Raw genomic sequence first — 71,287 nt, 5'->3', positions numbered from 1 at the left:
GATCTATGGGTTACACGCCTTTCTTCATGGTTTACGGAGCAGAGGCAGTTCTCCCTAGTGACATACGTCATGACTCGCCCCGTGTGGTGGCGTATGTTGAAGCTAATAATGAAAAAGCACGTCAGGTCTCATTGGACCTGCTAGATGAGCAGCGTGATCTTGCGGCGGCATGTTCGGCGATTTATCAACAAGATCTGCGACATTATCACACCCGCCGGGTTAAAACCAGAACTTTTCAAGAAGGCGATCTGGTGCTTTGGCTCATCCAGCATCAGACTGATATGCACAAGTTATCCTCACCTTGGGAAGGGCCTTTTGTGGTCAGCAAAAATTTGCACAATGAATCATACTACCTTATCGATGTTCGAGAGCACAAAGACTCACGTAAACTGGAGGAGGAGACCCAACGGCCGTGGAATATAGCTCATCTTAGGCCTTATTATACTTGAGCCATAGGCTCTTTTTATGTACATAATTATGACAATGTATATATTATAATTAATACAATAAACCGGAGCCTCAGCTAAAGCGGGGTCTCTGTTGTTTTACATCATATGTGTTTACATGGAGGCTTCTATTTACAAAGCGGAATTCTGGTGATTCAGCTTGTAAAGCCACACATATAAAAGGAAATCACTAGGGGGCTTGGTCATATCTGAACCTTAGCTACACCTCTTGATCGGCTTAGGGCCAAAGGGAAATCACTAGGGGGCTTGGTTGTATTCACACCATAGCTACACCTCTTGATAGGCTTAAAGCCAAAAGGAAATTATGTGGGGCCAAAGAGAGTGTTGCACCAGCACAACTCAAACATAGGCACCCACCGAGCACAGCTCAAATATTGCTTGGGGTCTCTTTGCTTCTCAAAGAACAAAGAGTCTGCACCCTTGCAGTAGGCTATCAAGCCAGGCTTGGAAGCCAGGTGTATTCACCTAAAACCCTGGGTTATCCTGCCTCTTTAAGTAAGCCACTCCGTCCAGGTAAACCTGGTATGACCCATCGAACGTTTGACAAGTCAATCTCATAGACCCTGAACTTGTGAAAGTTAAAACGATGATTGGTTAAAGATTGAGGTCCACCTTAAAAGGCTTTGAAAAATGGTTTAACTCAGTGGCCTGGCAGCCCATGAAAAGCCTCGATTTAGGGCCTGGTAGCCCATGAAAAGCCTCGCATATTCTTCTTGTATTTTTTGCAAAGTGTTTCTTCTCTTTTGATAAAATTCATAAGTATTTTCTGATAACCCAGCGTTTATTACAGCCCGGCGTGGCTTACAATGCTAAATTGTTAGTACATGATCATCTATAATCCGGCCTTTATTGTTCCGGTTTGGTTTGAATACAAGTCACTAGTATTATATGGATAAAACCGGTGTTTATCATAACCCGGTACGGTTTTATCGTAAACCGGCAAACCTGGAAGGAGTCATCTATACTCCAGCTTGGCGTTATCACCCTTTTATAACAGTCATGGGTCAAACAACGATGGTAACAGGTATTCTCTATTTTATATCTGATTGTTTTTAAACAGCCTTGGATGTATGACTAGGCTATATATTTGGGTAGCGTGACCCGTCCAGCGGTAAACTGCCAGGACCCCTTCAATCTCTTGTATACAGGGACAAGTTACAATACAGCCACTGCGGATTATGCATATAATAAAGATCCCAAAAGCATGGCGAGTTATCAGTGTCGAGCAAAATAAGTATGCTCGATGGCATAAACAGACAAGTGTTTGAACTAGCCTATTACAAGGCGTTTTAAATGCCCACAAAGGATAATTGTTCAGTCGGAATGGTAGGCTGCATCAGATTAAACTGGCCTCAGGTTCAGGATTCATCATCAGGACGACTTGAAGATTGCGGGTCATCTTGAGTCGGTGCATCCTCCTCTTCTCTACCCAGTGGCTGGAAATCAATCCTTGTCCAATTGATTCCAGTTAAAGCTTGGAACACGGCTTCTTCACTTATAAGGGTGGAAGGATCAATGTCAGGGGCATAAGTGTGCTTACAAATTGGCGGAACAAGATCTTCTACATCATGTGTTGGCGCAGGATATCTTTTCTGGTCAGCATCATAAATCGGTTGGTAATGAGATAGATCCGTTTCATCCGCCAATTTGCTCGCTATGGGTCGAAGTTCCCTTGTCAGCCTTCGAAGATCATCATTATTCAATTCTGAGCCGTCTTCCTTTACGCCAGGGTAGCCTTGACCAATATCTGCCGGTTCAAGATCTGGAATCCATGCCTTGGCCCGGATTAGCGCAGTCAGTGCGTCTGACCTTGTAGCCGATCTTTTGAGTTCATCCAACCGGGCAGGCAACATTGACAACTTCTCGACGGTTTCTTTTATCAGTGTTGGGGGAGGCCTGTTATAAGAAGCAGTGCAGATAGCCCGTTGGGATCTAGAATACAACTGCTCTATCAAAGTATTGGCTGCCTTCAGCTTCATCCACGTGTCAGAGCCTAGATGGGTAATGCGGGTCCCTGTGACATTGCAAGCATCAGTAAACCGGTAATTGATACGGTAGAATGACTTGAAAACCATCAGATGAGGATACTTACCAAATATAGCAGAGGTCATAGCATTTATTTGCCGCTTTAAACCGATCAGTTCTTCGACCACCGGTTTAAGGGCTGCTTCTGCGTCTTCGGCCTTCTTTACTAAAGCGGCCTTCTCTGTGTCCCAATATGCACGGTCCTTCTTGAAGTTTTCCTTCAACTTCTCCATGGCTGTTAAGGCATTGGTCAGTTCCTTTTTGGCTTTAGAAGCCTCTGCTTGCTGAGATTTGATGTTCTCTTGAAGATCAGCGGTTTGGGCATCCTTTTTGCTCAGCTCAGCCTATAAAGAACAGACATGTCTTCAACGGGCTATATATATTTGAAGTACCAAGCGTATAACAAGTTATGCACTTTGCACTTGGGGGCTAATGCCTCCTCGCTTCATTCTAGAAAATTATTTCAACTCCCAAGTATAATGCAAGCATTATTCTTGGCACTTGGGGGCTAATGTACATCTGCTCAAAAGTAAGAGTGTTTAATGTCTCGGTTCACCTTGGAAAGGTAAATCGGCCCTTGGGGACTACACGGGTGAAAGAAAACGATTGGTAATTACCTCATAGCGTTCCTTCATTAAGTTCACTAAACCGGCTTCATAGTCACGGTTTTTGTACAGGCGGTTTAAAAAACCAGAATGGAGCTCCTGGGCATTGAGGTGTGCATAGCTTGATAAATCGGTGCTCCATTTGCCTTTCTCCAAGGCAGCACGTTCTTCTTTGGCGCTATGTTTTGCTAAGGCAACATGATGGCTAGGGGAGGTGTGGCCAACGCTAGTAATGATAACCTCATCTTCCTTGTCGCCAGCAGCCTTTACCAGAGTTGGTGGAATATCAGTAGCCTTAACCGGACTAGACGGTCCATCATCATTACAGACTGGACTTGCCGGTTTATCAGCTTGCACCGCGGTATCAACTTCTACTTGTTCAGCACAAACATGATCTGGGGGTGGCCGGTCATCAAGCGTGGCATCAGCAGTTGCTCTCTCCGGTTCTGAAATTGTCGCTGGTTCAACTATCACATGGTCATCAGATGGTTTATCTACACGACCCTTCTTACTGGGTCTAGCCTTGGCTCTGAAAGAGGAAGATATACACATCAGTATAGCACATAAGCATAAAGCGTCAAAAAGAGCCAGCTTAAGACATTTACCCAGGGACAGTCTTGAGGGGTGGAAGTTGTGTGGCAGTTGATTCACCGGATGATGAAGGTGGCATTCCCTGATAATTCGAATCGGACGGATTAAGAGGCTGTCAGAAATAACCCGCCTTGGGGTAAGAAGTATTGGAAGTATTCGAAACCTCTGATTGGCGCTTCCGAACCGGAGTATTTGGTAGACCGGTGGAAGTGATTATTGGCCGCTATGACGGGTTGTGCGGCGAGCTTCGTATTGCTGCTTCTTCAAAAGAAAGTTTGGGTCCAAGTAAGCTAGGGGGTGAGAAAATCTTACTTCCCGGATTGCTTGACGGATTTTTTTTGTTGGCAGAGGATCTAAACCGGAGGGAAGGATAATTACCTCTGAGTCGTCAGCTTGGCTACCCTTAGCGCCATCCTGATAAATATCATTGTCAATAAGGTGTATTAAAAGTGAACCAAGAGAATCAAGTTCTACCTCTGCATCCGGTTCATCAGGGTCGTCATCAAGCTCTAAACTGATTGGCTCAGTTGCTTTCCTCTTAGCAGATTTCTTGACCGCCTTCGTTTTTCGATGAGGAGCTTTAACCGTTTTCTCCTGAGGTTTCTTTTTCCAGAACGGATCATCACCCTGTATAAAAGATGAGCAGATGATATTAAAAGTTGCACAATTCAAAAATATCAGGTATAAAGTAGAAGCAAAACAACTCTTACAGCGGGTGGTTTGTTCTGTGTATAAAAGGGACTTACCCCGTTCTTGCTACAGACAGCTTCTGGTTCATTCAACATTTTCTTGACAGACTCAGTAACTTCATCATCAGTTAGCTGAATGTCAATATGACGTTGGGAGTCTTTTACGTCACCGGTGTACTCGCACATTAAACCAGAGCGACGACTTAACAGCAAGATACTCCAGGATAGCCAGCAACGGACAAAGTCCACACCTGTCAAACCGTTGGCCATGAAAGCTCTAAGCTTGGCGGGTTGTGGTGCATACGAGGCCCGTTCCTTGGCAATTAGTCATTGCGGAAGCGGATGAGTGTTGCTAAGCCGGTGAGCACGGTAACCCGGCAGAGGGTTCTCATCTTCAGGAGAAGTGTCCTTGCAATAGAACCAAGTCTGATTCCAATCCTTTGGGTGACTGTGAAGTTTAGCATGAGGAAAGCTAACATCCTTCCTTTTCTAAATGGAGACGCCACCGAGTTCAGTATTAGGCTCATCTACGAATTTAGTGCGACGGTTTAAGTGGAAGAAATCCCGGAACAGCTCGACAGTCAGCTCTTCTTGTAGGTAGGCTTCACAAAACACCTGAAAGTTGCAGATATTGGATACAGAGTTGGGTCCAATGTCTTGAGGGTGGATCTGAAAGCTGGCTAGTACATCCGGGGAAAACTTGGATCCAGGAAGTTTAAAACCACGGCCTATATGATCAGCAAACACTACTACTTCACCATCTCTGGGGGTAGGAGTATTTTCTGGACCGGGAACTTGCCACTGGATTTCATTCTTCTTCGGTAAAGTGCCAATTTTGACACATCCATTCAGTTGCTCCTCAGTAACCCGGGAAGGGACCCAGTTACAGGAATAGAATTGTTTTGCCATTGCAAGTGAAGATCTAGAAAATATTACTGCCGGTTTATGATTCATAAATGACAACGCATAAAGTGTAACAGGTTGAGAAAAAAGGAATTCAAGCATGTAGAATTGTTAAACCGGAGGAAGTTATAAACCGCCTACGACATAGCGTTTATAAATGCTAAAGCGATGAGCGGTTTACAAGGGGACTAATGGCATATGACAGATTACTTTCTACAAGGATAAACCGCCTACGCGGATAAGGAAGGTGCAGATCTAAGGTAAAAACGACTAAGTGAGGAAAAATAGGTTTCACAAGATTGCGTTGGAATTTTGGATCTACCACAAGTCAGGAAAATAAAAAAGATTTAGACCTAAAAAGTTTGGTCCTGAAGCAGTTCACAAAAGGTCCAGACCTAGTTCTTATGCGTTTAAAGTTTGGTTTGATGGCGGAGATAAGGAATGTCATAGTTACTGCACGGAACGCATCAAGTCTGAGGTCTGCTATCTATGGACTGACGAAGAACAAGAAGAGAGCGCCATGAACCCATACAAACCCTAAGTGGATCTACAGAGGAGAGAAGGGAGAGACTTACAACGGTTGTTGAAGTAGCGGTGGTGCGCCGCGTCTCTTTGATGCGATCAGGTCGATGCAGCGGCCAATGGTGAGGCAGAGGTGAAGCTCAGCAACGACGGCGGTGCTCGGGTGCAGGAGCATCGCAAGGAGGAAGAAGAGATGGAGAGGCAGAGGAAAGAAAGATAAAGGGGGCTTCAGCCCTATTTATAAGGGTAAAGAGATAAGCGATAGGCGCGGGAATCGAGGAGCCCAAATAAATAGATATATAACGAGGTTGTCGTTTTTATTGTTGGATGCTCATAAATGAAAGGGTATCTTCGGCTTTAAATGAACAGATGACATCACGGCGGTTTACTACAAATCTGGAGGATGGCATCATGGCGGTTTACAAGATCTATGTGAAGGTGCAAAGGGAGGAATTCTTCTAAGTGTTGAAGATTGACATGAACAAGTTCAAATCAATCTGGGGCCTAATGTTGGGGATATTACTACTGGACATAAACCGGCCAGGAGAGGTCGGGTTATCCTCATAATGATTACCTTACTTGAAGCCCGTGAAGACATGAAGGATGGCGCTTCATGGAGGCCCAAGGCCCAAAGGCGGGTTAAAGCCTATAGATGTAAACCGATATTGATGTATGCTTGTATGATAAGATAGGAGTAGAGACCGAGCTGGACACGTTTATGATCCGGCCTCGGGACTCTGTAAACCGGCGGGTGTTGACCTATGTATATAAAGGGGCGACCCATCGGTGGTTTAGGGACAATATACAACAACTCAAGAGCCAGGCAAAGCGGATTCGCTCCCTGGTCATCGAAACCCTAGCAATACCATCACAACTGGAGTAGGCTTTTACCTTCATCGTAAGGGGTCGAACCAGTATAAACTCTCGTGTCCTTTGTCCGCTTTAAACCCCTTTAAGCTAACCCGTAGCGATGGCTCCACGACTAAGTCCTTTCACAAGGACATCTGCCGTGACAATTCCACGACAATATTTTTTATTTTTTCCCTTTTTTTGTTTTCTTTTTTGCTTTTTTATTTTGTTTTGTTTCTACTTACAACAAAAAACTTTTTTATTTTATTTTATTTTGTTTCTAATTACTTATTTATTTTACTTTATGATAATTCTTTTTCCTATTAAAGTTTCTAACAAAAAAAGTTCTTTATGAAAATTCTTTTTGCTTTTAATGATTTTGAACAGAAAATACTTTGATAATTTTAGTTGCATCAATTTTATATAATTTTAGTTTCAATAATACTAGAGGTTGCTTATAATGTTTTGAACAGAAAATACTTTGATAATTTTAGTTTCATAAATTTTATTTATGTTATTAAAGTTTATTTTATTTTACTTTATTTTGTTTCTACTTATATATTTTATTAAAGTTTATATTATTTTGTTTCTAATTAATTATTTATTTTATTTTGTGATAATTCTTTTTGCTATTAAAGTTTGTAACAAAAAAGTTCTTTATGAAAATTCTGTGAACAACCTGACTTTTTGTGTGTTCAAAATGCACCATTCAAAGCCACATCATCAATTTTCAACCCTTTCTGACTTCATTTGTTATTTTTCATGCATTTACTGATTATTTTGAGCTATAAGACCCTGAAATTGAAAAGCATTTGAAATGAACTCTGAAAAGGTTGAAAGTTGGCATGGTATCATCATTTCATCCACATAGCATGTGCAAGAAAGTTGAGAGGGTTACGGCAAAAACTGGATGCACTTCGTATACAAAATGGACACTCTCTTTCGAAGTATCATGATTTCATATGGAAACTTGTCTGTTACAACATGTATTTCAAATGAACTACGAAAAGGTTGAAAGTTGGCATGGTATCATCATAATAGTTGTGGAGAGAAAGTCTTCACTTTTTCTTCACTTGTGTCCTTTCCTTATTGCGCCGTAACTATGGATAATCTTCATCATTTATCGGGATGCTTGGGTCAGCCTTGACTTTGAAGGGAGGAATTTCATAAAACTTTTCATAATCTTCAGACATGTCTGTCTTGCCCTCCACTCCCACGATGTCCCTTTTTCCTGAAAGAACTATGTGGCGCTTTGGCTCATCGTATGATGTATTCTCTTCCTTATCTTTTCTTTTTCTCGGTTTGGTAGACATGTCCTTCACATAGATAACCTGTGCCACATCATTGGCTAGGACGAACGGTTCGTCAGTGTACCCAAGATTGTTCAAATCCACTGTTGTCATTCCATACTGTGGGTCTACCTGTACCCCGCCTCCTGACAGATTGACCCATTTGCACTTAAACAAAGGGACCTTAAAATCATGTCCGTAGTCAAGTTCCCATATGTCCACTATGTAACCATAATATGTGTCATTTCCCCTCTCGGGTGCTGCATCAAAGCGGACACCGATGTTTTGGTTGGTGCTCTTTTGATCTTGGGCGATCGTGTAAAATGTATTCCCATTTATCTCGTATCCTTTTTAAGTCAATACAGTCGAAGATGGTCCCCTGGACAATGAGTACAGCTCATCACAAACAGCGTTGTTACCTCTGAGACGTGTTTCCAACCAACTGCTGAAAGTCCTGATGTGTTCACATGTAATCCAGTCGTCGCACTGCTCTGGGTGTTTGGAGCGCAGACTGTTCTTGTGTTCATCGACATACGGGGTCACCAAGGTAGAGTTATGTAGAACTGTGTAGTGTGCTTGAGACCAAGAATATCCGTCCCTGCATATTATTGAGTCCCCTCCAAGCATGCCTTTTCCAGTCAGTCTCCCCTCATACCGCAATTTAGGGAGACCTATCTTCTTAAGGCCAGGAATGAAGTCAACACAAAACCCAATGACATCCTCTGTTTGATGGCCCATGGAGATGCTTCCTTCTGGCCTAGCATGGTTACGGACATATTTCTTTAGGACTCCCATGAACCTCTCAAAGGGGTACATATTGTGTAGAAATACGGGGCCTAGAATGACAATCTCGTCAACTAGATGAACTAGGACGTGCGTCATGATATTGAAGAAGGATGGTGGAAACACCAGCTCGAAACTGACAAGACATTTCACCACATCACTCCTTAGCCTTGGTATGATTTCTGGATCGATCACCTTCTGAGAGATTGCATTGAGGAATGCACATAGCTTCACAATGGCTAATTGGACGTTTTCCGGTAGAAGCCCCCTCAATGCAACCGGGATGCCGAGTCTGATCGGATTCTCTTGGGAGAAGGAATATCCTTTGTTGACCGTGAGAGCTTGTGATGGGATAAGTTGGGACACCCCTGCAGGCATTTGAACTTTCGAAAGTCGTGCCCGCGGTTATGGGCAGATGGGAATTTGTTAATGTCCGGTTGTAGAAAACCTGAAACTTAACTTAATTAAAATGCATCAACCGCGTGTGTAACCGTGATGGTCTCTTCTCGGCTGGGTCCGGGAAGTGAACACGGTGTTGGAGTAATGCTTGACGTAGGTTGTTCTAGGATCACTTCTTGATCATAGTTGTTTGACCGTGTTTTTGCCTTCTCTTCTCGCTCTCTTTTGCGTATGTTAGCCACCATATATGCTAGTCGCTTGCTGCAGCTCCACCTCATACCTTTTACCCTTCCTATAAGCTTAAATAGTCTTGATCGCGAGGGTGTGAGATTGCTGAGTCCCCGTGACTCACAGATACTTCCAAAACCAGTTTGCAGGTGTCGTTGAACCGTGCAGGTGGCGCAGCCAAGCTCAAGGAGGAGCTCAATGAATATCTTGTCCTTTGTGTTGTTTCGTTCTAGTCGATTAGTAGTGGAGCCTAGTTGGGGTCGATCGGGGATCTGTGTAGCATTTGGGGTAGTCTTCTTTTATTTTGGTTCCGTAGTCGGACCTTGATTGTATCTGGATGATGTAGTGTTTTATTCATGTAATTGTGTGAAGTGGCGATTGTAAGCCAACTATGTATCTCTTTCCCTTATGTATTACATGGGTTGTGTGAAGATTACCTCACTTGCGACATTGCTTTCAATGCGGTTATGCCTCTAAGTCGTGCTTCGACACGTGGGAGATATAGCCGCATTGAGGGAGTTACATGCATGAAGCCTTGGACCAAATATACAAGATGCCACTTCATAAATTTCGTTCAGAGGCTATTTTAGGTGCTGCGCACCTTATTATTGGGCTAGGCCCATGTATTTTCGAAATACTTAAGTATAGGCTGTTTTTTAGAGTCTGTATGTGTGGGGAAACAAGAGTTAGGGTTGGTTTCGGACCCCTCCTCCAAGGGCCACGAAATTCCCCCCTCTCCCTCCATATATACAGCCCTTAGGGCGTCATTTAGACTTTGGGTTTTGTTTAGATTAAAAGTTCACCATAGCTGCAACTTCGCGTACTTCGTTTGTGTCCAACGACCAGACCAAGACATCACAGAACCCCACCTTGATCAATAAAGCTTTCATCTTATATTCGCAATATCCAGATTGCAATCTCATTTTCTTGCTTGTTATTCATTTTCTCGCAGGAAACATACCCTCATGGTCAGGTTAATCGTGCTCCGGCATGGTCAATAACCCCTCGGAAGTTGGTTTAGCGATTGCTAAGGCGCGACGTCTCGCACGTTCGTAGACGGATCATCATGGTTGACGCCCACAGAAACGATAGCCACCATCTCATCGAAACATCGGGACACCTTTGCCTCTATCAAGTGGTATCAGTCACAGGAGCGTTTCAGCGTTGTGTATCTCCTCAAGAAGGTTGTGAGATTTTGCATGAGATCCACGAAGGAGATTGTGGTCACAACGCTGGCTCAAAATCCATGGTGGCTAAGGCCTTTCGGCACGGCTTCTATTGGTTGACGGCTCATGCTGATGCTGAGGATTTGGTAAAGAGGTGTGATGGTTGTCAAAAGTTTGCACGCCGCGCTCATGTTCCGGCTCAAGAATTAAGAATGATTCCAATAACTTGGCCGTTTGCAACTTGAGGGCTCGATATGGTGGGACCTTTTAAGAGGTCCAAGGACAAGAAGACCCACCTACTGGTGGCGGTTGATAAGTTTACCAAGTGGGTCGAGGCAGAGCCAGTTAGTAAGTGTGACGCGGCCATGGTGGTTCAATTCATCAAAAAGGTGATATTCCAGTTTGGCTTTCCACACAACATTATAACGGATAATGGTACTAATTTGTCCAAGGGTGCTATGGAAGAATTTTGTCAACGTGAGCACATCCGGCTTGACATGTCATCAGTGGCTCACCCCCAATCTAATGGTCAAGAAGAGAGGGCCAATCAAGAAATTTTGAGAGGTGTCTAACCCCGGCTTATGGTTACTTTAAAGCGGACGCCGGGTTGTTGGGTGGAGGAGTTACCTTCCGTGTTATGGAGTATCAACACCACACCAAACAGGTCTATGGGTTACACGCCTTTCTTCATGGTTTACGGAGCAGAGGCAGTTCTCCCTAGTGACATACGTCATGACTCGCCCCGTGTGGTGGCGTATGTTGAAGCTAATAATGAAAAAGCACGTCAGGTCTCATTGGACCTGCTAGATGAGGAGCGTGATCTTGCGGAGGCACGTTCGGCGATTTATCAACAAGATCTGCGACGTTATCACATCCGCCGGGTTAAAACCAGAACTTTTCAAGAAGGCGATCTGGTGCTTTGGCTCATCCAGCATCAGACTGATATGCACAAGTTATCCTCACCTTGGGAAGGGCCTTTTGTGGTCAGCAAAAATTTGCACAATGAATCATACTACCTTATCGATGTTCGAGAGCACAAAGACTCACGTAAACTGGAGGAGGAGACCCAACGGCCGTGGAATATAGCTCATCTTAGGCCTTATTATACTTGAGCCATAGGCTCTTTTTATGTACATAATTATGACAATGTATATATTATAATTAATACAATAAACCGGAGCCTCAGCTAAAGCAGGGTCTCTGTTGTTTTACATCATATGTGTTTACATGGAGGCTTCTGTTTACAAAGCGGAATTCTGTTGATTCAGCTTGTAAAGCCACACATATAAAAGGAAATCACTAGGGGGCTTGGTCATATCTGAACCTTAGCTACACCTCTTGATCGGCTTAGGGCCAAAGGGAAATCACTAGGGGGCTTGGTTGTATTCACACCATAGCTACACCTCTTGATAGGCTTAAAGCCAAAAGGAAATTATGTGGGGCCAAAGAGAGTGTTGCACCAGCACAACTCAAACATAGGCACCCACCGAGCACAGCTCAAATATTGCATGGGGTCTCTTTGCTTCTCAAAGAACAAAGAGTCTGCACCCTTGCAGTAGGCTATCAAGCCAGGCTTGGAAGCCAGGTGTATTCACCTAAAACCCTGGGTTATCCTGCCTCTTTAAGTAAGCCACTCCGTCCAGGTAAACCTAGTATGACCCATCGAACGTTTGACAAGTCAATCTCATAGACCCTGAACTTGTGAAAGTTAAAACGATGATTGATTAAAGATTGAGGTCCATCTTAAAAGGCTTTGAAAAATGGTTTAACTCAGTGGCCTTGCAGCCCATGAAGAGCCTCGATTTAGGGCCTGGCAGCCCATGAAAAGCCTCGCATATTCTTCTTGTATTTTTTGCCAAGTGTTTCTTCTCTTTTGATAAAATTCATAAGTATTTTCTGATAACCCAGCGTTTATTACAACCTGGCGTGGCTTACAATGCTAAATTGTTAGTACATGATAATCTATAATCCGGCCTTTATTGTTCCGGTCTGGTTTGAATACAAGTCACTAGTATTATATGGATAAAATCGGTGTTTATCATAACCCGGTACGGTTTTATCGTAAACCGGCAAACCTGGAAGGAGTCATCTATACTCCAGCTTGGCGTTATCACCCTTTTATAACAGTCATGGGTCAAACAACGAAGGTAACAGGTATTCTCTATTTTATATCCGATTGTTTTTAAACAGCCTTGGATGTATGACTAGGCTATATATTTGGGTAGCGCGACCCGTCCAGCGGTAAACCGCCAGGACCCCTTCAATCTCTTGTATACGGGGACAAGTTACAATACAGCCACTGCGGATTATGCATATAATAAAGATCCCAAAAGCATGGCGAGTTATCAGTGTCGAGCAAAATAAGTATGCTCGATGGCATAAACAGACAAGTGTTTGAACTAGCCTATTACAAGGCGTTTTAAATGCCCACAAAGGATAATTGTTCTGTCGGAATGGTAGGCTGCATCAGATTAAACTGGCCTCAGGTTCAGGATTCATCATCAGGACGACTTGAAGATTGCGGGTCATCTTGAGTCGGTGCATCCTCTTCTTCTCTACCCAGTGGCTGGAAATCAATCGTTGTCCAATCGATTCCAGTTAAAGCTTGGAACATGGCTTCTTCACTTATAAGGGTGGAAGGATCAATGTCAGGGGCATAAGTGTGCTTACGAATTGGCGGAACAAGATCTTCTACATCATGTGTTGGCGCAGGATATCTTTTCTGGTCAGCATCATAAATCGGTTGGTAATGAGATAGATCCGTTTCATCCGCCAATTTGCTCGCTATGGGTCGAAGTTCCCTTGTCAGCCTTCGAAGATCATCATTATTGAATTCTGAGTCGTCTTCCTTTACGCCAGGGTAGCCTTGACCAATATCTGTCGGTTCAAGATCTGGAATCCATGCCTTGGCCCGGATTAGCGCAGTCAGTGCGTCTGACCTTGTAGCTGATCTTTTGAGTTCATCCAACTGGGCAGGCAACATTGACAACTTCTCGACGGTTTCTTTTATCAGTGTTGGAGGAGCCCTGTTATAAGCAGCAGTGCAGATAGCCCGTTGGGATCCAGAATACAACTGCTCTATCAAAGTATAGGCTGCCTTCAGCTTCATCCACGTGTCAGAGCCTAGATGGGTAATGCGGGTCCCTGTGACATTGCAAGCATCAGTAAACCGGTAATTGATACGGTAGAATGACTTGAAAAACATCATATGAGGATACTTACCAAATACAGCAGAGGTCATAGCGTTTATTTGTCGCTTTAAACCGGTCAGTTCTTCGACCACCGGTTTAAGGGCTGCCTCTGCGTCTTCGGCCTTCTTTACTAAAGCGGCCTTCTCCGTGTCCCAATATGCACGGTCCTTCTTGAAGTTTTCCTTCAACTTCTCCATGGCTGTTAAGGCACTGGTCAGTTCCTCTTTGGCTTTAGAAGCCTCCGCTTGCTGAGATTTGATGTGTCTCTTGAAGATCAGCGGTTTGGGCGTCCTTTTTTCTCAGCTCAGCCTATAAAGAATAGACATGTCTTCAACGGGCTATATATATTTGAAGTACCAAGCGTATAACAAGTTATGCACTTTGCACTTGGGGGCTAATGCCTCCTCGCTTCATTCTAGAAAATTATTTCAAGTCCCAAGTATAATGCAAGCATTATTCTTGGCACTTGGGGGCTAATGTACATCTGCTCAAAAGTAACAGTGTTTAATGTCTCGGTTCACCTTGGAAAGGTAAATCAGCCCTTGGGGACTACACGGGTGAAAGAAAACGATTGGTAATTACCTCATAGCATTCCTTCATTAAGTTCACTAAACCGGCTTCATAGTCACGGTTTGTGTACAGGCGGTTTAAAAAAGCAGAATGGAGCTCCTGGGCATTGAGGTGTGCATAGCTTGATAAATCGGTGCTCCATTTGCCTTTCTCCAAGGCAGCACGTTCTTCTTTGGCGCTATGTTTTGCTAAGGCAACATGATGGCTAGGGGAGGTGTGGCCAACGCTAGTAATGATAACCTCATCTTCCTTGTCGCCAGCAGCCTTTACCGGAGTTGGTGGAATATCAGTAGCCTTAACCGGACTAGACGGTACATCATCATTACAGACTGGACTTGCCGGTTTATCAGCTTGCACCATGGTATCAACTTCTACTTGTTCAGCACAAACATGATCTGGGGGTGGCAGGTCATGAAGCGTGGCATCAGCAGTTGCTCTCTCCGGTTCTGAAATTGTCGCCGGTTCAACTATCACATGGTCATCAGACGGTTTATCTACACGACCCTTCTTACTGGGTCTAGCCTTGGCTCTGAAAGAGGAAGATATACACATCAGTATAGCACATAAGCATAAAGCGTCAAAAAGAGACAGCTTAAGACATTTACCCAGGGACAGTCTTGAGGGGTGGAAACTGTGTGGCAGTTGATTCGCCAGATGATGAAGGTGGCATTCCCTAATAATTCGAATCGGGCGGATTAAGAGGCTGTCGAAAATAACCCGCCTTGGGGTAAGAAGTATTCGAAGTATTCGAAACCTCAGATTGGCGCTTCCGAACCAGAGTATTTGGTAGACCGGTGGAAGTGATTACTTGGCCGCTATGACGGGTTGTGCGGCGAGCTTCGTATTGCTGCTTCTTTAAAAGAAAGTTTGGGTCCAAGTAAGCTAGGGGTGAGAAAATCTTACTTCCCGGATTGCTTGACGGATTTTTTGTGTTGGCAGAGGATCTAAACCGGAGGGAAGGATAATTACCTCTGAGTCGTCAGCTTGGCTGCCCTCGGCGTTGTCCTGATAAATATCATTGTCAATGAGGTGTATGAAAAGTGAACCAAGAGAATCAAGTTCTACCTCTGCATCCGGTTCATCAGGGTCGTCATCAAGCTCTAAACCGATTGGCTCAGTTGCTTTCCTCTTAGCAGATTTCTTGACCGCCTTTGTTTTTTGACGAGGAGCCTTAACCGTTTTCTCCTGAGGTTTCTTTTTCCAGAACAGATCATCACCCTGTATAAAAGATGAGCAGAGGATATTAAAAGTTGCACAGTTCAAAAATATCAGGTATAAAGCGGAAGCAAAACAACTCTTACAGCGGGCGGTTTGTTCTGTGTATAAAATGGACTTAGCCCGGTCTTGCTACAGACAGCTTCCGGTTCATTCATCTGTTAGCTGAATGTCAATATGATGTTGGGAGTCTTTTACGTCACCGGTGTACTCGCACATTAAACCAGAGCGGCGACTTAACGGCAAGATAATCCAGGATAGCCAGCAACGGACAAAGTCCACACCTGTCAAACCGTTGGCCATGAAAGCTCTAAGCTTGGCGGGTTGTGGTGCATACGAGGCTCGTTCCTTGGCACTTAGTCGTTGCGGAAGCGGATGAGTGTTGCTAAGCCGGTGAGCACGGTAACCCGGCAGAGGGTTCTCATCTTCAGGAGAAGTGTCCTTGCAATAGAACCAAGTCTGATTCCAATCCTTTGGGTGACTGTGAAGTTTGGCATGAGGAAAGCTAACATCCTTCCTGTTCTGAATGGAGACACCACCAAGTTCAGTATTAGGCTCGTCTACTAATTTAGTGCGACGGTTTAAGTGGAAGAAATCCCGGAACAGCTCGACAGTCGGCTCTTCTTGTAGGTAGGCTTCACAAAACACATGAAAGTTGCAGATATTGGATACAAAGTTGGGTCCAATGTCTTGAGGGTGGATCTGAAAGCTGGCTAGTACATCCCGGAAAAACTTGGATCCAGGCAGTTTAAAACCACGGCCTATATGATCAGCAAACACTACTACTTCGCCATCTCTGGGGGTAGGAGGATTTTCTGGACCGGGAACTCGCCACTGGATTTCATTCTTCTTCGGTAAAGTGCCAATTTTGACACATCCATTCAGTTGCTCCTCAGTAACCCGGGAAGGGACCCAGTTATAGGAATAGAATTGTTTTGCCATTGCAAGTGAAGATCTAGAAAATATTACTGCCAGTTTATGATTCATAAATGACAACGCATAAAGTGTAACAGGTTGAGAAAAAAGGAATTCAAGCATGTAGAATTGTTAAACCGGAGGAAGTTATAAACCGCCTACGACATAGCGTTTATAAATGCTAAAGCGATGAGCGGTTTACAAGGGGACTAATGGCATATGACAGATTACTTTCTACAAGGATAAACCGCCTACGCGGATAAGGAAGGTGCAGATCTAAGGTAAAAACGACTAAGTGAGGAAAAACAGGTTTCACAAGATTGCATTGGAATTTTGGATCTACCACAAGTCAGGAAAATAAAAAAGATTTAGACCTAAAAAGTTTGGTCCTGAAGCAGTTCACAAAAGGTCCAGACCTAGTTCTTATGCGTTTAAAGTTTGGTTTGATGGCGGAGATAAGGAATGTCATAGTTACTGCACGGAACGCATCAAGTCTGAGGTCTGCTATCTATGGACTGACGAAGAACAAGAAGAGAGCGCCATGAACCCATACAAACCCTAAGTGGATCTACAGAGGAGAGAAGGGAGAGACTTACAACGGTTGTTGAAGTAGCGGTGGTGCGCCGCGTCTCTTTGATGCGATCAGGTCGATGCAGCGGCCAATGGTGAGGCAGAGGTGAAGCTCAGCAACGACGGCGGTGCTCGGGTGCAGGAGCATCGCAAGGAGGAAGAAGAGATGGAGAGGCAGAGGAAAGAAAGATAAAGGGGGCTTCGGCCCTATTTATAAGGGTAAAGAGATAAGCGATAGGCGCGGGAATCGAGGAGCCCAAATAAATAGATATATAACGAGGTTGTCGTTTTTATTGTTGGATGCTCATAAATGAAAGGGTATCTTCGGCTTTAAATGAACAGATGACGTCACGGCGGTTTACTACAAATCTGGAGGATGGCATCATGGCGGTTTACAAGATCTATGTGAAGGTGCAAAGGGAGGAATTCTTCTAAGTGTTGAAGATTGACATGAACAAGTTCAAATCAATCTGGGGCCTAATGTTGGGGATATTACTACTGGACATAAACCGGCCAGGAGAGGTCGGGTTATCCTCATAATGATTACCTTACTTGAAGCCCGTGAAGACATGAAGGATGGCGCTTCATGGAGGCCCAAGGCCCAAAGGCGGGTTAAAGCCTATAGATGTAAACCGATATTGATGTATGCTTGTATGATAAGATAGGAGTAGAGACCGAGCTGGACACGTTTATGATCCGGCCTCGGGACTCTGTAAACCGGCGGGTGTTGACCTATGTATATAAAGGGGCGACCCATCGGTGGTTTAGGGACAATATACAACAACTCAAGAGCTAGGCAAAGCGGATTCGCTCCCTGGTCATCGAAACCCTAGCAATACCATCACAACTGGAGTAGGCTTTTACCTTCATCGTAAGGGGTCGAACCAGTATAAACTCTCGTGTCCTTTGTCCGCTTTAAACCCCTTTAAGTTAACCCGTAGCGATGGCTCCACGACTAAGTCCTTTCACAAGGACATCTGCCGTGACAATTCCACGACAATATTTTTTATTTTTTCCCTTTTTTTTGTTTTCTTTTTTGCTTTATTTATTTTGTTTTGTTTCTACTTACAACAAAAAACTTTTTTATTTTATTTTATTTTGTTTCTAATTACTTATTTATTTTACTTTATGATAATTCTTTTTCCTATTAAAGTTTCTAACAAAAAAAGTTCTTTATGAAAATTCTTTTTGCTTTTAATGATTTTGAACAGAAAATACTTTGATAATTTTAGTTGCATCAATTTTATATAATTTTAGTTTCAATAATACTAGAGGTTGCTTATAATGTTTTGAACAGAAAATACTTTGATAATTTTAGTTTCATAAATTTTATTTATGTTATTAAAGTTTATTTTATTTTACTTTATTTTGTTTCTACTTATATATTTTATTAAAGTTTATATTATTTTGTTTCTAATTACTTATTTATTTTATTTTATGATAATTCTTTTTGCTATTAAAGTTTGTACCAAAAAAGTTCTTTATGAAAATTCTGTGAACAACCTGACTTTTTGTGTGTTCAAAATGCACCATTCAAAGCCACATCATCAATTTTCAACCCTTTCTGACTTCATTTGTTATTTTCATACATTTATTGATTATTTGGAGCTATAAGACCCTGAAATTGAAAAGCATTTGAAATGAACTCTGAAAAGGTTGAAAGTTGGCATGGTATCATCATTTCATCCACATAGCATGTGCAAGAAAGTTGAGAGGGTTACGGCAAAAAGTGGATGCACTTCATATACAAAACGGACACTCTCTTTCGAAGTATCATGATTTCATACGAAAACTTGTCTGTTACAACATGCATTTCAAATGAACTACGAAAAGGTTGAAAGTTGGCATGGTATCATCATAATAGTTGTGGAGAGAAAGTCTTCACTTTTTCTTCACTTGTGTCATTTCCTTATTGCGCCGTAACCATGGATAATCTTCATCATTTATCGGGATGCTTGGGTCAGCCTTGACTTTGAAGGGAGGAATTTCATAAAACTTTTCATAATCTTCGGACATGTCTGTCTTGCCCTCCACTCCCATGATGTCCCTTTTTCCTGAAAGAACTATGTGGCGCTTTGGCTCATCGTATGATGTATTCTCTTCCTTATCTTTTCTTTTTCTTGGTTTGGTAGACATGTCCTTCACATAGATAACATGTGCCACATCATTGGCTAGGACGAACGGTTCGTCAGTGTACCCAAGATTGTTGAGATCCACTGTTGTCATTCCGTACTATGGGTCTACCTGTACCCCGCCTCCTGACAGATTGACCCATTTGCACTTAAACAAAGGGACCTTAAAATCATGTCCGTAGTCAAGTTCCCATATGTCCACTATGTAACCATAATATGTGTCATTTCCCCTCTCGGTTGCTGCATCAAAGCGGACACCGCTGTTTTGGTTGGTGCTCTTTTGATCTTGGGCGATCGTGTAAAATGTATTCCCATTTATCTCGTATCCTTTGTAAGTCAATACAGTCGAAGATGGTCCCCTGGACAACGAGTACAGCTCATCACAAACAGCGTTGTCACCTCTGAGACGTGTTTCCAACCAACTGCGGAAAGTCCTGATGTGTTCACATGTAATCCAGTCGTCGCACTGCTCCGGGTGTTTGGAGCGCAGACTATTCTTGTGTTCATCGACATACGGGGTCACCAAGGTAGAGTTATGTAGAACTGTGTAGTGTGCTTGAGACCAAGAATATCCGTCCCTGCATATTATTGAGTCCCCTCCAAGCGTGCCTTTTCTAGTCAGTCTCCCCTCATGCCGCAATTTAGGGAGACCTATCTTCTTAAGGCCAGGAATGAAGTCAACACAAAACCCAATGACATCCTCTGTTTGATGGCCCATGGAGATGCTTCCTTCTGGCCTAGCGCGGTTACGGACATATTTCTTTAGGACTCCCATGAACCTCTCAAAGGGGTACATATTGTGTAGAAATACGGGGCCCAGAATGACAAACTCGTCAACTAGATGAACTAGGACGTGCGTCATGATATTGAAGAAGGATGGTGGGAACACCAGCTCGAAACTGACAAGACATTGCACCACATCACTCCTTAGCCTTGGTATGATTTCTGGATCGATCGCCTTCTGAGAGATTGCATTGAGGAATGCACATAGCTTCACAATGGCTAATCGGACGTTTTCCGGTAGAAGCCCCCTCAATGCAACCAGAAGTAGTTGCGTCATAATCACGTGGCAGTCATGAGACTTTAGGTTCTGAAACTTTTTCTCTGGCATATTTATTATTCACTTTATATTTGACGAGAAGCCAGTCGGGACCTTCATACTAAGCAGGCATTCAAAGAAGATTTCCTTCTCTTCTTTGGTAAGAGCGTAGCTGGCAGGACCTTCATACTGCTTTGGAGGCATGCCGTCTTTTTCGTGCAAACATTGCAGGTCCTCCCGTGCCTCAACTATATCTTTTGTCTTCCCATACACGCCCAAGAAGCCTAGCAGGTTCACGCAAAGGTTCTTCATCACGTGCATCACGTCGATCGAAGAGCGGACCTCTAGGTCTTTCCAGTAGGGTAGGTCCCAAAATATAGATTTCTTCTTCCACATGGGTGCGCGTCCCTCAGTGTCATTTGGAACAGCTAGTCTGCCGGGACCCTTTCGAAAGATTACGTGTAAATCATTGACCATAGCAAGTACGTGATCACTGGTATGCATGGTAGGCTTCTTCCGATGATCTGCCTCGCCTTTGAAATGCTTGCCTTACTTTCGACATTGATGGTTGGCCGGAAGAAATCGACGATGGCCCAGGTACACATTCTTCCTGCATTTGTCCAGGTATATACTTTCAGTGTAAGCTAAACAGTGCGTGCATGAGTGGTATCCCTTGTTTGTCTATCCTGAAAGGTTACTGAGAGCGGGCCAATCGTTGATGGTTACAAACAGCAACACGTGCAGGTTAAATTCCTCCTGTTTGTGCTCATCCCACGCACGTACACCGTTTCCATTCCACGGCTGTAAAAGTTCTTCAACTAATGGCCTTAGGTAAACATCAATGTCGTTGCCGGGTTGCTTAGGGCCTTGGATGAGAACTGGCATCATAATGAACTTCCAATTCATGCACATCCAAGGAGGAAGGTTATACATACATAGAGTCACGGGCCAGGTGCTGTGATTGCTGCTCTGCTCCCCGAAAGGATTAATGCCATCCGCGCTTAAACCAAACCATACATTCCTTGCGTCATGTGCAAACTCAGCCCAGTACTCTCTCTCGATTTTCTCCACTGCGACCCATCAACGGGTGCTCTCAACTTCCCGTCTTTCTTACGGTCCTCACTATGCCATGGCATCAACTTGGCATGCTCTTCGTTTCTGAATGGTCGTTTGAACCGTGGTATTATAGGAGCATACCACATCACCTTCGCAGGAACCCTCTTCCTGCGGGGCTCACCGTCAACATCACCAGGGTCATCCCGTCTGATTTTATACCGCGATGCACCGCATACCGGGCATGCGTTCAAATCCTCGTACGCACCGCGGTAGAGGATGCAGTCATTAGGGCATGCATGTATCTTCTGCAGCTCCAATCCTAGAGGGCATACGACCTTCTTTGTTGCGTACGTACTGTCGGGCAATTCGTTATCCTTTGGAAGCTTCTTTTCAATATTTTCAGTAGCTTCTCAAATCCTTTGTCAGGCACAACATTCTCTGCCTTCCACTGCAGCAATTCCAGTACGGTACCGAGCTTTATGTTGCCATCTTCGCAATTGGGGTACAATCCTTTTTTGTGATCCTCTAACATGCAATCGAACTTCAGCTTCTCCTTTTGACTTTTGCATTGCGTCCTTGCATCAACAATGACCCGGCGGAGATCATCATCATCAGGCACATCGTCTGGTTCCTCTTGATCTTCAGCAGCTTCCCTCGTTGCAGCATCATCGGGCACATCGTCTGGTTCCTCTTGATCTTCAGCAGCTCCCCCCGTTGCAGCATCACCGTGTTCAGGGGGCACATAGTTGTCATCGTCCTATTCTTCTTCGTTGTCTTCCATCATAACCCCTATTTCTCCATGCTTCGTCCAAACATTATAGTGTGGCATCAAACCGTTATAAAGTAGGTGGGTGTCAAGGATATTCCGGTTAGAGTAAGACTTCGTATTCCCACATATAGGGCATGGACAACACATAAAACCATTCTGCTTGTTTGCCTCAGCCACTTCGAGAAAATTATGCACGCCCTTAATGTACTCGGAGGTGTGTCTGTCACCATACATCCATTGCCGGTTCATCTGTATGCATTAGATATAATTATGTGTGTCAAAAGTAAAAAAATCAGACAAGTATCTATCTAAAGTAGGAAAATCAGACAAGTATCTATCTAAAGTAAAAAAATCAGAAAGAAGATAAGAACAAGAGGCTCACCACGGTGGTGCCGGCGACGAGATCGGCGCGGGCGATCGACGGCGGTGAAAACGGGGACGGGGCGTGATGGACCGCTAAATCTAGACAAATCTCGGGAAAAATGGAGCTTCGAGGTTGAGCTTCGAGAGGAGGAATCTTAACTATTGTGGCTCGGGCATTTCATCAAACACCTCATGTGCATAGGAGGTGAGCTAGAGCACCCAAATGCCCTCCCCTCGCCGGCCAGAAAAAACAGAGCAATATGGAGTGCTCTGCCGCGGCGACGGGTATATATAGGCAACTTATTTGTCCCGGTTCATGACAGGAACCGGGACTAAAGCCCCCCTTCTGTACCGGTTCTAGGCACGAACCGATACCAATGGCTGTGGGCCAGGAGCCCGGCCCATTGGTCCCAGTTCGTGCCTAGAACCGGAACAAATGGATCCAGACGAACTGGGACCAATGCCCACGAGGCCCTGGCCGACCCCCTGGGCTCATGAACCTGGACTAATGCCCCCCATGGGTCCTAGTTCGTGAAGAACCGGGACTAATGGGCTGGCCAGGCCCGAACCAAAGACTTGTTTTCTACTAGTGCTAACTAGTATTTTTTTAGAAGCCTAGTAGTTAAGACTTGACTAGTAAGTTTTTAAAAAGAAAATGTTGGTTGGGCTTTTAGAATAAGCTGGATAGGGGGCAGCTTATTCTGGAAGTTCGAAAAAGCCAGCAAAAGAACTAGCCCTCATGATCTCTCCAAGCTTGAAGTACTGAACTTTGAACATGGTAAATGTTTAGATCTGGCGCATCGGCCGAAATTTTGGTCGATTCTTGCCTCGTCACGCACAACACACATGCACATATAGCAACCTCTCCCCCGATGTGGGACTGTGCATCTTATCCATCCCTCCCTGCATCGTTCCCACGCAGTCCGCGCGTGCCCGCGAGCCGTGCCCCGCCGCCTCGCCGGCCGGTCGCCGGAGGGCGCCGCCACCGTCGGGTCTCCACCCCATCCACCATTTTTCCAACTACTCAGAGTGCCGACGGGGAGAATCAACGGGACGAGCTACTACCTCGACTAGCAGCCACGGTGGTGGAGCACACAGATGCTACAAAGGCTGGGGAGTGAGCTGCAATCGCGTACTGTTTTTGCTGGAACAAGTAATGGCAGGGAGCTGCGGATTCACCCCAACGAGCTGCTGGGGTCACCACGACAAGTTGGACTGGAGTGGGCGGGGTGATGCTACAACCATGGCTCATGTTTGCTGGAACCAGCGCAGTGTTTTGCTGGAAGTAGCACCCAAAATGCTTCCATCAGAGTCACTTTTGCTGGACCAACAGATTTTGCTACATTCGGCATCATTTTTTGCTACAGCCGACATCGTTTTTTGCTGGAACTAGTCAAGTGTCTAGCTTCCACCCAGGGAGAAAATGCTTCAGCCGTTTGTGGAAAAGCTTCATCCAGCTAGAGGAAAAGTTTCAAGAATGGCATGAGGAAAAATCTTCCACCACGGAGAAAAGCTTCAATGGTGAAAAAAAGCTTCAAACGACAATGAAAAAGCTTCAACCGCCAGGAGAAAAAGTTTCAACCGATAATGACAAAAAAGCTTCAACCGAGGGAGCCAGGCGAATGATCGGTGGCGACGAGGATGGCGACCGGCGCCCAGGGCGATGAGGACGGCGACCGGGGGCGGGGACGGCGACCGGGCGACGACAAGGACGGAGATCGGCAAGCGGGGGCGAGGACGACGATCGGGCTGCAACAAGGACGACGACCGGCGACCGGTGGCGACGAGGACGGTGACCGGCGACTAGGGGTGATGAGGACGGCGACCGGGGGCGGGGACGGCGAACGGGCGACGACAAGGATGGAGATCGGCAAGCGGGGCGAGGACGCGACGACGACCGGGCAGCAACAAGGACGGTGACCGGCGACCGGGGGCGAGGGCCGCGAGCTGGCGACAAGTGTTGGCAATAAGCCATGCACATGGTGATGGGACCGGCATGAAGATGAGTAGGTCGAGTCCATAGCACATGCGTGTCCCGACGTGAGCTCGTGCTTGTGTTCGCGGCGTGGAGGTGCTGCATGCGCAGGGGCCGTTGCAATCTATTGGTCGAGTCACGGTCAGCTGGTGATGGCCGAGTTGTCTGTGTGGAGCAGCAGGGTGGACCGAGTAGTTGGGCGCTGCATGTGGATTGTGGCGCAGCTTGTGCAGTTGTAGACTGTTGAGTGTGCATGTAGATAGAAGTAGTTAGTGCTACTTGGTTATCTAGTCATGCATGGATAAGTTAGTTAGCCACACAAGCTGTGAAGCAGCCGGTCATCATGGATAGACGTGCATGATGTGATTAGCTTAGTGCATGGAGTTAGTGGCCGGTGTGGTGGCCGGGTCATGTGTGTGCGTCCGGTTATAAAGCCCCCTCCCATGTACTGATCAAGATGCTTCGGTTTGTTGCCGAGCCGAGTGTAAGCCATGTAGCCATTGTAAAGAAGAAAAGATTGGGGCGTTTGAGCGCCCGTGGCGGCATTCGTCGCCGGCCAGAAAATCTTGTGACCACTGTTCTTCTTCTTCCGCCTCCGTTCGAGTGAGAGGAGAGGTAGCTAGAGAGCTGCGGTTCCAACAATTAGTATCATGAGCTAGTTCATCTTGGTCGTCGTTCTCCTTGCCGGAGGCGTGCCGGCGGTGGCGAAGTTCACCGGCGGCTGCGCGATGCTCCCTGCCGTGTGTCGGTCTAAGGAGGTGCGCGGCGCGGCAAGGAGGCCACGGTGGCTGTGGCGGCACGGTGAGGAGGCCGCGGAGGACCTACGTGGTGGCGGCATGGAGGTGTTGCGATGCGGTTGAGGCCACAGCGGTGCAGGGAAATAAGCCGTGGCGGCGAGCCGAGCGCGACCAGTGCGTGTTATGGGTGCGCACTAGACGCGTCGGGCGCGTCGGGACCGCGGGCGCGCGTATGAGCGTGCGGTTGACGTTGGGAGGAGGCGTATGTCGCCGTTGTGCTTGAGTCCGTGCTCGAGTTCGGCTACATCCTTCTGGTGTTTGTCGCTGGCGGCTGCCATGGCGGAGGCGGAGGCAGCGCGCGGTGAGCGTCTGGTGCAGTCGGGCGCGTAGGGTGCGCGCGGGATGTGCGGGATGTTGGGGAACGTAGTAATTTCAAAAATTTCCTACGCACACGCAAGATCATGGTGATGCATAGCAACGAGAGGGGAGAGTGTTGTCCACGTACCCTCGTAGACCGAAAGCGGAAGCGTTAGCACAACGCGGTTGATGTAGTCGTACGTCTTCACTATCCGACCGATCAAGTACCGAACGCACGGCACCTCCGAGTTCTGCACACGTTCAACTCGATGACGTCCCTCGAACTTCGATCCATCTGAGTGTTGAGGGAGAGTTTCATGAGCACGACGGCGTGGTGACGATGATGATGTTCTACCGATGCAGGGCTTCGCCTAAGCACCGCTACGATATGACCGAGGTGGATTATGGTGGAGGGGGGCACCGCACACGGCTAAGAGATCAAGAGATCAATTGTTGTGTCTATGGGGTGCCCCCTGGCCTTGTATATAAAGGAGTGGAGGAGGGGAGGGGCCGGCCCTCTCTATGGCGCGCCCTAGGGGAGTCCTACTCCCACCGGGAGTAGGATTCCCCCTTTCCTAGTAGAACTAGGAGCCCTTCCAAGTATTAGGAGTAGGAGGGAAGGAAAGGGAAGGGAAAAGGAGAAGGAAGGAAGGGGGTGCCTCCCCTCCCTAGTCCAATTCGGACCAGCCCATGGGGAGGGGTGCGGCCAACCTTTAAGGCCTTTCTCTCCTTTCCCGTATGGCCCATTAAGGCCCAATACGAATTCCTGTAACTCCCTGGTACTCCCGAAAATACCCGAATCACTCGAAACCTTTACGATGTCCGAATATAGTCATCCAATGTATTGATCTTTACGTCTCGACCATTTCGAGACTCCTCATCATGTCCCCGATCTCATCCGGGACTCCGAACTCCTTCGGTACATCAAAACACATAAACTCATAATATAACCATCATCGAACTTTAAGTGTGCGGACCCTACGGGTTCGAGAACTATGTAGACATGACCGAGACACGTCTCTGGTCAATAACCAATAGCGGAACCTGGATGCTCATATTGGCTCCTACATATTCTACGAAGATCTTTATCAGTCAAACCGCATAACAACATACGTTGTTCCCTTTGTCATCGGTATGTTACTTGCCCGAGATTCAATCGTCGGTATCTCAATACCTAGTTCAATCTCTTTACCGGCAAGTCTCTTTACTCGTTCTGTAACACATCATCCCGCAACTAACTCATTAGTTACAATGCTTGCAAGGCTTACAGTGATGTGCATTACCGAGTGGGCCCAGAGATACCTCTCTGACAATCAGAGTGACAAATCATAATCTCGAAATACGCCAACCCAACAAGTACCTTCGGAGACACCTGTAGAGCACCTTTATAATCATCCAGTTACGTTGTGACGTTTGGTAGCACACAAAGTGTTCCTCCGGTAAACGGGAGTTGCATAATCTCATAGTCATAGGAACATGTATAAGTCATGAAGAAAGCAATAGCAACAAATTAAACGATCAAGTGCTATGCTAACGGAATGGGTCAAGTCAATCACATCATTCTCTAATGATGTGATCCCGTTAATCAATTGACAACTCATGTCTATGGCTAGGAAACTTAACCATCTTTGATTCAATGAGCTAGTCAAGTAGAGGCATACTAGTGACATACTGTTTGTCTATGTATTCACACATGTATTATGTTTCTGGTTAATACAATTCTAGCATGAATAATAAACATTTATCATGATATAAGGAAATAAATAATAACTTTATTATTGCCTCTAGGGCATATTTCCTTCAGTATCCCACTTGCACTAGAGTTAATAATCTAGTTCACATCGCCATGTGATTTAACATCAATAGTTCACATCACCATGTGATTAACACCCATAGCTCACATCGTCATGTGACCAACACCCAAAGGGTTTACTAGAGTCAATAATCTAGTTCACATCGCTATGTGATTAATACCCAAAGTGTACTAAGGTCGGATCATGTTTTGCTTGTGAGGGAAGTTTAGTCAACGGGTCTGCTACATTCAGATCCGTATGTATTTTGCAAATTCCTATGTCAACAATGCTCTGCACGGAGCTACTCTAGCTGATTGCTCCAACTTTAAATATGTATCCAGATTGAGACTTTGAGTCATCTGGATCAGTGTCAAAACTTGCATCGACATAACCCTTTACGACGAACCTTTTGTCACCTCCATAATCGAGAGACATATCCTTATTCCACTAAGGATAATTTTGACCAATGTCCAGTGATCTACTCCTAGATCACTATTGTACTCCCTTGCCAAACTCAGGGCAGGGTATACAATAGGTCCGGTACACAGCATGGCATACTTTATAGAACCTATGGCTAAGGCATAGGGAATGACTTTCATTCTCTCTCTATCTTCTGCCGTGGTCGGGTTTCGAGTCTTACTCAACTTCACACCTTGTAACACAGGCAAGAACTCCTTCTTTGACTGTTCCATTTTGAACTACTTCAAAATCTTGTCAAGGTATGTACTCATTGAAAAACTTATCAAGCATCTTGATCTATCTCAATAGATCTTGATGCTCAATATGTAAGCAGCTTCACCGAGGTCTTTCTTTGAAAAACTCCTTTCAAACATTCCTTTATGCTTTGCAGAATAATTATACATTATCTCTGATCAACGATATGTCATTCACATATACTTATCAGAAATGTTGTAATGCTCCCACTCACTTTCTTGTAAATACAGGCTTCACCGCAAGTCTGTATAAAACTATATGCTTTGATCAACTTATCAAAGTGTATATTCCAGCTCTGAGATGCTTGCACCAGTCCATAGATGGATCGCTGGAGCTTGCATATTTTGTTAGTACCTTTAGGATTGACAAAACCTTCTGGTTGCATCATATATAACTCTTCTTTAATAAATCCATTAAGGAATGCAGTTTTGTTTATCCATTTGCCAGATTTCATAAAATGCGGCAATTGCTAACATGATTCGGACAGACTTTAAGCATAGATACGAGTGAGAAAATCTCATCATAGTCAATACCTTTGAACTTTGTCAAAAACCTTTTTTCGACAAGTCTAGTTTTGTAGATAGTAACACTACTATCATCGTCCGTCTTCCTCTTGAAAATTCATTTATTTTCTATGGCTTGCCGATCATCGGGCAAATCCATCAAAGTCCATACTTTGTTCTCATACATGGATCATATCTCAGATTTCATGGCCTCAAACCATTTCGCGGAATCTGGGCTCATCATCGCTTCCTCATAGTTCATAGGCTCGTCATGGTCAAGTAACATGACCTCCAGAACAGGATTACCGTACCACTTTGGTGCGAATCTCACTCTGGTTTACCTACGAGGTTCGGTAGCAACTTGATCTGAAGTTACATGATCATCATCATTAGCTTCCTCACTAATTGGTGTACTAGTCACAGGAACAGATTTCTGTGATGAACTACTTTCCAATAAGGGAGCAGGTACAGTTACCTCATCAAGTTCTACTTTCCTCCCACTCACTTCTTTCGAGAGAAACTCCTTCTCTAGAAAGGATCCATTCTCATCAACGAATATCTTGCCTTCGGATCTGTGATAGAAGGTGTACCCAACATTTTCTTTTGGGTATCCTATGAAGACGCACTTCTCCGATTTGGGTTTGAGCTTATTAGGTTGAAACTTTTTCACATAAGCATTGCACCTCAAACTTTAAGAAACGACATCTTAGGTTTCTTGCCAAACCATAGTTCATACGGTGTCATCCCAACGGATTTAGATGGTGCCCTATTTAACGTGAATGCAGTTGTCTCTAATGCATAACCCCAAAACGATAGTGATAGATCGGTAAGAGACATCATAGATCGCACCATATCTAATAAAGTACGGTTATGACGGTCGGACACACCATTACACTGTGGTGTTCCAGGTGGCGTGAGTAGTGAAACTATTTCACATTGTTTTAACTGAAGCCCAAACTCTTAACTAAAATATTTTACCTCTGCGATCATATCGTAGAAACTTTTATTTTCTTGTTACGATGATTCTCCACTTCACTCTGAAATTCTTTGAACTTTTCAAATGTTTCAGACTTGTGTTTCATTAAGTAGATATACCCATATCTGCTCAAATCATCTGTGAAGGTCAGAAAATAACGATACTTGCCGTGAGCCTTAACACTCATCGGACCGCATACATCAGTATGTATTATTTCCAATAAGTCAGTTGCTCGCTCCATTGTTCCGGAGAACGGAGTCTTACTCATCTTGCCCATGAGGCATGGTTCGCAAGCATCAACTGATTCATAATCAAGTGATTCCAAAAGCCCATCAGCATGGATTTTCTTCATGCGCTTTACACCAATATGACCTAAACGGCAGTGCCACAAATAAGTTGCACTATCATTATTAACTTTGCATCTTTTGGCTTCAATATTATGAATATGTGTATCACCATGACCGAGATCCAACAAACCATTTTCATTGGGTGTATGACCATAGAAGGTTTTATTCATGTAAACAGAACAATAATTATTCTCTAACTTACATGAATAACCGTATTACAATAAACATGATCAAATCATATTCATGCTCAACGCAAACACCAAATAACACTTATTTAGGTTCAACACTAATCCCGAAAGTATAGGGAGTGTGCAATGATGATCATATCAATCTTGGAACCACTTCCAACACACATCGTCACTTCACCCTTAACTAGTCTCTGTTCATTCTGCAACTCCCGTTTCGAGTTACTACTCTTAGCAACTGAACCAGTATCAAATACCGAGGGGTTGCTACAAACACTAGTAAAATACACATCAATAATCTGTATATTAAATATACCTTTGTTCACTTTGCCATCCTTCTTATCCGCCAAATACTTGGAGCAGTTCCGCTTCCAGTGACTAGTCCCTTTGCAGTAGAAGCACTTAGTCTCAGGCTTAGGACCAGACTTGGGCTTCACTTGAGCAGCAACTTGCTTGCCGTTCTTCTTGAAGTTCCCCTTCTTCCCTTTGCCCTTTTCTTGAAACTAGTGGTCTTGTCTACCATCAACACTTGATATTTTTCTTCATTTCTACCTTCGTTGATTTTAGCATTACGAAGAGCTTGGGAATCGTTTCCGTTATCCCTTGCATATCATAGTTCATCACGAAGTTCTACTAACTTGGTGATGGTGACTAGAGAATTCTGTCAATCACTATCTTATCTGGAAGATTACTCCCACTTGATTCAAGCGATTGTAGTACCCAGACAATCTGAGCACATGATCACTGCTTGAGCTATTCTCCTCCATCTTTTAGCTATAGAACTTGTTGGAGACTTCATATCTCTCAACTCGGGTATTTGCTTGAAATATTAACTTCAACTCCTGGAACATCTCATATGGTCCATGACGTTCAAAACGTCTTTGAAGTCCCGATTCTAAGCCGTTTAAGCATGTTGCACTAAACTATCAAGTAGTCATCATATTGAGCTAGCCAAACGTTCATAACGTCTGCATCTGCTCCGGCAATAGGTCTGTCACCTAGCGGTGCATTAAAAACATAATTCTTCTGTGCAGCAATGAGGATAAACCTTAGATCACGGATCCAATCCGCATCATTGCTACTAACATATCAAAAATAAAACAGGGGAGCTAAACGCGAGCTATTGATCTACAACATAGATATGCTAATACTACCAGGACTAAGTTCATGATAAATTAAAGTTCAATTAATCATATTACTTAAAACTCCCACTTAGATAGACATCCCTCTAATCTTCTAAGTGATCACGTGATCCATATCAACTAAACCATGTCCGATCATCACGTGAGATGGAGTAGTTTCAATGGTGAACATCACTATGTTGATCATATCTACTATATGATTCACACTCGACCTTTCGGTCTCCGTGTTCCGAGGCCATATCTGTTATATGCTAGGCTCGTCAAGTTTAACCTGAGTATTCCGCGTGTGCAACTGTTTTGCACCCGTTGTATTTGAACGTAGAGCCTATCACACCCGATCATCACGTGGTGTCTCAGCACGAAGAACTTTCGCAACGGTGCATACTCAGGGAGAACACTTGTACCTTGATAATTAGTGAGAGATCATCTTATAAAGCTACCGTTGAACTAAGCAAAATAAGATGTATAAAAGATAAACATCACATGCAATCAAAATATGTGACATGATATGGCCATCATCATCTTGTGCCTTTGATCTCCATCTCCAAAGTATCGTCATGATTTCCATCGTCACCGGCATGACACCATGATCTCCATCATCTTGATCTATATCAATGTGTCGTCACATGGTTGTCTCGCCAACAATTGCTCTTGCAACTATTGCTATCGCATAGCGATAAAGTAAAGCAATTATTTGGCGCTTGCATCTTATGCAATAGAGAGATAACCATAAGGCTCTTGCCTGTTGCCGATAACTTCAGCAAAACATGATCATCTCATACAACAACTTATATCTCATCATGTCTTGATCATATCACATCATAACATGCCCTGTAAAAACAAGTTAGACGTCCTCTACTTTGTTGTTGCAAGTTTTACGTGGTTGCTATGGGCTGAGCAAGAGCCGTTCTTACCTACGCATCAAAACCACAATGATACTTTGTCAAGTTGGTGTTGTTTTAACCTTCGCAAGGACCGGGCGTAGCCATACTCGGTTCAACTAAAGTTGGAGAAACTGACACCCGCCAGCCACCTGTGTGCAAAACACGTCGATAGAACCAGTCTCGCGTAAGCGTACGCGTAATGTCGGTCCGAGCCGCTTCATCCAACAATACCGCCGAACCAAAGTGTGACATGCTGGTAAGCAGTATGACTTATATCGCCCACAACTCACTTGTGTTCTACTCGTGCATATTACATCAACGCATAAAACCTAGCTCTGATACCACTATTGGGGAACGTAGTAATTTCAAAAATTTCTTACGCACACGCAAGATCATGGTGATGCATAGCAACGAGAGGGGAGAGTGTTGTCCACGTACCCTCGTAGACCGAAAGCGGAAGCATTAGCACAACGCGGTTGATGTAGTCGTACGTCTTCACGATCCGACCGATCAAATACCGAACGCACGGCACCTCCGAGTTCTGCACACATTCAACTCGATGACGTCCCTTGAACTCCGATCCAGCCGAGTGTTGAGGTAGAGTTTCGTCAGCACGATGGCGTGGTGACGATGATGATGTTCTACCGATGCAGGGCTTCGCCTAAGCACCGCTACGATATGACAGAGGTGGATTATGGTGTAGGGGGGCACCGCACACGGCTAAGAGATCAAGAGATCAATTGTTGTGTCTATGGGGTGCCCCCTGGCCATGTATATAAAGGAGTGGAGGAGGGGAGGGGCCGGCCCTCTCTATGGCGCGCCCTAGGGGAGTCCTACTCCCACCGGGAGTAGGATTTCCCTTTCCTAGTAGAACTAGGAGCCTTCCAAGTATTAGGAGTAGGAGGGAAGGAAAGGGAAGGGAAAAGGAGAAGGAAGGAAGGGGGTGCCTCCCCTCCCTAATCCAATTCGGACCAGCCCATGGGAAGGGATGCGGCCAACCTTTGAGGCCTTTCTCTCCTTTCCCGTATGGCCCATTAAGGCCCAATACGAATTCCCGTAACTCCCCGGTACTCCTGAAAATACCCGAATCACTCGGAACCTTTACGATGTCCGAATATAATCGTCCAATATATCGATCTTTACATCTCGACCATTTTGAGACTCCTCGTCATGTCTCCGATCTCATCCGGGACTCTGAACTCCTTCGGTACGTCAAAACACATAAACTCATAATATAACCGTCATCGAACTTTAAGCGTGCGGACCCTACGGGTTCGAGAACTATGTAGACATGACCGAGACACGTCTCTGGTCAATAACCAATAGCGGAACCTGGATGCTCATATTGGCTCCTACATATTCTACGAAGATCTTTATTGGTCAAACCGCATAACAACATACGTTGTTCCCTTTGTCATCGGTATGTTACTTGCCCGAGATTCGATCGTCGGTATCTCAATACCTAGTTCAATCTCGTTACCGGCAAGTCTCTTTACTCGTTCCGTAACACATCATCACGTTACTAACTCATTACTTGCAATGCTTGCAAGGCTTATAGTGATGTGCATTACCGAGTGGGCCCAGAGATACCTCTCCGACAATCGGAGTGACAAATCCTAATCTCGAAATACGCCAACCCAACAAGTATCATCGGAGACACATGTAGAGCACCTTTATAATCACCCAGTTACGTTGTGACGTTTGGTAGCACACAAAGTGTTCCTCAGGTAAACGGGAGTTGCATAATCTCATAGTCATAGGAACATGTATAAGTCATGAAGAAAGCAATAGCAACAAACTAAACGATCAAGTGCTATGCTAACAGAATGGGTCAAGTCAATCACATCATTCTCTAATGATGTGATCCCATTAATCAATTAACAACTCATGTCTATGGAAACTTAACCATCTTTGATTCAACGAGCTAGTCAAGTAGATGCATACTAGTGACATACTGTTTGTCTATGTATTCACACATGTATTATGTTTCCGGTTAATACAATTCTAGCATGAATAATAAACATTTATCATGATATAAGGAAATAAATAATAACTTTATTATTGCCTCTAGGGCATATTTCCTTCACGGGATGCACTGGTGCGTTCGGCCTCGTCGGACGCGTCGGATGCGCGCAGGACGTGCGGGACGCAGAGGGACGCCAGGCGTGTGTCGCCAGCGGAGAAGGAGCTCGGCGTGTGTCGCCAGTCGTGACGGAGCACGGTACTACTGGCGTCGTTGCGCCAAATCGGGTCCGCGGGCTGGGTCACGCTCGTGACGACGACAACGACGAAAGCTGCAACAACTCCGACGACAACGGAGATGTCATAGCTTAGAAGGTGAGTGTTGGCAATAAGCCATGCACATGGTGGTGGCGACCGGCGTGAAGATGAGCTGGTCGAGTCCATAGCGCATGTGTGTCCCGGCGTGAGTCCGAGCTTGTGTTCGCGGCGTGGAGGAGCTGCATGTGCAGGGGCCGTTGCGATCTGTTGGTCGAGTCACGGCCGGCTGGTGATGGCCGAGTCGTCCGTGTGGAGCAGCAGGGTGGACCGAGTAGTTGGGCGCTGCATGTGAATTGTGTCGCAGCTTGTGCGGTCGTAGACTGTTGAGTGTGCATGTAGATAGAAGTAATTAGTGCTACTTGGTTATCTAGTCATGCATGGATAAGTTAGTTAGCCACCCAAGCTGTGAAGCAGCCGGTCATCATGGATAGACGTCCATGTTGTGATTAGCTTAGTGCGTGAAGTTAGTGGCCGGTGTGGTGGCCGGGTCGTGTGTGCGCGTCCGGGTATAAAGCCCTCTCCCCATGTACTGATCAAGATGTTTTGGTTTGTTGCCGAGTCGAGTGTAAGCCATGTAGTCATTGTAAAGAAAAAAAGATTGAAGCATTTGAGCGCCCGTGACGGCATTCGTCGCCGACCAAAAAATTTTGTGTCAATTGTTCTTCTTTTTTCATCTTCGTTCGATTGAGAGGAGAGATAGCTAGAAGGTTGAGGTTCCAACAAGGAGGACGGAGACCGGTGGCTTGAAGCGTCCATGGCACCGCGGGAATGAAGGGCGTCATTTTGTCGTTCGTGCGTGAGGAAGGGGCGAATTGTTCGGCCGGTGCACCGGCGCAGATCATTGTCCTTTGAACGTAACTGTACTACTGTAATCAACAAGCGAACATAATTACCCCATGCCAGCCAGCATCCGCCGTGGCCCGCGCCCGACCACGTGTGAATTGTCACGACTCACCTCCGCCGCCGCCCGCCTGAGCTGATTCCCTCATCCGCCGCCGCCTCTCCTCCTCCACCTCGCTGCCCTCGAGCCGCTGTGCTCCTGGCGACGCCGGCCATTGCTGATGCCAAGCCTCCACTCCACCACGCCCATATCCCGCATCCGCATCCGCCTCCGCCGCAGCCGCCTCTTCTCCTCCTCCGCCACCACCCCGCCGCCCGCACGCTCCTGGTCTCCCCACACCGCCTTCGCCGTGGCCACATAGCGCGCCCTCGCCGGGAAGCTCAGCGGGGAGGACGCACGCCACCTGTTCGATGAATTGCTGCAGCAGGCCACCCCGGTCCCCGAGCGCTCCCTGAACGGATTCCTCACTGCCCTCGCCCGTGCGCGGGACTCCGCCACTTTCAGAAATGGCCCTGCCCTCGCCATCGCCCTCTTCAACCGTCTGTGCCGAGAAGAAGCCGGCTCGCGGGTGGCGTGGCCCACGGCCTGCACCTACACCATCCTCATGGACTGCTGCTGCCGGGCGCGTCGCCCGGATCTAGGGCCTGCTTTCCTTGGGCGCCTCCTCAGGACGGGCCTGAAGACAAACCAGATCGTCGCCAACACCCTCCTCAAGTGCCTCTGCTACGCCAAACGGACGGATGAGGCTGTCAATGTATTGCTTCACAAGATGTCCGAGCTCGGCTGCGTGCCTGATGCCATCTCATACAACACAGTTCTTAAGAGCTTATGTGAAGATAGCAGAAGCCAGGAAGCACTCGACCTGCTCTGGATGGTGGCAAAAGAAGGAGGTGTCGGCTCTCTCGATGTGGTATCCCATAGCACTGTCATCCATGGCTTCTTTAAGGAAGGCGAAACAGGCAAGGCATGCAATCTATTCCATGAAATGACACATCAAGGGATTGTGCCCAATGTGATGACATATAACTTGATTATTGCTGCGTTGTGCAAGGCCAGAGCAATGGACAAGGCAGAGCTGATCCTTCGGCAGATGGTTGATAACGGTGTTCGACCCAATACAGTTACTTGCAGCTCGCTCATGTCTTCCCTTTGCAAGCATGGAAGAAGCAAAGAAGCTGCAGAAATTTTTGACTCCATGACTGCCAAGGGCCTCAAACCTGATATCGTCGCATACTCTATTCTGCTTCATGGATATGCCACTGAAGGATGCCTTGCTGATATGATTGATCTCTTCAATTCAATGAAAAACAATGGTATTGAAGCCACTTGTCAAGTTTTCAACATATTAATTGGTGCATATGCTAAATGTGGAATGATGGATGAGGCTATGCTCATATTTACTGAAATGCGGCGACAAGGAGTGAGTCCGGATGTATTCACCTATACAACTGTAATAGTCTCACTTTTTCGAACGAGTAGACTGGCCGATGCTATTGACAAATTCGATGAGATGATTGCCATTGGAGTACAGCCAAACAGACCTGTTTAGCGGTCCCTAATTCAGGTTTGTTGTATAAATGGTGATGCGGTTAAAGCTAAGGAGCTGGTTTCTGAAATGATGAACAAAGGTATTCCTCGTCCTGACATTGCGTTCTTCACTTCAATAATAAATAGTCTATGCAAAGAAGGAAGGGTTATGGATGCACAAAATATCTTTGACTTGCTTGTTGCCATAGATGAGAGGCCTAATGTCATTACATTTAATTCACTAATTGACGGATATTGCTTAGTTGGCGAGATGGATAAAGTATTCAGAGTACTTGATGCCATGAAATCAGTTGGTGCTGAGCCTGATATTGTTACATACAATACACTTGTTAATGGCTATTGTAGAAATGGAAGGATTGACGATGACTTGGCTTTGTTCAGGGAAATGCCATGTAAGGGAATAAAACCTGACACTGTTGCATATTGCATCATACTAGATGGGTTGTTTCATGCCGGGAGAATTGTCGTTGCAAGGAAAATGTTCCATGAGATGATCGAAAGTGGAACAACAGTGGGCATTCCCATATACAATATAACACTTAAAGGCCTTTCTAGAAATAACTGTGCACACGAAGCGATAGCCATGTTCCAGAAATTAGGTGCAATGAATGTGAAGTTTGATATTGTCACACTCAATACCATGATTAATGCATTGTACAAGGTTGGAAAAAAAGAAGAAGCTAAGGATTTGTTTGCTGCAATATCAGCCAGCGGGTTGGTGCCTAATGCTTCCACTTACAGCATAATGATAATAAATTATCTGAAGGAAGGATCAGTGGAAGATGCTAACAATATTTTTTCATCAATGGAGAAGAGTGGCATAGCTCCCAGTTCTCGTCTTATAAATTATATCATCAGAATATATTTGGAAAAAGGTGAGATCGCCAAGGCTGGAGATTATTTGTCCAAGGTTGATGGGAAGAACATCTTACTTGAAGCTTCAACTACGTCGCTGATGTTGTCTCTCTTTTCAAGAAACGGGAAATATCAGGAGAATATCAAATTGCTTCCTGCAAAGTATCAGTTTTTTTATGGATTTGGTTGACTAGCTGGCTATCTCAGTACAGTCGAACTATTTTCTTGTCATAAGGCCTTCCTGCCAGTATAAGATATCCAAAGTGCCTGCTTGTAAAAAGTAGACACCTCGTATTTCATTGAGTACATTTTGTGGGGTGTCAAGATCACAAGATTGTGAAATATCTATGAGTATTTAATCTTCGATGGGTGAGGAAAGGTAGACCAAGTAGTCTAACACAAATGGTTGCGATCTGTTTTATATGTCAAAGCAAATGGGTCCTGGAAGAATCGACGATTGAGGTTGCTGATGCTATGTTTGGGAGGAGAACTGCCATCAGCCTCGCATTGGTTCACCTTGCTTTACACCTCTCCACTTCAGGTATACACAGATGCACAACAAGGTCTACCTCGAGTAATGAGTGCCTCCACCATACCCTTCCGTTTTGGTCTTCCGCTTTTTCAAATATCAACTTATTTTTACCTCACGGAATCCCAAAAATAGTAGAAAGTGAAACTCTTCTCATGTTCTTGCTCACTATTTGAGGAACAGTGTGCTTGAATGGAAACTGACTTTTTAAGGAATTGGGGTGGATTAGGAGACATTGTTTAATTAATTGCAATTGAAACTCTGAGATTGGATGAAGAAGTGGAAATATGGACTCTTAACTATCTGCTGGTGGTTGTTCCTTAGCTCAGTGAAAACGTCTTCACTATGTATGTTACTGCAACTATAGTTACATTACAAAACTTGTTTCAATCACATAGTTACCTAAGCTTCAGCCGAGTTACTCTTCATATGCAGCCTGTACAAGTTTGGATTTAGCCATTTTGTGGCATAATTTGATATCTACTTCAACCCTTCATTCAATATGTCCATGGTTATGTTGTAACTGCATTTAGGCAATAGTAGTTACACAATATTTGCATAGGAATAGTTGCACTAGAAACAGGTGTCCATTGTTGCTAACTGATATAATGGTTTATTTGGTACAGTTTTAGAAGTAGTCGTGGTCAACAAATGCTTTTCCAGTGTAAACGTTTGTATACATTTACATTTACAGATTTATTCTGACATCATTTGTGATCATGGCCTAGTGTAATGAAGTTCTGGACATGGAAATATCCATCCGTAGAAACAGCCATGAATAGCAATATAGCATCATTTGGATACCGAGGAAGGTTATCCGGCAGGTTTGTAATATCATCCCTGTCTTGATAACTTTCTTCTTGCTGTTATAAGCATGTAGAATTGTTTAGCCTGACCATGCTTCTTAATAGGAACACTTTTTGGCATGTCCAGCTTAGGGCCTGAACTTCTGTGTTCGCTTTTTTTTAAATGGGCAGCATCATTCATTCATTTAGCTAATTGTTCAGTACACACAATGGTCCTGATAATTTCAGGAGCCTCGTTATACCAACAGGACCCAACATCATGTACTGCTGATTTTGCCAGAACATGTACTGCCACATTAGAGACTCGATTTACATGAATAAACTGATAAGAAGCTTGAGGCCCTACTTTTGGTATCAAACACAACTGCACCTATATGAGATCTATCAGCCATATTGCTCTTTACTTTGGTAACCACGGTCAAACAATCAGATGTGTTGGCCCAGTGGGAACCAGGGTACCACGGCCCGTCTGCCTGTGGCCCGGGAGGCAGACCATGGTCAAATCTGTTCTACAAGCTGTCTTAGCCTACACCATGAGCCGGTCAAATCTGTTCTACAAGCTGTCAACGGATCAAGAGCCAGTCAAATCTGTTCTACAAGCTGTCCCAGCCTACACCATGAGCTGCTTCCAATTCCCAACAAATCTATGTAAGAAGTTGACCTCTGTTTCATCAAATTTCTGGTCGGTGCAGCAAACAGAGCACGGAAGGTGCATTGGCTTGGCTGGCAGAAGATGTGCCACGCAAAAGGAGATGGAGAATTGTGTTTCAGGGATTCTCAGGTTCTCAATCAAGCAATGCTAGCAGCAAAACAGGGTTGGCGCGTCCTAACTGAACCCAGTTCGCTGTGTGTCAGAGTTCTGAAGGCTAGATATTTCAAGGATAAAGATTTCTTCGATGCAGGATGTCCCAGGAGGGCCTCTTTCACTTGGCGCAGTATCATCTTTGGCAGAGAGCGACTGAAAAGAGGGATAATATGTCAAATCAGGGACAGCTCAACTATAGGCATCTGGCACAACAACTGGATACCCAGAGCCAGAGTTCGGCATCCTCTGTGAAGGAGAACTGAAACGAATGTTGGGACAGTTGAGGAATTCCTTGTACCAACAAATGGGACGAGTAGCTCCAACAACTGTTCCATGCAAGCGACGTCGAGGGCATCGAACAAATAGCAGCTGGAGGTGTTGGAACCGAGGAGTCCCCGGCATGGACTTCACCAAAAATGATCTTCTCAATCAGGTCCTCTTAACACCTAGGAATGCAGCAAAAGAAATCCGTAACGAGGGAGTTCCTTCTCCTGCAGTGCACATAAAGGTTGGATACCTCTTTGGGCTTCAGATATTCTGAATAAAACCAAAATGCATGCCTGGCTCGTCTCTTTCACTTGTGATTATGCACTAGAGCAATCTGCAAGGATGCATTACATCGTATACTGATCCCTCTGTGACATAAGGTTTCGTCCAGATTCCGTTACTATTTTTTTACGGGGACCATTTCTGTTACTACTGTGGTTTGTTACAAGTTTGGGTAACACATAAATCACAGCGACGTGTTACTGAATCCTGATGTACCATTGTCCTCTTTTTAGGTAAAATATTATTGGCTGATGGGTGTTGATGACTGGCGAGCTTCTTTCTGATTTTGGCTAGGAACAAGTCCGGAGTTGCCATTGCCGCACTCTTGATGGCATTAGGTTTCAGGTGCAAATTCCAGACTGCAGACTCAGTGTCATCTGCAGTTGTTTGCTCCGTCCTCGTCTCCTCAAGGGTTCAACATTTTCACTAAAGCTGATGCACTAGAGATTTGTTAGATCTTTTTTACTGGCGCTGGATCGCCGATGCAGTAGAGAGATATGCTAGGGTGATGCATTGTTGTTGCCGTGTTCATTCTTTGCTTGTCGCCACAATAGCTGTAAAAAGAGATATTGTCGATGAAGATCACAAACTACCACTACTACTGCATTATCTAGAATGAAATTCCTGTACTTGAAAAAGACTTCAGAACAGCAGAGAGTACGTTTTGCTTGTGAGCACGCGTTCCTGTCTGCCAGTTTCGCTTCTTTGGAGAATCAACGCTGGAAGCCGGCAAGACAAAACAGCAGGGAGAAGATACGCACAGGAACAAGCTGAACAAGTTTTAGAAAGAAACCTCTCTGATTTGAGACAAGAGACTTTGCTTGTCTGGTTTGTAGTACTCCCTCCGTTCCATTAATGCAGTGCATATAGATTTATTTTTTTCACAGGTCAAACTTTGAAGCTATTGGCACCCTTGAAATATGTTTTAGAAAATTAGTCTCAACCTTTAAAAGCTTATTAAACACCGTAAAATTGATTTTGGCTTCCTAGCTCTGGTGACCTTTTTATCTCTAGAATATTTTAAATTCATGGGTATCAAAAGAAATCCACAAAATTGTCAATGTGTCATTTGGGGATACGCTATCATAGTGCCAATTTTCATAAAAAATGCCAAACATACAAATTCATGCCTATTGCGTCTGTTATGTGGGGATACACTATCATAGACGTCTGGAAACTAGACACGGAGCTACAAAACCATGATAGGATTAACACTTCTGCTTAAGTACATGAGGCGGAAACCTTTTCTTCTAGATTCAAACTTTATCTTCCAGTTTCATTTTAGTTTTCAGGGAAAGGAAGCATAGAAGTTGTGTGACAGGAAGAATCACACTCATTCTAAAAAGAAGAGGTAGGAGTAACAAAAATATCATACTCATCAGGTTGGATTGCTCCACTGCATATACGAATACAAAAAAGGAAGGCCATTCTCGAAAGTCCCCTTCTACTCTCGGGCTCATTTGAGCCTGGGATGAACATTAAATCCAAAAAAATGAAACAAAATTAAAAAAAAATCTGAATTTTTTTGGTGCAAACCTTGACAAATATTTTGAGTGCCTGCGAATTTTCATCATGCACTGAAATCCCTGGAAGTCACAGCAAAAAATATCAAAATCAGTACTCCAAAATTCTTTCGTAAATAGCATTCCGCAAAATGATTTTTTTGCCATGATTTCCACAAAGGTTATCTCCTGATAAAATTTTGGAAACAAACAAAACATTTGTCAAAGTTTGGCACAGAAAAATTTCAGAGTTTTTGGAATTTATTTATTTATTATTTTATTTTATTTTACTGTTTATAAAGGAGCATTTGAGATCGGGACTGGAAGATACTCCTCGTCCGGCCATTCTCACTTTCTCAGTGCAGAACCATCCGCCTCCACCTCCACCTAAGCCATCGCCATCCCCATCCGCCGCCGCCGCCGCTCATCGTCCTCCACCTAGCCAGTGTCCGGCCTCCGCCACTCCTCCTCCTCCTCCACCTAGCCATTCTCCGACCTCTGCCTCCGCCACTCCTCCTCCCCCACCTCGCCGATGCCCCGCCTCCGTCGCTTCTCCACCATGCCGATGCTCCACCTCCTCCGCCGCAGCTCCTCCTCCACCTCCACCTCGCCGCCCTTGCGTTCCTGGTCTCCCCACGCCGCCTTTGCCGCCGCCACGGAGCGTGTCCGTGCCGGGGCGCTCAGCCCTGAAGACGCGCACCACCTGTTCGACGAATTGCTACGGCAGGCCACCCCGGTCCCCGAGCGCTCCCTCAACGGCTTCCTTGCCGCCCTCGCCCGTGCGCCCGCCTCGGCCGCCTGCATTAGAGATGGCCCCGCCCTTGCCGTCGCTCTCTTCAACCGCGTGTGCCGAGAAGAAGCCGGCCTGCAGGTGGCAGCGCCCACAGTTTGCACCTACAACATCCTCATGGGCTGCTGCTGCCGCGTGCATCGCCCGGACCTAGGGCTTGCCTTCTTTGGTCGTCTCCTCAGGACAGGCCTGAAGACAGAACAGATCACTGCCAACACCTTCCTCAAGTGCCTCTGCTACGCCAAACGGACGGAAGAGGCTGTGAACATGCTGCTTCATGGGATGTCCGAGCTCGGCTGTGTGCCGGATGCAATCTCATACTCCATTGTTCTGAAGAGCTTATGCGAGAATAGCATGAGTCAGCGGGCATTCGACCTGCTCCACAGCGGGCACTCGACCTGCTCTTTCAGTGTGGTGGCATATAGCACAGTCATCCATGGCTTTTTCAAAGAAGGCAAAACAGGCAAGGCATGCAATCTATTCCATGAAATGATACATCAAGGGGTTGATCCTGATGTGGTGACGTGCAACTCGATCATTAATGCATTGTGCAAGGCCAGAGCAATGGACAAGGCAGAGCTAGTCCTTCGGCAGATGGTCGATAAAGGTGTTCAGCCCAATACAGTGACTTATAATTGCATGATTCATGGATATTCCACGTCAGGGCGGTTGAAAGAGGCTGTTAAAATGTTGACAGAAATGACAAGCCGTGGTCTTATACCAGATATTGTTACTTACAATTCGTTGATGACTTCCCTTAGCAAGCATCGAAGAAGCAAAGAAGCGGCAGAAATATTTTATTCCATGACTGCCAAGGGCCACAAACCGAATGCTGCCTCGCACCGTATTTTGCTTAATGGGTATGCCACTGAGGGATGCTTTGCTGATATGATTGATCTCTTCAACTCAATGGAAAGCAATGGTTTTGTAGCCGACTGCCATGTTTTCACCATATTAATTGATGCATATGCTAAACGTGGAATGATGGATGAAGCTATGCTCATATTTACTGAAATGCGGGAAAAAGGAGTGAGTCCCGATGTATTCACCTATTACACTGTAATAGCCGCACTTTGCAGATTGGGTAGGCTGGCCGATGCTATGGACAGGTTCAATGAGATGACTGATATGGGTGTTCAGCCGAACACAGTTGTTTATCACTCCCTAATTCAGGGTTTTTGTATGCTTGGTGATTTGGTTAAAGCTAAGGAGTTGGTGTCTGAAATGATGAACAAAGGTATTCCTCGTCCTGACATTGCGTTCTTCAGTTCAATAATAAACAGTCTATGCAAAGAAGGAAGAGTTATGGATGCACAAGATATCTTTGAATTGGTTATAAGCATAGATGAGAGACCTGACGTCATTACATTTAACTCACTGATTGATGGATATGGCTTAATTGGCCAGATGGATAAAGCATTTGGAGTGCTTGATGCCATGGTATCAGCTGGCATTGAGCCTAATGTTGTTACGTATAGTTCACTTCTTGATGGCTATTGTAGAAATGGAAGGATCGATGATGCTTTGATTCTATTCAGAGAAATGCCGCGCAAGAGAATTAAACCTAACACTGTTACATATGGCATCATACTGCATGGGTTGTTCCGTGCTGGGAGAACTGTTGCTGCAAGGAAAATGTTCGATGAGATGATCGAAGGGGGTATACCAGTGAGCATTTCCATATACAATATAATACTTGGAGGTCTTTGTAGAAATAATTGTGCAGACGAAGCAATCACACTATTTCAGAAATTAGGAGCAATGAATGTCAAGTTCGATATTATAACACTCAATACCATGATTAATGCAATGTTCAAGGTTCGGAGAAGAGAAGAAGCTAATGATTTGTTTGCTGCAATATCAGCCAGTGGGTTGGTGCCTAATGCTTCTACTTACGGCATAATGATAGAAAATATTCTAAAAGAAGGATCAGTGGAAGAAGTTGACAATATGTTTTCATCAATGGAGAAGAGTGGTTGTGCTCCCAGCTCTCGTCTTATAAATTGTATCATCAGAATGTTGTTGGAAAAAGGTGAGATTGCCAGGGCTGGGAATTATTTATCTAAAGTTGATGGGAAGATCATCTCACTTGAAGCTTCAACTACTTCTTTGTTGTTGTCTCTCTTTTCAAGGGAAGGGAAATATCGGGAAAACATTGAATTGCTTCCTGCAAAGTATCAATTTTTCATTGGATTTGGTTGATTAGTTGATGCATTGTCTATGTGGCTAACTCAGCATTGTTGAACCTTTTGCTTTCCACAAGGCCCTCCTGCCAGTAAAAGATATCCAGATTGCCTGCTTGCAGAAAGTAGATCTGTCACTATTTCATTGAGTTCATTCTGCGGTGTGTCAAAACCACAAGAATTTGAAATGACTATGGAACTTTTGATCTTTGATGGGTGAGGAAAGTTAGACCAAGTAGTCATGAATGGTTGCAATTTTGGGGCTAATGGCTTCTGATTGCGATTAGGGAAGGTAACCACAATGAATACTAATGCAATCTTTTGTAGTAGCTTCCTGAGATTTTGCAATCTCTCTAAAACAGTCATTTTCCTTTATATGCATGCAATTTTAGCCATGTCATTCTCAACGATCTGCTCTGTATGCAAGTGGATTTACTTTTACTTTGAGATATTTTCTCTATTGTCAGGGCGAATGGGTCCTGGAAGAACGATGTTTGAGCGGGCTGATGCTATGCTCAAGTATTGGATATACAAGTTCATGCCACTCTACGCTGCCAGTTACACTGGTGGAGTCTGTTGCATACACATAGGAGAAATATTTTCAGTATGATTTCTTTCTGTTTCACTCCATTGAAAATTCAACCACTTTCCTTCCCAAATAAAAAACTACTTTCTTCATGATGTAGGTAAGGTACGGCAAAGAATTCACTGCTGTGACCTTTAGCTTCAGTGCGCGTGACACCAACTCCGCCTTGGGTGACAGAGGAGAGAGAATTGATGGATCTGATTGATGAGACCGTCCTGCTCTCGTACGCGTATGTTGTGCATTCCTCTCCATTTCTGCTGTCCTCAATTCTCTGTCGCTACTGCTCTTCCATAGTAAATTGTTCCAAGAATCCAAGCTGCGACCTTTACCTGTCAATTGGTCATCCAGTGCTCAATGTTTTGTTGCTGATTAAATCACACTGAGTGGGACGAGGCACTGCTGCCAGCCTCGCATCGATTCGCTGTGTTTACGCCTCTCCGCTTCCGGAGCTCACATATATACAATGAGGTGTGTGCCAACACCATACCCATTAGTCTCCCTCTTTTCTTCCTCAGACCCCAGCTTCTTTTTACCTAGTGTAATCTGAAAAATAGTAGAAGGTCGCTCTGCCCTTCTCACACTCTTGCTTAATCATGGATGGACAGCGCCGCTGAGACGTAAACTGTGTTTTCAAGGAATTGAGGTGGATTGAAGGCGCAGGTGAATTTACTAGAACTGCAAATATGGAACTCTAGAAGTAGCTGTAGGTGGTTGTCCCGATAACTTGAAAGGCTTCATTCTGTATGTTGCTGAAACTTTGGTTACATAAAAAATTGGTTCGGTAGCATATCTAGCTAAGCATTCAGCCAAATTACTTTTTGTATACAGCTGGCGTAACTTACATGTTTCTCTATACGGTGTTATTTAGCGTTTTTGTCTGTAGTGTTCAGCTGTTAGCTGCATTAAAACAGCAGTAGTTCTGCATACGCAGAAACAGGAACGCAGACATGTTTCTGTTGTTGCTAACTTGTAGTGCTAAGCAATTAATTGTAGCAATGCTTTGTTTGTGCTGATGGTATATGGCTTCTTTCAGAACTGTTCCCGAAAGATGGATGTGGAAGGACTCACTGCAAGTAGAACTCGCCACACGAAAAGGAAATCTCACAGAAAGTTCTCTTTTGTGCCTTGCAAGATCTAATGGCCAGAAATACTTTCAACACCTGAATCTGACCCACTGCTTTGAATAGAAGAATACTGTTGAATTCTGCAAATTCAATGAAGTTTGTCAGGTTAGAATCAGTTTAAGCATCAACTGTGTGTGTTACACAAAAGAAATTTGTCTGAACAAGCACTTGTATTCACTTATGATGTCATGCCGACCATCTTTGCGCTTTAGTTATACATACAGTATAAAATTTGATTTCTTGTGTTCAAGCAATGATGCACTCACAGAAGCGTCTCATGGATAACGGAGAGGTAATCTGTCGACAGCAAGGTTTCTCTGGCCTCGTTGCTCAGATGTCTCCTCCGATTCAATTCTGAGCAAGTAATACGTGCAGAACTTCCTTTTCCAAAGGATAAATCCTGCTTCCTTTGCTATCTTCGACAAATTGATAGCGCAGTCCAGGTTCTACCAGTGCCAAACCTTGTACTCTTGCATCCAATCAGCCAATAGGAAATGTGTCTCATTGATTTAACTCTTAAGCATTCCTCTGATGTATCATCTGTTGATGAGCTTACTTTGGAACGGGAAGAAATGCGATCTCTGAACCAGCATGGTGTGACTCTACAGTTCATCTTTTTTTTCTTTACCTGTGATTATGCTTGAAAGATTTGCATGGACATATTGTACTTCCTAAACAGTTCATGTTTCTTTACTTGCCATGCACACTCGATTATGCAAGGCCTATAGTCTTATATTGCATATGGATTTTTGTGTCACATACATAGATGCTAAGCATATTTCATTCCGTTTTCTATACAAGCAGGAATATTTGAGGCTGTAAAAGTGCGCCATACTATATACGTCAATGGACTCGCCAAAACCATCACGCGGCTGCAACTGATTGAGCAACTGAACTGCAGCCTCCCCGAGTTTCATCCTGTGATATGTTCTGGAGAGAACTTCATCCGGTGATTATGAAGAAGAATCAGCATAAGTTAAGAACATCTGATCGAAATAGCCCCCCGTAGCTTCCTCGATGACTTTACAGATGCGATCTGCATACATATATAGTACCTTTTTCCCAAAGGGTTGTGATGAATACTAGGATTTTACGTAGAAGGAGCAATGAATTGTTGTATTCTGTACATACGCGACTATGCACGTTCAATTTTCAGCAGGTAAATTTGTAGGATTCTCTATACATAAAAGGAGAATGACACAAAGGAGTAGTGCCGGCGGCAGAAGTCATGAAGAAAATCCTGAGAGAAGTTCCATTATGAAAGTCATGCAAAACTCTCTCTTTGCAAGTAAATCCTGAAAGTATCTGCAGATACATATGCATAAGTGAGTACCCGATGAGGAAACTCGCCCAATTAATTAATAATGAAGAAAATATTTTTTTTATCCGATGAAGAAAATATTTGTTGCCACTTCAAGTGTACTAGGATACACCAAATGGTGTTGCAGCGCAGATACCTTAGTTCTCAAGAGTCCACCGTCTAGACTCCTGTTGCGCACCGATTTGGACTCGTCATTAAAGACTACTCCTTCGTAAAGAAATATAAGAGCATTTAGGGAGTACCAGGAGCGTGATGGACTGATCTAATCTAATTGTATGTTCCAGCAGCCCAGCTGGTGTTTACACTGGGGCGTTGAGGTAGATGACACGCGTGGGCCCTCTGTTTAGCCTGTGTGCACATAGAAGGTACCGATCCCCATGCTGCCTGAACAGTCTCCATGAAGCCGTCAACTTTAGGCCAAAATGCTTCAAAGCGGAAGCGCCGGTCCACCCTCCAATCGGCATTAAGCTCAAGGAACAACGGGCAATGGTCGGATATGGCCGATCCCACGGCTCCTAGAAAGCGGGAGGGGTGGAGATCATCCCAGTCGTTCGTCGATAACACATGGTCAATTTTCTCCAGAGTGGCAAGCTATCGTTCGTTGGACCAGGTGTATCTTCTGCCGTTAAGGTACACCTCCTTCAATTCGAGTCTATTCAGCATGGACCGATAGCGAGACATGATCCTCCTATTGATCGCCTGGTTGTTCTTGTCTTGGTCACCCGACAGAGAACAAGACGTAAGATAAAATGCAAAGTCGCCACCATGAAATAAAACCTTGCCAAATTCCAACAGCCACCAAAACTGTTAGGAAGCCATGTATATATTGAGGGTCTGTCTATGTCACATCTAGATATGAGATAATATCTCGCATCTAAACTGACATCATCATATAATATGTCCCCACCCGTTGACAAACAATAAGCCTGGTTGCTCCCGATCACCCCCGCACAAGGATGCTTGTTTGTTTGCGTCGGCCAGTTTGTTTGTCGTGTGGGCAGCCCATCCCTTCCAGCCAGCTACCCCCGCCACCTGACCTTGTTTTTGTTGGGCTTTTTTGTTTGTTTGTTTTTCTACACGAAAAAGGCCACATGTGCACGCAGACCTGGGCCTTGTTAGTAGATTTTTTTTTTTGCAAGAAAGGAGCTTAGGTGGCTCAGGAAAAAGTGCAAAAACCCAGACAGGTTTTATGAATGAACAGAAATGAACAATGACTGATTAGTCAAACTCTGAAGATGAAAGACTAGCAGTAAAAAATGTGACGACGATCTGAAATTACTGAATATAATGAGTCAAACTCTCTGAACATGATGCAAGCTCTATGAACAATTACTGAAGATAATGAGTCAAACTCTATGAACATGCTGCATACTCTCTGAACATTGGCTCATAACTCAAACTCTCTGAACATGATGCATGCTCTCTGAACACAAATAGAAAACTGAAAACATGATGCATGCTCTCTGAACAAAAATAGAAAACTGAAAACATGATGCATGCTCTCTCAACATATGCACTGAACAAAAATGAAAAACAACTTGCACGACATGCCTTTTTTGCTGTGAGTTCATTGTGCATCCTCACCTCTTGTACCCCCTATGCAACAACAAATCCTATCGAATCACAGCACTGAAAATACAAAATTCTCGCCAGCCCAAAACATAGGGCAGCACAGGCACGGGGTCGCTGCCCTCACAAAAAATCCAGGGCCGCAGTGGCTCAAAATAACGTACATACCTACTTGTGCACACCCAGAGCACGAAAATTCGAGCTGTGCGGCAGTAATTTTGAGCATGTCGCACCAACAAAAATCAGGCAGGAGAAGAGGGGAAAAGTGAGCTACTCACTGCCTCTTGCCGAGAATCAGCTGCGGAGAACTCCGGGATGGTGCCGATACCGATGATCCCGTCAGCCGCGCAGAGCTCGCAGGCAGGGCCGAACGACGGTGCCTTATCGGCGACACAGAGGTCGTCGGCGGTGTGGATGCCGCGCAGCGCTCCCCCCCCCCCCCATGCACTGAACAAAACTGAAAGCCAACTTGCACGACATGCCTTTTTTGCTGTGAGTTCATTGTGCATCCTCACCTCTTGTACCCCCTATGCAACAACAAATCCTATCGAATCACAGCACTGAAAATACAAAATTCTCGCCAGCCCAAAACATAGGGCAGCACAGGCACGGGGTCGCTGCCCTCACAAAAAATCCAGGGCCGCAGTGGCTCAAAATAACGTACATACCTACTTGTGCACACCCAGAGCACGAAAATTCAAGCTGTGCGGCAGTAATTTTGAGCATGTCGCACCAACAAAAATCAGGCAGGAGAAGAGGGGAAAAGTGAGCTACTCACTGCCTCTTGCCGAGAATCAGCTGCGGAGAACTCCGGGACGGTGCCGATACCGATGATCCCGTCAGCCGCGCAGAGCTCGCAGGCAGGGCCGAACGACGGTGCCTTATCGGCGACACAGAGGTCGTCGGCGGTGTGGATGCCGCGCAGCGCTCCCCCCCCCCCCCCCCCATGCACTGAACAAAAATGAAAAAGAACTTGCACGACATGCCTTTTTTGCTGTGAGTTCATTGTGCATCCTCACCTCTTGTACCCTCTATGCAACAACAAATCCTATCGAATCACAGCACTGAAAATACAAAATTCTCGCCAGCCCAAAACATAGGGCAGCACAGGCACGGGGTCGCTGCCCTCACAAAAAATCGAGGGCCGCAGTGGCTCAAAATAACGTACATACCTACTTGTGCATACCCAGAGCACGAAAATTCGAGCTGTGCGGCAATAATTTTGAGCATGTCGCACCAACAAAAATCAGGCAGGAGAATAGAGGAAAAGTGAGCTACTCACTGCCTCTTGCCGAGAATCAGCTGCGGAGAACTCCGGGACGGTGCCGATACCGATGATCCCGTCAGCCGCGCAGAGCTCGCAGGCAGGGCCGAAGACGGTGCCTTATCGGCGACACAGAGGTCGTCGGCGGTGTGGATGCCGCGCAGCGCTCCCCCCCCCCCCCCCCCATGCACTGAACAAAAATGGAAAACAACTTGCACGACATGCCTTTTTTGCTGTGAGTTCATTGTGCATCCTCACCTCTTGTACCCCCTATGCAACAACAAATCCTATCGAATCACAGCACTGAAAATACGAAATTCTCGCCAGCCCAAAACATAGGGCAGCACAGGCACGGGGTCGCTGCCCTCACAAAAAATCCAGGGCCGCAGTGGCTCAAAATAACGTACATACCTACTTGTGCACACCCAGAGCACGAAAATTCAAGCTGTGCGGCAGTAATTTTGAGCAAGTCGCACCAACAAAAATCAGGCAGGAGAAGAGGGGAAAAGTGAGCTACTCACTGCCTCTTGCCGAGAATCAGCTGCGGAGAACTCCGGGACGGTGCCGATACCGACGATCCCGTCAGCCGCGCAGAGCTCGCAGGCAGGGCCGAACGACGGTGCCTTATCAGCGACACAGAGGTCGTCGGCGGTGTGGATGCCGCGCAGCGCCCCCCCCCCCCATGCACTGAACAAAAATGAAAGCCAACTTGCACGACATGCCTTTTTTGCTGTGAGTTCATTGTGCATCCTCACCTCTTGTACCCCCTATGCAACAACAAATCCTATCGAATCACAGCACTGAAAATACAAAATTCTCGCCAGCCCAAAACATAGGGCAGCACAGGCACGGGGTCGCTGCCCTCACAAAAAATCCAGGGCCGCAGTGGCTCAAAATAACGTACATACCTACTTGTGCACACCCAGAGCACGAAAATTCAAGCTGTGCGGCAGTAATTTTGAGCATGTCGCACCAACAAAAATCAGGCAGGAGAAGAGGGGAAAAGTGAGCTACTCACTGCCTCTTGCCGAGAATCAGCTGCGGAGAACTCCGGGACGGTGCCGATACCGATGATCCCGTCAGCCGCGCAGAGCTCGCAGGCAGGGCCGAACGACGGTGCCTTATCGGCGACACAGAGGTCGTCGGCGGTGTGGATGCCGCGCAGCGCTCCCCCCCCCCCCCCCCCATGCACTGAACAAAAATGAAAAACAACTTGCACGACATGCCTTTTTTGCTGTGAGTTCATTGTGCATCCTCACCTCTTGTACCCCCTATGCAACAACAAATCCTATCGAATCACAGCACTGAAAATACAAAATTCTCGCCAGCCCAAAACATAGGGCAGCACAGGCACGGGGTCGCTGCCCTCACAAAAAATCCAGGGCCGCAGTGGCTCAAAATAACGTACATACCGACACCCAGAGCACGGAAATTCGAGCTGTGCGGCAGTAATTTTGAGCATGTCGCACCAACAAAAATCAGGCAGGAGAAGAGGGGGAAAGTGAGCTACTCACTGCCTCTTGCCGAGAATCAGCTGCGGAGAACTCCGGGACGGTGCCGATACCGATGATCCCGTCAGCCGCGCAGAGCTCGCAGGCAGGGCCGAACGACGGTGCCTTATCGGCGACACAGAGTCGTCGGCGGTGTGGATGCCGCAGGCCTCGACAGCCGCGCAGCGCTCCCCCCCCCGTGTCCACAGCGGGTGCCTCGTGCGCCGAGCAGAGGTGCGAACGGGGGGCTCGTCGCCGGCGATTTCGGTCGCCATGGGCTTCGAGCTTGTCGCCCCCGTCTCTTCCTCCTCCTCTGCTCCACCGATTCAAACAGTGCGCAGATAATTATTGGAGAGTCGTTGTTATTTTGGAGATTTTGTAGAAAGCCCCCTACAGAAAGTTTAAAACGGGCATTTCATTGCAGAACCTGTGTTGAGTACCCCTACAAAAAGGAAAGGCAGTTTGAGGGTCTGCCTTGTAAAAATTTGTGAACTCAAAACTGTGATCTGAAAAAAATAGGTCACTGAAAACACTAGGACAGCTACGAAAAATAAACAAAAAAAAACAAAAATGAAAATAAAAATAAAAACATAGTTTTGTATTCATTGATGAGTAGCAACTCGGGGCTCTCGAGTTATTGGTTGGCGTCGACTTGCAAGTCTATCTTAAAAAAAGATACCAAAAAATGGTTCTGACTATATACAAAAAACTAGTTGCAAAAAGTCAAGGGGGATGACTTGCAAAAAGTGACATGGAAAAGAAAAACTACAGGCCCACACTTGCGAGTGAACGGTCGAATTGCAAACACAAATTGGCCACAAAATTGCGAGTCAAAAGTGCACTTGCAACTAGGGTAGTTATAGCTTCACAAAAAAAACACCTGAAGTTGCGAGACGAGGGTTGACTTGCAAAGTGACATGAAACGAAGAACTATTGGTGCATAATTGCGAGTCGGCGGTGGACTTGCAAACTGGGGCAATCACACACCTACACAAAACACCAAAAAGTTTCGAGACGAGGGGTTGACTGGCAAGTGATATGAAAATAAAACTATGGGGCGATTAGAAACTGGGAAAAAGAACCACAGTTACAAGTCAAAAAGAGAACTATATCCCGAGTTGCGAGTTGATGGTGGACTTGCAACTGGGGTGAATACAAACTACGGGTACCCCCACTCCTCCGAGTTGCGGGTCGATGGTAGACTTGCAATTGGGGGTGGTTACAAAAAAGGACACAGAAACCCCCACCCCCACCTAGTTGCGAGTCAAGGGTCGATTTGCAAGTGGCATGAGACAAAAAGAACAAAAACAACCATCGAGTTGCGAGTCTATGGTGGACTTGCAACTCGGGGCGGGTACCGAGTTGTGAGTCAACGGTGGACATGCAACTGGGGCGACTACAAAACTACTTCCCCAAGTTGCGATTCGATGGTAGACTTGCAACTGGCCGAAGGAAAAAAAATGCTAGTTGCGAGCCGAGGGTCGATTTGCAAGTGGTATGAGGCAAAAGAACAAAAAGAGCCCTCGAGTTGTGAGTGGATGGTGTACTTGCAACTAGGGCGGGTACCGAGTTGCGAGTGGATGGTGTACTTGCAACTAGGGCGGGTACCGAGTTGCGAGTCGATTGTGGACTTGCAAGTATGGCGATTACAAACTAGGCAAAAGAAAACACAGATACAAGTCAAAAAAGAAATACGTCCTGAGTTGCGAGTCGATAGTAGACTTGCAACTGGGGCGAATGCAAACTACGCCCCTCCCCCCCTCCCGAGTTGCGAGTTGATGGTAGACTTGCAACTGGGGGTGGTTACAAAAAGAACACGGAAAGTCACCCACCCCCCTAGTTGCGAGTAGAGGGTCGATTTGCAAGTGGCATGAGACAAAAAAACAAAAAAAACGACCTCGAGTTGCGAGTCGATGGTGGACTTGCAACTAGGGGCGGTTACCAAACTGCAAGTCAACGATGGACTTGCAAACTGTGGCAATTACAAAACTGCGTCCCCAAGTTGCGACTCGATGGTAGAGTTGCAACTGGCCGACGGACATAATCGCTAGTTGCGAGCCAAGGGTCGATTTGCATGTGGCATGAGACAAAAGAAAAAACCTCGAGTTGCAAGTCGATGGGGGACCTGCAACTAGTGCGGGTACCGAGTTGCGAGTCGATGGTGTACGTGCAACTAGGGCAGGTATCGAGTTGCGAGTCGATGGTCGACTGGCAACTAGGGCGGGTACCTAGTTGCGAGTCGATGGTGGACTTGCAAGTAGGGCGATTACAAACTAGGCAAAAGAACCACATTCACAAGTCAAAAAAGAACTACATCTCGAGTTGCGAGTCGATGGTGGACTTGCAACTGGGGCGAATGCAAACTACGCCCAGGGCCGGTCCATACATATTCATGGCCCTGGGGCGAGACGGTAAAATGGGGCCCTTGTGGACAAATAAAAATTTACAATATGTTGTATTTCGAAAGCAATTCAGTACATAGCATAGATTGATGGTCCAGAGAACTACATCATAATAGTACGGAAATAGTATAGTTCTACAAAAAATTGCTCTTCTATGTGGCACAAAGAGACCATCATCTCGCTCTTCTAAGTAAGAAAACCTTGTCAAAACTGATAGCAACTTGAATCGTTTGTATTTTTTCACTTTCTTTTCTCACTGATAAACAGTTTTTAGAACACACGTCACCAAACAATTGCAAAAAAATTGTCATTATAGGAAGCACCTGAATATGGGCATATTGCTTGATGTTGAATTGTCGGTGTAGCTTCCAAGATCTGCAGCTGCAACAGTCATTCCCCGTCCCCCCTTATGAACCCTGGATCCAATAAAGCTTTGAAGAACAGACCAAGAGAAGAATAGGAACTAGGAAGAGAAGAATTGCAGATGTCAGATGGAGCAATCAGAGACAGAGAAGCGGGATGTTTAACAGCGAATGAAAAGACTACTTGATTAGGAGAACGAGGGAGACGTACCATCTCTGATGTGGTGATTCCTCACACGTCTATTGATGGGGAACGTAGAGGATGCAATAAGAGATAATTTGGGAAGGGAATAACACCATCGGTTTCCATTAATGGATGCACAGGAGTGGCACCTCGAATTTGGAAGTGCATGGGAGCGCCGGCGCTGTTCACTGGGAATTGGGATTGGAGAATTTTCGGGAGGAGGCGAGGAGACTGGACGAGATCGACGGATTTATTTATTTTTTGAGGCAAAGGAGATCGATGGAGAGTGCTGCAGCAGAATAGCGAACTAGCTACATGGTGGGCTTGGGCCTTCTTTTTTCTCTCTTATTTTTTTGGACCTAATACGTATACTGTACCTACCTGGACCGGGGCCTCTTATCTCCCAGGGGCCCAGGGCGGTCGCCCCGTTGCCCCGGCGTATGGGCCGGCCCTGACTACGCCCCCCTCCCCCCGAGTTGCGAGTCGATTGTAGACTTGCAACTAGGGGTGGTTACAAAAAGAACACGGAAACTCCCACTCCCCCTCTAGTTGTGAGTCGAGGATCGATTTGCAAGTGGCATGAGACAAAAGAACAAAAAACAGCCCTCAAGTTGCGAGTCGATGGTGGACTTGCAACTCGCGGCGAGTACTGAGTTGCGAGTCAACGGTGGACTTGCAACTGGGGCGATTACAAAACTACATCCCCAAGTTGTGACTCGATGGTAGACTTGCAACTTGCCGACTGAGAAAACCGCTAGTTGTGAGCCAAGGGTCGATTTGCAAGTGACATGGGACAAAAAGATCAAAAAAGCCCTCCAGTTGCGAGTCGATGGTGTACTTGAAACTAGGGCGGGTACCGAGTTGCGAGGGGATGATGGACTTGCAACTAGGGCGGGTACCGAGTTGCGAATCGATGGTGGACTTGCAACTAGGGCGGGTACCGACTTGTGAGTCGATGGTGGACTTGCAAGTAGGGCGATTGCAAACTAGGCAAAAGAACCACATTTACAAGTCAAAAAAGAAACTATGTCCCGAGTTGCGACTCGATGGTGGACTTACAACTGGGGCGAATGCAAACTACGCCCCCCCCCCCACCCCTGAGTTGCAAGTCGATGGTAGACTTGCAACTAGGGCGTGGTTACAAAAAGAACACGGAAACCCCCACCCACCTAGTTGTGAGTCGACGGTCGATTTGCAAGTGGCATGAGACAAAAAACAAAACAAAAAACGCCCTCGAGTTGCGAGTCAATGGTGGACTTGCAACTAGGGGCGGTTATCAAGTTGCAAGTCAACCGTGGACCTGCAAACTGGGGCGATTACAAAACTACGTCCACAAGTTGCGACTCGATAGTAGACTTGGAACTCGCCGACGGAAAAAATTGCTAGTTGCAAGCCAAGGGTCAATTTGCAAGTGTCATGAGACAAAGAACAAAAAAAACCTCGAGTTGCGAGTCGATGGTGGATTTGCAACTAGGGCGGGTATCCGAGTTGCGAGTCGATGGTGGATTTTTCATTGACATCCAGAGCACATGAAAAAGAGCAAAAAAATGTGGCAGCAGACATTACCTCAAAGCTTTCATTGAGATCCCGAAATAACATGCCAAAGCTCCTGCCGTTGTTCATCCCACAATGAACGAAGCAAACTGGGCACAACATCCTGGTTTCGGAGCTGAAAAAGCAAAAAAAAAAGGTGAGTTCCTAAAGAATACCAATTACACCAAAGATAAATGATGGAAACAGACATGGGCATGCAACAAAAACATATCATGACTCACATCATTCATGAAAAGCTACAGAAAAAAATACTGATCCTGTACAGTTTCTGCATCCATGAAAAACTATAAAATAAGCATGATAGAACATATCATGTACAGTTTCTGCATCCATTTTAAAATGACTCATCATCTGGTAGTTAAAAAAAATCAAATCCACAACAAACAGTATCAAAGATGAACATCAGTATATGGTTCAAAAAAATCCCTACTAGTACAGTTCTGATAACTCATCTGGAGCACAAACACATCATTACAAGTGCTCCCCACCCCTATGATGGATCCCCATTTTTTGAGAACTGATGTTCATATACTATACATGAAAAAAGAAAACGTGTATAAAGGTTATATACGACCTTGGAAAGTACAAGCATATACCCTGACAGATAAACATCCACATGTGAGAAAAGTCCTACTTGATCTGTTAGGAAAAATGGAACACAATCTATCACGACAGAACACACACACAAAAAAAAACAGTTAACCATCAAATGACTAGTTCACCTCTACTTAAAAAAATACGACGAGAAAAGCAAACAATTACCAATTGAATGTGTCACCAGTCTCACAAAATTTACTTACTAGCTATGGGCGCGGAGCCAGGCAAAAACAAAAGACAAATCTACAAACAACGGTATCAAGAAGAACAACAGTATATGGTCGGAAAAAATATCCTACTAGTACAGTTCTGGGAACTCATCTGGAACACAACGCACCCTTGCAAAGTGCTCCCCACACCTAATCCTCTTAAGAAAAATGGTTAACCCTCAATTCGTACAACCAACAAAACAACTTGAACCTCAATTCGTACAATCAAAACCTAATCAGCTACTGCAAACACAGAGAACCTACTTCTACTTCTACTGAATATAGCAAAAAATGACAAGAAAATGAAAAACCAGATAAACTACCACCTACCAATCCACTGAACACACACAAAACTACCACTGATAGTTCAAATCCACTGATAAAAACCCCCTCCCTCACATCTACGTGGATCCAAGACCACTGATAAAAATCTCCCTTCCCTCACGGGGGGGCGGGGAGGCCAGAAGGATCCCCATTAACAAGCAGATGAAAATCTGGATGGGATCGGAGACAAACCCTAGAACATGCGGTACATACAACACAAGCAGAGGGGAATGGTACTAAAAATCGAAAAGAAACTACAAGAATCAAGAAGAGAAACTTAATTCACCGGGTCTCTACCCCCTCTTCCCTTCTCCCTCTCCAAAATCGCCGTCGCGTGCGAGAAGCTCTTTTTTTTTAGGGAAAGCAAAGCTTTATAGATCAACGACGGACGGGCATATCGCCCGACACGCAAGCAGCCACTTTGGGCGGTACAATGTTATCCCACTCGACACACGTGTTCGGTGGGCAATTACATCCAATCTGTGCTAACTCATGAGCCACAGAATTCATGGTACGTCTACATGCACTAACGCTCCATTTCGAAAACCACATCTTGAGCTGGTACTTTGTATCTTCAATGATTGCTGCATAAGGCGAAGAATCAACACGATGGGCATCCATTGCCTCGGCCAGCAGCTCGGAATCCGTCTCGAAGTTGGCCCGGACAATCCCCATCTCAGCCGCTGTGGTCACCGCCGCCGCCAGAGCATTGACTTCCGCGCCGAAGGCATCAAAAACCTGCTCTTGACGTCCTGCTCGGGCAATGAGGACAGAACCGAAGCTATCACGAGCCACCACGCCCCATCCACTGAAGGAGTTACCCGGAGAGAAAGCACCGTCCAGATTAATCTTTGTGGTATCATCCACCGGCGGTTGCGAGAGGGAAAACTCGACGGGCGCTCTCTGCAGAAGAATGCAAGGCGAGGACAGGCAAAACAGAGGCCCAAGCCCAAAAATCTGAGAGAGAAAAACAAACACGACCCGGCCCCAACTAACAACGACGTGGAACGGGCCACGCGCGAGACAAACGAGTCGCGAGCCTGCGTTTGCGCGAATCTTACAGATGCTAGATCCAACGGCTCAGACATTAGATGTAAGATGGCTATTTCACATCTAGATGTGAAATAGCAAATCTGATATATTGATCCAACAAAAGGATAATCGGCCAACTGATCATGGAGCAACTTTGGCCTCATAGGGAGACAACATCTGAACGCTCCCGATAACACTCAAGAAAGGAGCCAGACCGAGCACCTTCTGGATTGAGTACAGCAATTCAGTTGAGGCCAGTGGACTCCGGAGCGAAGGATGGCTGGGGCGACTCCCCGGGTGACTCCTAGAGCGAATCCCCGGGGGACCGCGGAGGCCGCTGCCGCGCCGTGTCCCTCCGCGGCGGCTGCGCGGGCAGGCATCGGGGGCCGTTTTTGGGCTCTGTTGGAGGCGGACGACGAGGATGACGCCGGAGACAACGAAGGCTCAGAAGGTTCGCCGCACTCGCCTACACCTTCGGATTTGATAGGCGATCTTTTTCATGCAGGATATGATGAAGATGATGTGGCCAAGACCGTAGACACGGTAGTGCCGGTGGAGGATCCGGCGCGGGTGGGGCTTCATCCGGACGAGAGGAAGGAGCTGGTGCGACGTGTAGTTCATCGGAGGAATGCGGCATCGGCGGTCAGGCCATGGAAGGGACCGATTCCGAAGGTGTGTCTTCCTAAACCGGTTCTTTCCGATTTCATCACTCACAATTCATGGAAGATAGTAAGGAGAAAGAAGGCTCGGCGGTCGTCGGCGGCCACGGTGCCGGCGCCGGCGATCGACCGATGCGCTCAGATCCGCGATCACAGGATCGCTCGTTTGAACGGATTGCTGGGCTGTGAGTTCGGTCAGCTGGTGGGTGGGCCGGTTCTGAGTGAACCGGCCGATGTTGACGTTGGGTTACAGACCGATGGGTATGAGGCCCAGCCTGTTATGCAGCCCAAGTCTACAACCCCATGCACGAGATCGTTTCGACATAGGGTTCGACACAGAGGCGGACGTCCTCGTTTTCTCGATCGCGGCGGAGGGAGGGCTGCTCGTATACCTACCCTTCGTCTGATGGCGGGACGGGGGTCTCTTCCGGGCGCGGCCGCTGGGGCTCCTCCGGCAGCGGCGGGCCGCGGAGGACTGGCGCAGGCAACGGCCGCTGGTTGCAGCGGCAGCGGCACCCATGCGGGCAATGGTGGCGGCGGCGCCGGCGTGCCGCTGGTGGCTGGGCGTGGTGGCGCGCCTCCACCCAGAGCGGACCATGCTGCAGGGCGTGCTGCCGGCGACCAGCGTGCTGCGGTTGCCGTCGCCAAGCCTACGGGCCGCGGCGTCGCGGCGGTCCGGCCGACTGCGCCGGTGACGGCGGCGGGCCGTGGTGCTCCTAGGCCGCCGACGACTGGAGTTGCTGCGGGCCGCGGTGTTCTCGCTCGGCCGCCTCTGGGTGCCCATGCCCAGCCTCCTGTGGTGCAGGTGGGAGCTAGACCGCCGCTATTTGTGGCTAGGCAGGTCAGCGATGCGGCGACGCCAGTGTTGCAGCAGGCTAAGCCACCTCCGGTTCAGGCTAGGGCGGATGTTCGAGCGGCACCTCGAGGACAGTGGGGTGACGATGGTTACAATGCATTTGGTGAGGGACAGCACCGGGGATCCTCGTCTACGGGTGGCGGACGGGGATATGCCTGGCAGAGTGATGGTTCGGCTGAACGGCCTTTCTTGGGGCCGTCTGGTGGTTTTGTCGAAGGGGCGACTGGGCCAGCTAATCGTAACAGAGGCGGGTTTCGCGGCTATCGTGGACGAGGAGGCCGAGGGGGTCGGTACCGTCCAAGACAACATCAAACTACAGTTGAGACGGTCGTCGATGCCAGTGCTGAGGAGTCTGACTTGGGTTGCCAGGCGATGGAGGTTGTGACGGAACTGGCCGCTGTGGAGGTTCCGGTCGACGCCGAGACTCAGGCTATGTCGGCGGATGGCTCTGACAGATCCGAGGTTGACAGGGCTGCTAAGTTTGCTAAGAAAAAAGAGAGAATGCTCTGTTATAGATGTGGCGATAAGGGACATTTCATTGCTGAGTGTGTGGCGGCTCTTTGTGATTCTTGTGGTAAGCCTGCACATGAATCTGGAGTGTGTCCGCTGGTGCGGGAGCAGAGACCGAGCCTCATGACTTATGGTGTTTTTTGTTCTGAACTCACTTTTTTTGAGTCACCGACTGAGAGGGAGGTTCCTCAGGAGGAGCACAGTACGACAACTGGGATAGTGAAAGTGACGAGAGGGCAAGTGTCCGAGGCTCAGATCATTCAGCGTCTCAGGGAGCTGGCACCAGGTGACTTCCATTGGGAGCTTGTCAGGCTGGAGACCAACACTTTCAGGGTTCAGTTCCCATCTGTGGAGGATATACAGCGGTTGCTGAGTTTTGGGATGTGTAAGGTCTTGGGTACTGAGGCCATTCTTGAGTTCCACGAGTGGAAGCTGGTTGAGCCCCAGGGTACACCCCTTATCCAGGCCTGGTTGCGCTTTTCGGGGGCTCCGTCTGAGTTGCTGCGGGATGCCACGGTGGTGGCTAGTCTCGGTATTATGGTTGGTAAGACCGAGCGAGTTGATATGGATTTCACTAGAGCTCATGGGATAGCTCGCCTATTGGTCAGTATTCTGGACATCGACTATGTACCCGACATGGTTAAGTGGGCCTTTCGAGGGAAGGTTTACACTCTTGAGATTCAGTTTGAGGATGATAGTCTCTTCGCAGAGGCTCCAGCGGCCACTGGTGATGACATGAGTGAAGGTGATGATGATACTGCGGGTAAGGAAAAGATGGCCGATGATTCTGTCAGTGAGGTGGCCAAGAGGCCGGAGCCGACGGGTAGGGCAGCAGGAGGAGGGACGGCGCCTGGAGTATCTGTGCCGACCACCACTCTGCGTTTTGGTTCCTTTGGTCCAGCTTCCGCTCCTCCGAGACTGTGGAGCGAGCGGGTGGAGTCGGGTGAGGAGATTGAGTTTTCTTTACCGCCGTTGGATTTTGCGGGTACGGAGGTGGAGGGTTCCGGTAGGCCCGAGAGCTTGGATATTGACTCGTCTACATCAGCGTGTGGTGACGTGGCTGTGGTGCAGGCGGGTGGTCTGACCTCATCTGGGAGTCCGGATCGGGATTCTTTGGAGGCCCCCTCTCATCCTCCGGTTGGGGAGCCTTCTCCTCGCTCGCCTGTGGCTGGGCGATCACCTCTGGCGGATGCGCAGGTTCGGCGGGAGGGCGTGGGGCCGGTGGCCTCTACGCCCCCGTCGGCCTCGGTGCCCGAGGGGGGCGCCATATTCGAGATGGCGACGTGCACTCCGGACAGGCGGTCCGGGGTGGATGGGGGGAGGGGGCAGGTAGCCTTCTCCTCCCCAGTGCTGGACTCGGCGCGCTCACCTGGTGGCGACCGGGTGGATGTTCGGGGAGTGACAGGTGGTCGCTCGCCGGATAAATTCTCGCGGGAGGAGGTCATTATGTTTGGCGGGATCCCGGACCAGGCAGCTGAGGGTCGACGTATGAGTTGTCGGCTTCAGAGCCATCCGGAGGTGGACGACATGCAGCAGCGCTGTGCCGCGAGGGCGGCCAAGCTTCGTGACGTCCAAGTCACTACTGGTATGTCTGTTAATACCTCCAATACTATTTTGCATTTCTCGCATGATCAAATTATGGATAAGGCACAACAGTTAGGAATTTCACTTGGTAGAGATGAGGGTGAAGTTACTAATTCTGTTAACGATTTGCTTGATCTAGAAGCCGAGAGGGCTTTAGAAGTAATTCGTAAATTAGCTGCGGTCAAACCTATGAATGACTCTGAAATTGATGCCTTGGGAGTTCGAGTACTTGAGAACTTTTGTGATGATCTAGCACCGCCCCTCCAGGAGCAGGAGGAGGACGATGAGAATATCGGGACGCAAGTAGATAATCCATCGATTACGTGTACGATGGACCGGGAGGGCACGTCCAGCCCTAAGCGCAAGTGGAAGCGCAAAACTTACCCGATGTCTGTAGTCCGTAGGAGTGCTAGGATTCGTACGGCTAAAAAATTTCATGATGAAATATGAAAGGGATCTTTTGGAATAGCAGAGGTCTTAAGGACTTGGCTAAAAGGAGGTTCCTTGCGGAGGCATCTATTGAGCATTGTTTGGACTTTATTGCCCTGTCGGAAACGGGTAGAGCAAATTTCTCACCTCAATTTCTCAATACTTTGTCGGGAGGGATTGAGTTTGACTGGCATTGTCTACCGCCTAGAGGTAGGTCGGGGGGTATCTTACTGGGTGTTAGATGTGACTCTCTTGAAGTTCGAAGTGTGGTCATGGGGGATTTTGCTGTTAAGTTCAGGGTGCGGTCCAAACAGGATGGTTTTGACTGGGCTTTGGTGGCGGTGTACGGGGCAGCGCAGTCCGAGTTCAAACCAGATTTCCTGGCAGACCTTGTTAGAGTATGTGGGTCTGAGCAGCTTCCAATTCTGGTTGGGGGGGATTTTAACATAATTAGGAGACGCGATGAAAAGAATAATGACAACTTCGATGGGAGATGGTCATTTATGTTTAATACCATTATTGAAAGCTTAGATTTGAGAGAAATTGAGCTTTCAGGTAGGAAGTTCACGTGGGCTAATGCGATGCCTAATCCAACATACGAGAAGTTGGATCGGGTTCTGGCTAGTGTTGCTTGGGAACAGAAGTTTCCCGTGGTAACTGTTCAGGCGCTCACTCGTGGGATCTCTGATCACACGCCGTTGTTGCTTGATTCTGGCGGGGCTACATACTCGGGCAACAAAAATGTTTTCTCGTTCGAGATGGCGTGGTTTGAAAGAGAAGGATTTTTGGATATTATTGCCAGAGAATGGGCGAAAGAGGTAGGAGGTAGAAGTGCCATTGAGAGGTGGCAGAACAAGATTAGGAATCTCCGTAGCTTCCTTCGTGGGTGGGCTAAACATCTAGGGGGAATGTATAAGGTTGAGAAGGAACGGCTCCTTTCACTTATAAAAACCTTAGATGTAAAAGCAGAAACTACGGTTCTGGTACCCACTGAGCTTCATATTAAGCATGAGGCTGAGATGAGGCTGAAGGAATTGCTCCGGGAGGAAGAATTGAAGTGGGCATTAAGGGCAAAGGTGAGAAAAGTTGTCCAGGGGGATGCGAACACACAGTTCTTCCACATGATTGCTAATGGCAAGCATAGGAAGAAGAGGATCTTCCAGCTGGAGCAAGAGGAGGGTACAATAGTTGGCCAAGACAACCTGAAAACATACATTACTGAATATTACAAAAGGTTGTTTGGACCACCAGAGGAGAGTAGTGTATCCCTGGATGAGTCTAGGGTCAGCGATATCCCTCAGCTTTCTTCAGTGGAGAACGATTTGTTAACAGCCCCTTTCTCGGAAAAGGAAGTTTTCGAGGCTATTGCCAAGATGAAATGTAATAAGGCGCCGGGGCCGGATGGTTTCCCGGCTGAGTTTTACAAGAAGTGTTGGCATATTATCAAAGGGGACCTGATGCCAATGTTCCATGATTTGTTCTCGGGACACTTGCAGCTGTTCCAACTGAATTTTGGCACGATAACGTTGTTGCCTAAGAAAACTGATGCCGTCAAAATTGAACAATTTCGGCCGATCTGCCTGCTCAATGTCAGCTTCAAAATTTTTACCAAGGTTGGTACGATAAGGCTGACTCAGATAGCGCACGCTGTTGTTCAACCTACGCAAACGGCTTTCATGCCGGATAGGAACATCCTAGAGGGGGTTGTGGTCCTACATGAAACGCTTCATGAAATTCATACGAAAAAAATAGATGGGGTTATTTTCAAAGTGGATTTCGAGAAGGCTTATGATAAAGTCAAATGGCCGTTCCTCCAGCAAGCTTTAAGAATGAAGGGTTTTGATGAGCGCTGGAGGCATCAGGTGGAAACGTTCACGCAAAAAGGTAGCGTTGGCATTAAGGTCAATGATGACATAGGCCACTATTTCCGAACACACAAGGGTCTGCGACAGGGCGATCCTATGTCACCTATTCTGTTCAATATTGTGGTTGATGTGTTAGCGATCCTGATTGGGAGGGCCAAAGAGGCTGGTCAGGTGGAGGGAGTGGTGCCTCATCTGGTTGATGGTGGTTTATCCATCCTGCAATACGCTGACGATACAATCATTTTTATGGAACATGATTTGGCCAAGGCGAGGAACATGAAACTAGTATTATGCCTTTTTGAACAATTGTCTGGGCTGAAGATTAATTTCCATAAAAGTGAGTTGTTCTGTTTTGGTAGAGCCAAAGACGAACAGGAAGCTTATACACAATTGTTCGGATGTGAGAGTGGGTCTCTTCCTTTCTCTTATCTCGGTATTCCAATACACCATCGTAAGTTAACGAATGCTGAGTGGAAGACCATCGAGGATAGATTTGAGAAAAAACTAAGTTGTTGGAAAGGAAAACTCATGTCTTATGGAGGCCGGTTGATTCTCATTAACTCGGTGCTCACGAGTTTACCTATGTTTCTGCTATCTTTCTTCGAAGTACCAGTTGGGGTGAGGAAGAGACTAGACTTTTATCGGTCTCGCTTCTTCTGGCAGAGTGATGAATCTAAGAGGAAGTATAGATTGGCCAAATGGGATATTATTTGCAGACCAAAGGACCAAGGAGGACTTGGCATTGAAAATCTTGAAGTTAAAAATAAGTGCCTCCTGAGTAAGTGGCTGTTTAAGCTGTCTTCTGAGACAGAGGCAACATGGGCGCAGATTTTACGGAGTAAATATCTGTACTCAAAGACTTTATCCCAAGTCACTATGAGACCTACAGACTCGCCGTTCTGGAAAGGGCTAATGAGGGCTAAATCCGCTTTCTTTAACAGAACGAAATGTATTGTTGGTAATGGAGCTGATACGCGATTCTGGGAGGATACGTGGCTGGGTGACACGCCTCTGGCTTCTCAGTATCCAGCGCTGTATCGTATTGTTCAGCATAGGGATGCCCTTGTGGCCACAGTAATGCAGACGATTCCCCTTAACATCCAGTTTAGAAGAGTGCTTGCTGGACCGAGATGGGAAGCATGGCTTCACTTGGTCCGTAGGCTGATGGAGGTGCAGCTAAATCCTCAGCCCGACCAGTTGTATTGGAAGCTAACTAGAACTGGGGTGTTCACGGTCAAGTCTATGTATCTTGATATCATTAATTCATCCGTGATACCTACGTCCAATGTAGTCTGGAACGTTAAGGTTCCTTTGAAGATTAAAGTGTTTATGTGGTTTGTGCATAAACAGGTAATTCTTACAAAGGACAATCTAGTTAAGCGCAACTGGACAGGATCTACTAGGTGTAGCTTCTGTGATCGGGATGAGTCTATCAAACATTTATTTTTTGATTGCCCGTTGGCACAAGGGTTGTGGCGCACCGTGCAAATTGCCTTTAATATTACTCCACCGAGATCGGTAAACACGCTTTTTGGGGCGTGGTTGCTCGGGACGGAGCCCGAAACAGCCAGACAAATTCGTGTAGGAGTATGTGCGTTATTATGGGCAATTTGGAACTGCAGGAATGACTTGGTTTTTAACAGGACATCAAATACTCATTTTTTGCAGGTGTTGTTCCGGGCTACGGCGCTGATCCGTACTTGGTCCTTACTCACTCCGACGGAGGCCAGGGAGCGTTTGGTTACTGGATCTGTCCGGTGGGAGACGGTTGCGCGGGATATCTTCAACCGGTTTGGATGGCGATCATGTAATAGGATAGGCATCTAGTTTACCTACCTCATATTGTGGCTTTTCCCGTTTGTGTCTTTTAGTCGTTGCTCTGTGTGAGCTACGTGCTACCTTTTTTCATTTGGTTGTAAGACTTATGTTCTGAACCTCTTTATTTCATTAATAAGAGAGGCCGTATGCATCGATCTGATGCAGAGGCCGGGGTAAACCCCCTTTTCAAAAAAAAAAAAAAAGACCGAGCACCTTCAGAGTTCGGAAAATGTTATTAATGCTCAACATTTCAAATGCAGGAGCTAACGCAAAACGAATGCATCCTGTTTATTTCGTCCAATAGAGTAAGTATTATAGTACAGCTTGAAAATTGGGCTCTAACCACAGCAGCCACAGTAACTAATGTACACAGGCAGGCAGTTTCGGAGCAAACATGCTTCGCCGCTCCTCTCCCTCTACAACACATTTGGAGGCTGCCATGGCTAATTCACGGCACAAGAAGAACTCAGCAGCAAGTGGAGGATAAAAAAAAAATACTGTACTGGGATTAGAATATAGCGACATTCTATCTGGGGGTGGGGTGGTATAAGTAGATAGATATACAGACGGACAGTCCTCAGCTTTGGGTCTTCTCTACCTTGGCCTTGATCTTCTGCTCGAGGACCGCCTTCTCCGTGTCGAGGTTGAACATCCTGTTGAGGGCGTGCATGTTCTCGAGCGTCTCCTCCAGGGTGCGGCTGTCGCTGCCGTCGCACCTCAGGTGCTGCAACGGGCCGTGGAGGAGCTTGTTCACGATGCCCGTGCTCAGCTCCTCGATGGACCTCCTCATCTTCTTGTTCAGGTTGTCCTCCCCGATCTTCTGCATGCACTTCTCGAGCTCCGACGCCCTGATCCTGTCGGCGTACGACCGCAGCTTCTTGATGGTCGGGACCGTCTCCAGCGAGTCCCTCCAGGCCTCGAACCGCTTCAGTTCTTGGGTGATGATTGCCTGGGCCTCCATTGCTTTCCTCACACGGTCCTCCTTGTTGGCTTCCACCACCTCTTTCAAGTCGTCGACGTTGTATACCCGTGCATGCTCCACTTCGGATAGACAGGCGCCGACGTTCCTTGGGACGGATATGTCGACGAAAAGCCGAACACCGCCCATGGCAAGAGAAATAGGAGGAAGCGCCTCCGCATGCTCCTTCGTGAATAGTAAGGACTCAGATGCCGTGCTTGTGAAGACGACATCGGCGTCAGCAGCGGCTTCATACATCTCCGTAAGAGGCCTGTACACAATCTCGATATCTTTCATCTCCTCGCGGATGGCATCCACCCTCTCCACCGACCGGTTCACCACAACAACCTTCTTGCATCCTTTGGCGATCAGATGTTTGACCACTAATTTCCCCATCTTGCCAGCACCGATCAAAAGCATCCTGGCTGACAAGCACTCGGACTTTGGAAGCTTCATCATCGCCAATTCAACCGCAGCCGAGCTGACAGACACAGCGCCAGCTGATATGTTGGTCTCGCAGCGGACACGCTTTCCGGCCGTGATTGCATCCTTGAACATCCTATCAATGTTCTTTCCGAGGCCTCCGCTGTTTTGCCCGTTTCTAACAACTTGTTTAACTTGAGCAAGGATCTGTCCTTCTCCAAGAACCAAAGAGTCGAGCCCAGCGGATACCTCAAACAGATGGCGCGTGGCATCACTGTCACGCAACATAAAGAGATGCTCCCTTAGCTCGGAAGCAGGGATTCCACTTTTCTGCAACAAAGAACGGCATGATGAGCATTAGAGCTTCATTGAATATACTGCGCTCTTGAGCAACCAAAAAGAGCTAAGCAGGGCAAACAAGCATTTGATCAAATAACTCTCACCTTTGACATCCAGTCTACTACTTCTCTAATACCGCGGTTCCACGATAAAGCCACCACATATATTTCCATTCTGTTGCAGGTACTAAGAACAGCAGCCTCTTCGATATGATTCAGACTGGTGAGTTCTGCAATAGCCCGGGGCCATAGTTCCTCTGCAACAGCAAGCTTTTCACGCATGTCCACTGGTGCTGTGTGCACACTGAGGCCTATCACAGCGATGCTACTCTTTTCCTTCATGTACCCTGATAGTGAAAATAAAAGACATTGTCACATACTGCAAATAGACATTCTTTTTTAAAATGGAAGAACGGATGACTGCAAATCACCATAACATTTTTTTAGCAAGGATGCCAGAGCTCTGCCCATTCATTAAAGTAGGAAAAGAAGTTTGTTACACAGCTTGCCACAGCAAGCAAGCACAAAGAAGGGAAAGACGAAAGAAGTTTGTTAGCACAAAGCACCATAACAAATTTCCCTTTTCAAGCACAGATGCAAGAGCTCTGCTCATTCATCAAACGAGGAGAGGAAGTTCGTTAGCACAAATCGCCGCATGGAAGTTTATGCCACAGCAAGCAAAAATAAGCAGAAAAGTGAAATCACTTGAGTAGGAAGAAAAAGTAGTGCTTAAACATCCTCCTCCTAAGCCAAAACAAACAAGCAACTTTCTACGGGCGATCGGACTAGTGTACAAGCAAAGCCAAGCAACACGGGGCAAAGTCCTCATGAGCAAGGGTCGCCAGATCTTGATTAAAGATGCGTCGGTGGTTCCGCTCCTTTAACAGCTACTTTCACCACATAATGATTTCTTGATATGTTGTAATTATATAAGGGGTATATTGTGTGCTTACACTGGTGGAGTCGCACACATATGCATTCTGAATCAAGTAACTGCATATCTCGAATCTTGAAGTTTAAGCGGGCAGGAGACTCAGGTTACAGAACAAAACAACAAAGAGAAGCTGAACCCACTTTTTTCCTGTAATTGGTCAATATCTGATACCTGAAGCATGCAACAGCCACTGTCCATTCTTAACTTGTTATGTTGTGTGATCTTATTAGTAATTGGCAATTTTAGTCAGGTAGGCAGGCTCCTTTATTTAGGCTGCAACAAACACTAATTTAACACATTTTTTGTTAAGCTCCTATACCAACCATACTGTGGTGCTAATGGTCTGCCAATCAATCTGTGAAGTGCGTGCCTCCTAGATGAGTTACCACTAGAACTCGCGAACCTTTCGACACTCGGTGCAGAAAAAGAAAACTAATCGAGGTTTTCCTCGAGATATCACACAATCTCTAGGTCCAATTGTCTTTGGTTCTGTAAACCTGAACACAAGTAATTACTAGTAATGATAGATCAAGAATACTGCATGTGCTCACAAATATCAAAGCAAAACTGGGGGAGAACAATGCAGTTCCCCTAATGCGCGCACCACCAAACTAAAACTAAACCTGCACAATCTTACATCGTATCAAGGGCGTCAAATTGGAGGAGGGGGAAGGGGGACTCACGGTCTGCGGAGATCTTGAACTGCTCGAGCGCGGTGATGCTGGCCGCCTTGGACGCCGCCTGGGCATCCCCGCCGGCGTCGCAGCGCACGACGACGCCGGACCGCCTCCGGCCGCCGGCGGCGACGGCCCAGGGGCACGCGGCGTGCGCCTTGGCGCTGGCGGCAGCGGCGGCGGCGAATGCGGCCGTGGCTGACGTCGCTCCCGCCATCATCAATCAGACCACCAAGAAAATGCAGCGGCGGCCTTCCTCCCTTCCCAGCCCGGCCCACGAACCGTAGGCAGATTGATGATACAGATAGACAGATAAAACCGGAGAGCGCGCGGAGAGGTCCTTACACGGCCGCTCCTCTCACCCTCCCCCTCTCTCCGCCACCGGCCGGTGCGCGCGTTCTCGGAGGGAGGATGAGCCGCCGCGAGCGTCTGCGAGGAAGAAGACGAATTTTGTAATGCGCGCGCGTGTTGGGTTGGGTGTGGGGGTGGGGGTTGGGTTAAGCCGTGGAAGAGAATCCGGGAGGGGAGGGGAGGGGATGAGGGGCGCGTGCTGGCCTCCGGCCGCTGATTGGCTGCGGCGCCCGCGCGCTATCCGCTCCCCTTATCGACGCCGCGGCGGATCGCTGGCGACGGAGGGGGTCCGTTCTCTCGTCAGTGGGGACACGGCGGATTCCTGGCGGGTGGTGGGCACGCACACGGGTTCGCATGGCCGTCTCACGCCCGCATCTGCGGGGCGATGGCCCAGCGTGTCGACGTGCTGGCCACACTCCGTCCGCCGTCCCCGGCCCCGGCCCCGGCGGTCACCATCCTGTGCGACATATTCGGCGCCTCGTCTTGTCGGGTCCCTCGTCTCGTTGATCACATTTCAACACAGCACATAGACAATTTGAACTCCTCCATCTGTGACAACAAGAAAGATGTTGGCCCAAGCTCCGCACAAAAGCCTTGTCCTCCTCCATCTTGCACTTCTCCGCCCTACTCTTCCTCTTGGTTACTCACTCTCCTCAACCTCCTCGATCTCAGTTCACCGCCTCGGCTTCTCACGTTTGAGTACATGGCATCGACATCGCAATGTCATCGAGCCCAAGTGTGTGCTCGTGGTATCGGCCGAATCCACCTCGTCCCCGGCCGACGGAGGTGAGAGGGGTGACGGTGCGGCCGCAGGACGCCGCTTAGTACTCCCCAACACCACAGTAGGTCGAGGGGGAAGCGTCAGGGTGGCCGCGGTCTTCTTTGGGGCTGTTTGGATCAGTGCCTTGGACGCCATGCCAAAATTTTAGCCGTTGACCCAACTTGGGCGCTCATTTGGATGGAGACCAAAAAATTGGTGCGCCCGCACCCTCACAGCAGCCTTAGTTCAATTCGTAGCCAACTTTTTGGCAAGGCGTGGGCGCCCAAATCCTGTGCCAATTATTTGGCAAGCCCGTGATTGGCAAGGCAGATATAGGCGCAAACCAAACAGCCTTTTTTATTTTTATCGCCGCCGCCGCCGTGTTGCCAACCGCCTTAGCCTACGGCCGACGGTCCTTTTTGCCGGACGGCTTAGGCAAGGGTGGCACGGCTGTGACGGCGGAGCGACTACCG

At 46.6% G+C, this 71,287-nt stretch overlaps 4 protein-coding genes across 13 annotated transcripts; 3 read left to right on the top strand and 1 right to left on the bottom strand.

Moving 5' to 3' along the window:
- The first annotated feature begins 35,674 nt into the window (after positions 1-35,674).
- LOC123188640 (protein Rf1, mitochondrial) lies at positions 35,675-40,367 on the top strand. The gene is made up of 2 exons (XM_044600848.1): positions 35,675-36,698; positions 37,000-40,367. The coding sequence occupies exon 1, from the start codon at positions 35,675-35,677 to the stop codon at positions 36,617-36,619; it is 945 nt and encodes a 314-aa protein (XP_044456783.1). The 3' UTR covers positions 36,620-36,698; positions 37,000-40,367.
- LOC123188610 (protein Rf1, mitochondrial) lies at positions 36,686-40,778 on the top strand. 8 transcript variants are annotated; one of them, XM_044600827.1, is made up of 3 exons: positions 36,686-38,014; positions 38,731-38,826; positions 39,037-40,367. In XM_044600827.1, exon 1 carries the CDS (start codon positions 36,686-36,688, stop codon positions 37,661-37,663), a length of 978 nt encoding a protein of 325 aa, XP_044456762.1. In that variant the 3' UTR covers positions 37,664-38,014; positions 38,731-38,826; positions 39,037-40,367. The 8 variants fall into 8 exon arrangements, with proteins under 8 accessions (XP_044456762.1, XP_044456748.1, XP_044456715.1 ...); XM_044600813.1 differs by having other exon boundaries at positions 38,914-40,367; XM_044600780.1 differs by adding an exon at positions 40,396-40,778 and having other exon boundaries at positions 36,686-40,121.
- Positions 40,779-42,003: 1,225 nt separating this feature from the next.
- LOC123188602 (protein Rf1, mitochondrial) lies at positions 42,004-47,741 on the top strand. 3 transcript variants are annotated; one of them, XR_006494953.1, is made up of 7 exons: positions 42,004-44,486; positions 44,718-44,929; positions 45,105-45,241; positions 45,324-45,691; positions 45,829-45,883; positions 46,257-46,452; positions 47,152-47,741. XR_006494953.1 is itself a non-coding variant. In XM_044600764.1 (1 exon), exon 1 carries the CDS (start codon positions 42,197-42,199, stop codon positions 44,654-44,656), a length of 2,460 nt encoding a protein of 819 aa, XP_044456699.1. In that variant the 5' UTR covers positions 42,004-42,196; the 3' UTR covers positions 44,657-44,664. The 3 variants fall into 3 exon arrangements, 1 of the variants encoding a protein (XP_044456699.1); XR_006494955.1 differs by having other exon boundaries at positions 44,718-45,241; XM_044600764.1 differs by lacking the exons at positions 44,718-44,929; positions 45,105-45,241; positions 45,324-45,691; ... (1 more) ...; positions 46,257-46,452; positions 47,152-47,741 and having other exon boundaries at positions 42,004-44,664.
- Positions 47,742-66,640: 18,899 nt separating this feature from the next.
- Positions 66,641-70,187, bottom strand: LOC123188596 (glutamyl-tRNA reductase 2). Its single transcript, XM_044600758.1, has 3 exons — positions 69,713-70,187; positions 68,201-68,442; positions 66,641-68,087 (listed from the first exon to the last, which is right to left on the bottom strand). The coding sequence occupies exons 1-3, from the start codon at positions 69,921-69,923 to the stop codon at positions 66,954-66,956; spliced, it is 1,587 nt and encodes a 528-aa protein (XP_044456693.1). The 5' UTR covers positions 69,924-70,187; the 3' UTR covers positions 66,641-66,953.
- Between the last annotated feature and the right edge of the window lie 1,100 nt (positions 70,188-71,287).

This window comes from Triticum aestivum, chromosome 1A (assembly GCF_018294505.1).
Source record: "Triticum aestivum cultivar Chinese Spring chromosome 1A, IWGSC CS RefSeq v2.1, whole genome shotgun sequence".
Classification (NCBI taxonomy): domain Eukaryota; kingdom Viridiplantae; phylum Streptophyta; class Magnoliopsida; order Poales; family Poaceae; genus Triticum; species Triticum aestivum.
The sequence above is the reverse complement of the archived record's forward strand: the minus strand, read 5'-3'. Positions and strand labels throughout refer to the sequence as shown.

Excerpts from the sequence above, each read along its gene's own strand:
- LOC123188610 (XM_044600780.1), top strand. The coding sequence starts at position 36,686 with ATGATGAACAAAGGTATTCCTCGTCCTGACATTGCGTTCTTCACTTCA.
- LOC123188640 (XM_044600848.1), top strand. The coding sequence starts at position 35,675 with ATGGACTGCTGCTGCCGGGCGCGTCGCCCGGATCTAGGGCCTGCTTTC.
- LOC123188602 (XM_044600764.1), top strand. The coding sequence starts at position 42,197 with ATGCCCCGCCTCCGTCGCTTCTCCACCATGCCGATGCTCCACCTCCTC.
- LOC123188596 (XM_044600758.1), bottom strand. The coding sequence starts at position 69,923 with ATGATGGCGGGAGCGACGTCAGCCACGGCCGCATTCGCCGCCGCCGCT. Across the intron at positions 68,443-69,712 it reads GTTCAAGATCTCCGCAGACC|GGTACATGAAGGAAAAGAGT; the intron begins GTGAGTCCCCCT and ends TTTCACTATCAG. Across the intron at positions 68,088-68,200 it reads TAGTAGACTGGATGTCAAAG|AAAAGTGGAATCCCTGCTTC; the intron begins GTGAGAGTTATT and ends TCTTTGTTGCAG.